General features: G+C 34.3%; 2 pseudogenes; one reads left to right on the plus strand and one right to left on the minus strand.

Moving 5' to 3' along the window:
• Nucleotides 1–593: 593 nt before the first annotated feature.
• Nucleotides 594–712, plus strand: LOC118602012 (annotated as a pseudogene).
• A 34,589-nt stretch (nucleotides 713–35,301) lies between these two features.
• LOC118602033 lies at nucleotides 35,302–35,422 on the minus strand (annotated as a pseudogene).
• Nucleotides 35,423–72,089: the final 36,667 nt, after the last annotated feature.

Below are 72,089 nucleotides of genomic sequence, written 5' to 3' on the forward strand. Positions count from 1 at the left end.
TCTATCATCTATTATCTATCTATCATCTATTATCTATCTATCATCTATTATCTATCTATCATCTATTATCTATCTATCATTACCTACCTATCATTCACTTATGGTTACCATTTGTCATCTACCTATCTCACTAAAAGAACAACCATACAATCAGACTTTTATCTTAAATATGAAAGGAGGTGGTTTTGATTTTATCTTATCACTTGGTACACAAACAAGAACTATTTAGGCACTTAGAAAAGTATATCGCTCCCTAGGAAATTCCAAATAGTGTCTTGAAAATTTGAATGTTACTTTTGGCTTTCTTTTTCTTTTCTTTTCTTTTTTTTTTTTTTTAAACACAGTCAAATTGAAATAGAAGGTGTGACGTTCTATAATGTCATTTTAGATATTACATCTTAATTCAGATAAATATTTTACTTTTTAAATATCAACTTCTCTTTTTTTTTTTCCTTCAATTTAGAAAATTATCCAGTCTTCTCTCCTTTTGTGTACTTACACTCAAATATGAATATTGACTGTGTTTAGTACAGAAATTAAATTTAACTTATACCTTCAAAAAATTTATGCATTCTATCAAATTTGTACATTTGGTCTATGGCCATGCTACCCTGAACAAGCCCGATCCTGTCTGATCTCGGAAGCTAAGCAGGGTGAGGCCTGGCTAGTACTTGGATGGGAGACCACCTAGGAAGACCAAGTGCTGTAGGCATAAAAATAAAAATAAAAAAATAAGGGATTGTAAGATGACAAGGTCCTTGCAATCTGTGAGGTCAACCAAGGATTGCCTCACATAAAAAAAAAGAAAAAAATCGTACATTTGAATCATTCTATTATTTGTGCATTATATCATTCTATAAAGAAGTCAAGAAATATTTATCCAACAATAGGGAAATGAGTGATATAATGGTCAACTGGCAACCCAGCTTTTGCCTCTTTTATTTAGATGACTTAATTCTAGAGAAAAAATTTTGAAGAATTTTATTAAGGCATAGTATTAACCACAAAGGTATTAAGTAAAACATGTTCCTACCCTGACTGCTGCTTTGATGAAAGTTTTTTGGCTTTGTGGAGGACCCCACAGAAACCTGAATTGCCCAAAATTGTTTTATTTGACTGCTTCAGTGTTTTTAATTTTCAGAGTGCTTAAACTTTTACTGCAAAGAGAGAAAGTAATAATTACACAGATGTTTTGTAGTCCATCTCATATATATCTTTTAGTGTATTTTCAAGCAAATTTTTGAATTTAGCAGGCTTCTAAGACACCATCTCATTATTGTATATGGATGATTTAGTGCCTCTTTTGGGAAGTATGTATGTTTATCTGAACCAAGTCAGAAAAAAATATTGAAGTAAAATTTTAGTTTCCTCTTTAGTATCTAGCAGCCAAATTCTCTTGTTGAGTAAGAAACAAAGACACTATTGAAAATCTTTAAGTTTTTGTTTTAACTTTTGTAGTTGTAGATATGTTCCTAGAAAGAAACAATAATGTGTTTGTAAAAAGGATGCAGAAGTACCATGAATAAAAAAAAGATTTTTATGAGATTATTAATATAACAAGATAATTTTCACAAAATTAATAATAATACAAATTCTGAACTCAAGACAGTTATGCACAATGTCAGTAAGAAGAGAACTACACTTAAGTTGGATCTAATAAGATCCAACTATAAGTTCTCTTAAAAAATTATGGTTTTAGTTTCGTGGTAGTTCTGAGCATGTCCCTATATACATGAAATATGATGTTCTGTTTTTTGACAGTTTTATAATAAAGTTTTTTATAACTTTTTTTAAAGAGATAAAGTTCATGGTTAATTTTTAAGTATTACTTATCATGAAAAAGAAAAGAGATGAAGTTAAGTCCATCGTGACATATGACCATTGCTATACATTTTTAAAATAAAATATCAGATTTTGAGTTTATACCTTAGATTTTATAACTTTAATTAACTGTATTTAGACATAGTATGTCAAGTATTTTACTCTGTCTAATTCATAAAGCCTCCTGAAGTTGAGAAATGACTTCTGTTCATGTATCTAACTCATGGCACAGTTTTTCAGGCAGAAAATCAGAGAGTGAGCTAGATGGATTATGATTCGTCTTTAACAGATGGCAGAGAGGAGTCTAAAATAGAAACGTATATGCCGTGCTGTGATGGGGCTAGGTTCTGCTTTGCTGCACCTTGTGTAGTGAGCAACAATAGTCTGGCACATCAGGGGGGAGATTACCTGGGAAATTGGTAACATTCCCATAGCTCAAAGGATAATTGGCAAGTAGAAAAGTTCGAAGTTTACTAAATGTATCTACTCAAACAAGATGGCTTCTTCCTCAAATGGCCAAACATTTTAACTTACATTCTGATTTCACTTTATCTCTGATATATCTATGTAGTATTTACCCTCAACTGTTTAAGAAAATCCAGTTTTCAGTAGTTTATTTATTTTGATTTGTTTCCTATTTTCAGATAATGGGATGAAGTCAACTGAGTCTCCTGTGGGTGTTCTATAAACTCAGTCATATGCAATGTCTGTATCGCATGGTTGTGAGCATTCTCACTTGCTAATGATGGATGCAGGACATACTCATCCCTTCTCCTTTCCCTACTCTATTCAGGTCTTTGTATTTCCGAATCTCTCCACATTCCCCCTCTTTGTCTTCAATCCTGTTTTTCCACCTGAGCCCATCATCCTTCTTGCATCTAGCTCTTTCTTTTTGGACCCTGTCTTCTGCCTATATTCCTTTTGTTCTCTTGCCTCTAATTTCCCAGAAATCTATTACAAACATGCTCTGGAGTTAGGTGGGAAATCTTTCACCAAGGTGGCAGAAATGAAAACTTCCTGAATTTCCTTCCCACTTCCCCCAGCTCACCCTCACTAGTCCTGCTTTTATCCAAATGACCTGTATATACACTTCAGCCAAAGACACTAGCTTTTTGTATGCAAGTCTCAGAAGCAGTTAATTTGCATCTATTTTAAATGCCAAAGTTTTGCTTTGTTTTGTTTAGTTTTCCTTCTCTGGAGCCTGTATTTTTTTGTTTGTTTGTTTGTTTGTTTTGTTTGTTTGTTTGTTTTTTTAAGTGAACAATTGCCAAAGCGTGATAATTCAGAGTCTTGGATTTTTTGGCCTCAATGAAAAATTTCAGAAGTGGAGGGGGCTACTTATTTTGACTTGTGAATAGACTTCATATTGAGGGAAAACTGGATATTACTGGAGTCTGTACTTATGGTGTCATTTTGCTTTCGCCTGTTTGTTTTTGTGAAATAATGAAATTGTGAGGAAAAATATGCTATCGCTTCAGATCAGCAGACTAATCTTGTTTGTCAACCAGTTGTTGCTGTTACCGGAATAGTGATTATTCTCATTTCTCTTACCAAGAAACATCCTTCTAGGTCAAAGCATGGCGTGGTGACAGCATGTTTCTACTTATTGATTGAGGTCAAAGGGTAGATAGTACTTGCAATAGCTTCATGAATCAGGTCTGTGACAGAATGGAGCCTAACGAAGTTAACAGGCTAGGAACCAGAGTGAATATAGCAAGTGAGGTTGATCCGTGAAAACCAGAGATTATCAGTTAGTCATTCTTAGACACTCACTATGAGCCTGGCTGGCTACTGGGCATATTTATATGTAAGTCAAAATACCCAGCACCTGTCCTCTCTAAGGATTGTAAAGAGTATCACAACTTTTAATGAGTGGAAGATAGAATGTCAAGCAATCCTGATCAGAAAACAAGAAAGGTTATGTCAGAGGTTATAAGTGTAATGGAAAATTTAAGAATTAGTAGTTAGAAATGGGCTTAGATCAGTATTTATGCTATATTAGTGCTATATAATCAACAACCATAAGACCGGCATGCTGTATAACAATAAGCAAATATTTTTGTTCATAAATTTAGAATTGGCTGGGTGGTTCTGCTGATCTGGGCCAAGCCAGTTGATCTTGGGTGGGCTCGTTCATGCATTTGAAACTAGTTGGTGGATCAGATGAGGGCTAGTTAGTGGAAGATATCTTTAGCTGAGATGATTGGTCTCTGCTCCATATGGTCTCTCATCCTCCAGAAGGTCTGGGCTTGTTCTCATTGCAAAGATGGAGTTCCAAGAGAGTGAGAGTACACAAAGCTTCTTGAGACCTAGGCTCAGAAGTGGCCCATTGTTATGTTCACCATACGCTATTGACTAAAGCGAGTTACAAGGTCAGCCCTGTTTTATGAACTGGGAAAACAGACACTACTTTTTGATGGGAAGAGTTGCAAACCCACATTGCAAAGGGTGTAGATAGAGGGAAGCCATTACTTGGGGGTAAACAACCCAATCTACCACAGTATCATAACCAATTGCAAAGTAAACAGTCACTACAGAAAAAATGTTTCTCTGAAATAACATAGGATTGAAGTAATTAGAAAACAGAACAGATCATACATCTCTAGCAAGTAAGGCAGAGAGGCTGTGAGTTGAATGAGTTATCTGGGGCTCAGAGTTCCTCTACTAGAGCCAGTTCTTTTGACACATTGCTTAACTGTGGCGTGCAACAAGTGGTTTCTGCTAAATCGGGTATTATTCATCGGTCACAGCTGGGTTAGGTGCTGTCTTTCCTGATACTGGCGGGAAATTGGTGCTAATCTTGAGTTTACACTGCCAGTCAGGCATTTCAGATCTGAGTCAAACTAAAGGAATTAACCTGAAGGAACTGGATTAAGACAAAACAAAACAAAACAAAACAGTGATTCAAATTATTAGTTAAACCATGAAAAATAAGCTTTCCGTGTTTCTGTTATTCCGTTTCAGAAGAAGAAAAATAGACAGTAGATAAAAAATTTTGTTAAAAATTAAAAAAAAAACATGAAGAAGAATTTAAAATGATAAGATAAGAACGCATCAGTGAACATGAAGAGTCAATGAGTTTGTTCTAGAAGAGTGAACAAAGGGCATGGGATCCAAACATGTAAAGAAAGTTTTGAAAAAAGACAAGCACTCATTTCTCTATTAGGTAAGAATTGAAAGAGGCCTACTTGCAAAAAGAAAAATACAAAGATGGGAAACTATGTAATTAAAGCCAACTGGACACTGGAATGTGTAGCTAAAAATAACTTATTTTCAATCTTTGCCCCTAGAGAATTAAAATTAGATTCAAACTACCTGCAGCGAGAGATTGTTCAGAGAGCACAATTTGTGTGTTGGGCAGTTTGCAGGATGACCTCATCTTAAGGTGTTTTGTGACTTTTTTTTTTTGGATTTATACTGTGTGCATCTTTCTTACCTTTTAGACTTATCTTAATAGTTTCTCTTTCCCCTAAAATATTTTCATGGCCTACTTTATGTTTTTTTAGACAGTTCCTTGTTTCCAGTTATCTAGAATATCCACCCAAAAACATTCTCGGGTTTGCCTCTTTAAATGTTCCATAAGAGGCTTTGAAAAAATGGAAATGAAACATTAACTATCAGAGAGAATATTATAACATTGGAGAGTCATTGTTTATGATCAATCATGCGGGAGTTAAGACACCTGGACCTAAATTCTGTCTTACAAGTTATGTGACAAAAAAGGCACATTTCTTTAAACCTAAGTTTCTCTATTTGTAAAATGACAATGAAAACAACAGTATTTATGTATGTCAATTAAATATTGCGGCAGAAGATAAAATCTTACCACAACCGCTTAAAAATGTGAAAAGTAATTATCTCTTGTAATAAGATGTCTTAAGTCAGAGATGCCCAGTTTATGATATGAGAAGGATCCCAGGTTCTCTCTACTGTTCTGCCTTCTATAAGGTTTTCTTCCCTTAGGTATTACAATGTTTAAACCAAGCAGAGAAGATCTTTTTCTGAGTTTCTCTGTTAATGCATGTTATGGGCTGAATTGTGTCTCCCTAAAATCCATGTTAAAATCCTAACCTTGAGTCCCTTAGTTTGTAACCATTAGAGATAAGTTCCTTATCAGACTTAATTAAGGCTCAGTGAGGCCGTAGGGGTGGGCTCTAATCCAATATGACTGTGTCTTTATAAGAGAAGAGGTGAGGACACAGACCCACTAAGAGGGAAGACCATGCGAAGACACAGGGAGAAGACAACCATCAACAAGCCAGGAAGAGAAGCCTCAGAAGAAATCAAAGCTGCCAACACCTTGATCTTGAACTTCCAGCCACCAGAAATGTGAGAAAATCAGTTTCTGTTGTTTAAGCCATCTAATTCGTGACACTTTGTCATGGCAGCCCTAACAAACTAAAATAATGTGCAAAGAAGCCTTATTCCAAAAACCTTTTCATCAGACTCGCCCTCAGAAATCACTGGCCATGATTGGGTATATGTCTAATGCTAATTCACACACTAGCAAGGGAAGTGGAATTATCATAACTGACTTAATGAAGTCTCAGCTTTGTCAAAGATAGTGAACACCAGAAGGGAAAAAAAAGAGGTTTTGTTTAAAAGGGAGAAAAAGAAATTATAGCAAGAAAAAATTGGTACTCAGTGCTTTCTCTACCTTATGGGTTGTTGTGAGGAAAAAAAACTAGAAAATGTGTGAAAGACGGTATGGTGCCTTCTACACGGAATTATTTATTATTATAATTAAGCTTAATTTAGCTGGAGTTCACAGGATCAATGCCTTGGAATTCTTTAGAGAAGGATGTTTTATTATTTCAGTGGCACTCGTTTTGGGAAAACACATATGTTACACAATATTTTTCACACTGCAAGCAGCATTGTAAGATAATTCCAACATAAATCTAATACTAAATAATTATATCAGTAATGTATTGTCTCATCTAAAGAAAGGATTTACATAATAGTTGATGATTTATTTATCTACAAACCCATGCCCTTTTTTAAAATACTTTTTTGTATTGAAATGCCAACTCTGTAGTAAGTTGAATGATGACCCATGGAACGACATGTCCTCATTCGAATTCCCTGAACCTGTGACTGTGACCCTATTTGGAAAAAGTTTCTTTGCAGAGGTAATGAAGGTAAAGATCTTAAGATGCAGAGGTCATCTTGAATATTCCAAGTGTTCACTAAACGCAATGACGAGTGTTCTTATAAAACATACATAGGAGTAGACAGGCCCACAGAGAAGTCGATAAGAAGACAGAGCAGAGAGAATTGTGCCCACAAGCCAAGGAATGCTGATAGCAGCAGAAAGCTGGGAGAGGCAAGGAAGCCTTCTCTCCTGGAGCCTCCACAGGGACTGCAGACCTGCCAATACCTCGATGTTAGACTTCTGGCCTCCAGAACTGTGAGTAAATAAGTTTCTGTTCTTTTAGGCCACCAAATTTGTTGCAATTTCTTATAGCAGCCTCAGGAAACTAATGCAAATCCCATGCCTGTCGGTTTCAATTATTTTGATATATTGTTTAGAATGTGCAATTCCTGAGCTATTATGATTTTTTAAAACTATTCTCTGTGTTGATTTATCTAGGAGAAAGTGAAAGATGAATTCAAGTTGAAATACTGTATGGATATAAATCTGAATGCCTAATTTGCCATAATTTGTCATCTTTTTGAAGAGGAATGTGTCTTTAAGATGTCAAACATCATGAATGGTCTCATGCGCGATGTACACTTTTAGTCTCCATGAGTGTGAAAATGCATTTTCACCCCTAACTTCTTTGTAAATAGTAATTATAATAAATTTCTTTTGATAACTTTAAGTCTCTCTAAGGTCTATAGTCCATTGAGCCATTTGCAATTGCCCTCCCCACCCTCTATCCCCTATTGCCCTATTGGGAGAGAGAGAGAGAGAGAGAAAGAGAGAGAGAGAGAGAGAGAGAGAGAGAGAGAGAGAGAGAGAGAGAGAAAGGAGAGAGAGAGGGAGAGAGAGGGAAAGGATGTGTTAAGATGTTCTTTGAAAATATATGCAGAATTATGCTTAAAGAGGAGAATTTCTTCCATTATTTCATAAATTTTCAGGTAAGTTCTATCTTATACCACAGATAGTAATCAAAAATGAAATTTATTAAATAATTGGGCAGTTCTAATGTGTAATTTCCTGTACTTATGTGCCTAATGAGGTGTAAATAATTCTCACATTGTCACAACAAACCTTAATATTTGAAAGAAAAGAAAAATCTAAACTTTTAAATCAGATCAGGAACGTACTAGCAAGTGGCAGGCTGAGTGTTGTGACTACGAAGAAATAAAACATACCTCATTTTGAAGACTTGCTAAAAAAAGCAGAAAAAAAAATTGAAATGTCTAGAATTATTCAGTACTGAATGATACCAACTACTTTGGGTTTTTCATTTTGATTTTACATAGTTGGCTTACAACCATTCCAGTGGGGGGAAATAGTTTTGTTTTATTATTTGATATTTTGCTTGATTTTGGCTGTTTCTTGGTATTCATGCCCATATTCTACAGGCAAAATGTGTACTTAGTCAAGTGCCAAGTTCAACCTAAGAACAGCAGTAATAAAAATCTTCTAAGAGTATAGGGATGGATTATAATGATTAGTTTTAAGGTCCAAAAATACCCACATTGTAGAAACCTTGGGAAATTTCTGCCAAAGACATGGTCTTTTAATTTATTTTCTGAATAAAAAAAAAAAAAGGAAAATAAAAAGAACTAATTTCTTTCAGGCATTAAACTCAAGGTAATTCACATATTAAAACCTTTACTTCATTACTTTCACTTGGTTGTGTTAAGGAGTAGTATATTCGAAGCAGCACTGCAGTGTTTATTCTAGTTTCTAAAGAAAGATTATTCTGAGAATCAAGATGTCTAAGCAGTTAACACCACAGCCGTCTTCAGTTGCCAAGAAAATGGGAAAATTTGAATTCTGCAAAACAAATTTGTTAAGCTATGTGTTTGTATTTTGATTGTAACTACTTGCTTTGTTATTGGTTTTATCTTTACTATCCTCCTATTTCTTTTTGCTTCTACTTCTATGTCTTGGTTTTCAGTGGGTTGTACTGACAAAGATCTGGCCGTTACCATCTCTAATAGTTTTATTTGACTCGATTGCTAACTTGCAACAAGAAATCTTGGGAGAAACTGCATAGGGAAATTTCATTATGACTTTGATTTCAGTTTATAGTAGACAGATACTTTTCTAATACATTTGCATCTGTACATTTCAGTGTTGGATAAGACCCTAATGTGAAGTAGATATGATTTTTCTTTACCTTCTTTCAATATATAATTTGCCTCCTCAACTCCTAGTGGAAGTAAGGTCTTTATGTAGATCATACCTCACTTATTTATTAATTTAACAAACATAGCGCTCATCCATAATGTATACTTGTGCTAGAGAAACTACTGTGGGGATATTCAAAAGAACATGAGAGTAGTATTCTGTCAAGTGATAAGAAGCGTACACTTAGGTAAACCATAACTCAAGATATGATAAATCACATCATAGATGCAACTAGAGAAATGTGGAAAACGTCCTATTTCTAATCAATGCAAAAATAAATTAAACCGTACTTTTAAAAACATGTAGAGTTTTATTCAGTAAATACAGAGGTAAGGGAACTGGAGGAGATATCTAAGAGCAGCTAAGTACAGCTACAAATATATGCGGGCGGGAAAGGTAACACCGAGGAAGGACAACAGTAGTGTTGCCGGCTTAGAAACTTTGGCTTGGAAAGTGGATCTAGGATATGTCACGCAGGGCCTTAACGATTATTAATAAAAATCATGACATGGGTTAATTTTCCTTTAGTAGGATTAATGAGGCCACCATTCACAGACTATGATCCCCAGACCACATACATCAGACTCACATGGAGATGCTTATTAAATAGCTTGTCTACTACACTGGTTTATCTGGGATGGTGGTGGTGGTGGTGGTGGTGCAATGCTCTGGAAGTGATTGTTATTCTCAAGGGGTCTTAAGAACTACAAGGATACAGGGGAAAAACAATGCAGGAAGGTTGAAAGACCCGTTAGGAAGTAACTGTGATATCCAGGGAAGATAAGAACCACAGCTCTGTGAAGGAAGGAAAGTATAGGTGTTGAAAATTCATTGAAACTTTTATATAATGTGTATCTGCTTTCACTTAACTCACAATTATAAGCATCTTAATCATACCGTTTTCAATCAATAGCAGATAAGAAACAAAAAAGTAGAAATAGAAAAGGGTTCCCAGAGGAAGGCTCATAAAAAAATCAAAAAGAAAGAGCTGAATCGCCATGCAGATGAGGGATGATTTATTATGAAGAAAAAATATGAGTTAATGCTCATAATTATGTTATCATCATCAACAAAAGGATGATATTTTTAACCACTGTCTATGAAAGTGTGAAATTCAGTTGATAAAGCTTTTCATCAGAATGGCTATAAAATAAAAATTGTGCACTTGAATGGTAAGGTTCATGTTTGAAAAGCATTTAATTCCAGAGAACAGCATCTTATTCCTTTAGGGCATTCCAACAATGCCCTAAAATTAAAAACATTAATTTATTTCTTTATTTTACATTTAATTATTTGTGCCTATTGACAAGACAGACACAATGTAAGTGACTTACAAAAAAATCAACTCAACATCATTTTTCATCTTCCATGAATTTTGATAGCTCTTTCTATTCATCTTTCTGGGACATGAGATCACAGCTTCACTTAAGTGGACATAAACTTCCTGTCATATTTCACATTTTCTTTCTAAGAATTTCTGCCTACACAGTATCAATTTTCTCTTTTTTTAAACTTTTTTTGTGCTCTAGACTTTTAAACCTGCATCAATTATCTAGAATGATCTAAGCTCTCAACCAATATAAAGTTATTTTTTACATATTTTAGGCATGCTAACGAACTTTCTCTATTTTGAATGCTATTCTGCATTACAAAGAGACAAATGTGCATTGCTTTATGAGGTTTATGGGGGAAGTCAGTCTTAATTGCATATGTGTTAATTGGAAGATGGGGATCTTTAACTTTTCTTTATATGCCATGTGGCATATTAAAATTACCCTTCCTATATAATCTCATTTACTATGTGTTTATTGAACAACTAATAATGTTGTATCAGGAACAATGAGAGATGCAAAGGAAATGTGACCCATAATGTTATTTGTGTGCTTGAATCCAGTAGAGTAGAAAATGTACACAAACAACACAAAGAATTACCAAGGTCAAGTTGTAGGAGGTTTAATATTTGAATAGAGCAAGGTAGCCAAGAGAGGAAATATCATGGTATGAAAAGGTATGTGGAAGTAGTTTCAAGATTCTCTCTTTTTAAATCATGGCCATGAAATGCTCTTACTTGGAACCATAAATACTTTCTCTGTTGTTGAGATTTCGAAAGAGCTTATTTTTTATTATAACAAAGTTAAATTGTGAAATTTAAAAGCTTCAATAAATAAACCAGAAAATAGAAAAGGGTTAAAAAATAATTTCTCACATTCTCTTAGTATAACAAACTATAAATAATCAATGCATTGAATGCCTTTGGATTTTTTAATGTCTTTTTTAAGTGTCATTGACAATATTATTATTTTTATAATTTGGACAGTGGATTGGATTTCTGAAACAACCCAAAAGTATTTTATTACAAATATTAAATAAGGTGAGCTTGGAGACAAAATATACTGTGATTATAAGACACCAAAATTGGAACAGGGTGGTTTAGTGCAAAGAGCATCTCACTTTTATAATTATGAAATCTACCATTTATTTCATGCTGGTTATAAGCCGGGGTCTATGTATTATCTCATATATCTTATAACAAATTTGTGAAGTTATTCTAATCTCCATCTTACTAAAACTAATAGAATAAATAGCTGGTAAAAGGAACAAGTAGATACTAACACGAGTCTTTTCTTCTTCTAAAGCCCATTGTTTTAGTTTTTATGATTTAATATTTTCTAATTGCAATTAGAAAACCTAAAATAATTTTTATGCTTTTTGGGTTTTGTGACTTTGATCAAGTCACTTAAATTCTCTAATCCTGAATTTTTTAGTTTCAAAACAAGATTACATCTATCCTAAATTAGCTAGAAGAGATTATAGTGAGGATTAAATGAGATAATTACCTAAAAATGATTGTAAAACATGAAGAAAATACAAACATGTAACACAATGTGAAGATAACTAGAAATAAAGCATTTATTAACAATATTTTGAGTAATGGTATCAATCATGGCACACAGTGATACAGCCTTTGAGGGTAACTTCTTTGAAAGAAACTGCTATTTGGTTGTAGATACATTTATTTAAAAAAAAATAAATAAAAGTAAGCCTTAGTATGTAGGCTACAGTTACCCCCTAGGCTACACATATTCACCAAAAGAACTACAAATTTAATGCAAAATATATTCAATATGATTATTTGTCCTCAAATAGATAAACACAGGTAGCAGAATTTTTTACTCTCTAAGCAATTATATTAGCATCACAGGGAATCAGATTCAGAGGTAAGTATGCACACAGTACACACACACACACAAACAACACACACACAAACACACACATAGACATACTCACACATATATGGATTGATAGATGGACAAATTGCCAGTAGTTATTGAAAAAATACTTGGAGAAGCTGGTTTTAAGACTGATTAAATCAGCTGTAGTTGACCTCATAGAAAGAGACAATAATTTGGAAGACTAAGAAAAAGGCAGTACAGAGCACACTGGACTTAATCTTAATGCCTAGATGTTGGTCTTAAGACCTCGGCTTAGTATTCTGTGACTTGGACTATTCACTTAATCACATGGAACCTCTTTTCAATCCTTGTGAAAACATCTTAATGCTTACTATTCCTGCATATAGGGTTTAGATTTAAGCTAGTTCCCAGAAATGAGGAACTGTATCTTACACATTTTGGCATCCCCAAAACCTAGTTCATTACCTGGCAAAGACAGATGCTTGAGAAATGGAAATGAAAGCATCTTATAAACCATACGTATATTCATGTTTTTCCTTATTCATTTGAAAACATTCTTTCAGGCAACTTCTACCTTGCCTATTTTTATGTGACTCTGGAGTAGTGAATAATATTGAATTATTTCAACTTCTCTGAATACAACCCAAGTAGTCATCTTGATGTGATGCATTTAAATCATATACACGTCATCTATTTCTTGTGCTCAGACTGGCTAAAATGTCAGCGCCATCAATTAATGGGTGAGATTAAATTAGTACAATGCAAATGATATAACAGGAATACATGCAGTTTTCACTAAGTTATTATTCTTTTTAATGAGGCCTATCATGATATCATCTATTGATGTAAAAGTCATCTGATGTTTGAATAGTGGGCTTGTCTGGAGTGTGATTATGTTTATTCCCTGATGATATTATACCTGGTCTAGCTAAATGCAATATTCTGAGGTTTATCCTTGAGCTAATTGCTCTGATAATCACTGAATTGCATTTTCTCAAAAACAGGTATTATCTAAAACTAGATCATGATTATTAAATAACTTCATTTCAACTAAGGAATTATATTACATATGCAAATGTGTCCTCTGTTGCTTTTAAGCATAGTGATATTTGCCATTTGGAAAGAAAAGCTTCCAATTTTGAAAGGACAGACTGAAAAATGATCAGAAAGTTCAAAGTGCCTAACTCAATGGAATTTATCTTGTTTTCCAAATAACTTCCAGTTAACTCCACACAACACTCTTTAAAACACAAATTTTTTGCACAGTTTATTTAGAGTGCTGTTTTTAAGGGATTTTAGCAACTGAAACCCTATTCCAATGTCTAGGTCCAGGGAAGACATGTAAGCATGCTTTCATCATAAGCTCTCATAGACTTGGTGGAAAATTATATTTTGGTTAAGACGCAAGGTATAGAGCTGGAAAATAGATGTCTTTTAATTAAAAAACCCATAGGATAGTGGTTAGTGGAAATTATAATTGTCTTTCTCCTGAATGCCAGAGGTTATAAACAGACACCCAATGATATCGTTTCCAACTGAAGCCACTTACATTATTTCAATTTATAGGTATTTAAAAAAGAAATGCCTATTACAGATTGGAAAGGTGCTGTACAATGGGAAATACTCTTAATTTACACAAAAATTAATTTTTTCAATGATAATTTGTTGCCATCCAATGAACTATGATGCAAATGTCTTGGTTACTTATCTGGACATTTATTGGTTAATGGTAACCATGACAACACAAAAGCAGGTCACAAGAATCCTAGCTAGTATGTTCCTGATTGCTTTGTCTAAATCAGCTCAGGCACTTCAGAGTCTGGCCTCTGTTAGGATTATAAGACTTCTCTTACAGCTGCTTAATTGCTTTAGGTAAGGTCTAAATGAGTACTTATGCCAAGGTGAGGATTGAGCTTGGCATTTGGCATTCTCATATACTGTGTGAGAATAAAAATTTCTACTTTTTTAGAAAGAAATTTGGCACTATTTAGATTTAATTAAAAGTTTACATCTCTTAGCCAGGTAAATTCTTACCTAAGAATCTATTCTAAGAAAAGAATTAGAGATCTGTGAAAAATATGATCATGTATAAATATTCATAAAATATTTTTAACAGAAATAAAAATGTGGAAAAGACTTAAAAATTTAAATAGAGGGAATTATAATAATGTCTTATTGGAGTATTTTTTGTGACCATTAATCATCATGTAGTTGATTGGAAACAAAGTTAATATCCATCATTAGGAGAATGGTTAAATTAATTATGACAAATCTACATCTGGAATATTATGCAACCATTAAAAAAAAACAGAGTTAAACTATATTGGTTGACTCAAGGTTTCCATGAGATGTTGGTAGGTAAAAAGTAAGATTCATAAAGTATTTATGATATTATTTCACCTAAGTAAAACAATACAAAGACAAAGAAAAAAAGTCCTGCATATTTCTGTATAATTTTATGCATCTGTGTGCACATAAGTAGAATCATGTATACACAGAAAAAATAGCTACTGAGATGTAATGTAGATTACTTTTTGGTAGAGGAGAGCTGATATTTAGTGAAAGGAGAAAAGCAAAATGAGAAAAAAAAACTAATGTAGCATGGGAACATAATCACTTTTTTCCATGCTGCCAAATTGAATGGATCCACCTTTTAAACTTTTATTTTAGGCACTTTGTCACTTGAAAGAAGTGACTATTTCTTCCTTCTGGACTTTCCCTCTTGGCTGGCCTGACTCCATGCTTCTCTGAGTTTCTTTCTACTTCACTGGTTTCTTTCTTTCCAGATCTTTTACAGACTGACTCCTCTTTCCTTGTGTGACTTTGAAATGTTGGGACGTCCAAGTGGGATTGCTGGGATGTCTATTCCCTCCTTTTTACATATTGCCCTTCAGAGATCTCATCTCATCCTACAGTTTTAAATTCCATCTAAATCCCTGACCATTGCTCCCCAAATTTTCAAGGTATATTCATTCAGCTGTTTCCTTAACATCTATTCTCTACACATCCACCCTCTTCTCTCCACCCTCCACAACTTTCTGCTTTCCAATCTCATTAATTGACACCTATGTATGCACCCACTTATATCTAACAGTAATCCAAGTGTTACCCTTGACTCTTTTCTTTCCCCTACATCTATCAGACGGTAGGTTCTATTAAGCTTACCCCCAAAACATGTCTTCAGTTCATCCACTCCTCTTCATTGCCACTTCTGCCATCTTTTGTTCAAGTAATTTTTATTTTTCCTCTGAACATGACCTTGACAGCCTCTTGATTTGTCTCCTGCTTTTGCTTGGCCTGTTGATAGTCCATTCTTCACCTAATAGCCAGAGTGATCTTTTAGAAATGCAGATCAGATCACTTCACCTTGCTGCTTGCAGTAGTTCAATGCTGTCCTGTTTCACATGTACTAAAACCCACACTTCTTTGTCTGCCTTACCAAGCTCTCCATGATCTGGCCCTTCTGACTTCGCTTTCCTTTATCTGCTGGACAACCTCAGCTGGACTGACCATTTTCTGGGTTCCTTAGACATGTCAATCTCATCTTTTCCTAAAGCCTTTAACCTGGCCAATCACTTCACTTGGGCTTCTCCTCCTCTGATCTTCACACAGCTGGCTGATTCCCTCTTCCTACATCTCTTTGGAAAAGCTTCCTTGACAATCCAATCTAAACTAGCCACCTGGACATGCTCTATAAACCATCCCAATTCTCCAGAGTTTGTTTATCTCTATACATTATTTGTATTTACTTATTCATTATCTGTCTTTACATGCCAGAAGGCTATGTAGAGTCATTTGCCTTTTTTGTCTAATTAACCACACTATTCCACATAGTAAATGCTCTAAATATCTGTTGAATGGAAGAATGAACAAGCATTGGATGTGATAAACAATTTAATTATCTGTAATTAATCTGAAAATAATACTACATATATCATTGAAGAGAAGTAACATTTTTTGAATAATAACAACATGTTTTGGATTTTGTGTATTTTTATTCTATTAACCTTCCAGAACAAATTTGTGAACAGACTATAGCCTTCCCTATTTTACACACAAAAAAACATGAGGCTCAAAAAGATTACGAACCAAGGTCACCCAGGTCATCATTTGAACATGTTTATTTGCTTTCAAAAAAATCCATGCTCTTTCTAAAATTATGCAACCTTCTTGACGTTTTACTGTTTCCTCATTTACCAAGATACAGTCCTGGATAATCCCCTAACTTAAAAAAAAATTTTAAATCTGTTCCTTTTTTGTGGATTTTATATACTTTCCATAGAATGTGTTAAAGCTATCTCAACTGGCTCCTCTATAAACTTGTGCTTTACATCTTACATAGGTTCTCATTGTTTTTCCAAAACAGTTCTATTTATTTTATTTTATTTATTTTTCTACCCAATGGCTTCTTTTCCAAACCCTCTGTTTCCTAAAATTACCTTCTCTTGTTTTTGTTTCAATAAGCTCCCTGAATTTTGCTTCATCTTCTCTAGTCTTTAATCCATTAGTTTTTAACAGCATACCAAGTTCAGGACACTCTGTCCTTGACCCCCTTTTCTTCTCTTTTTCCACACTTTCCCTGTTCATGTTCACTGCCTCAGTAATCAGGCTGGTGTGGGTAACTGCCAATTTATTAATACCTACCCGAGACTCCCCTATATTAATACCTTCTCTAAACTCAGACTTTAAGGTGTCTTTTGGATATTTCTAAGTTGAACATTCTTAATCAACACAAACCAAACCACATTCATCATTTCTTCTCTTGACATGACCTCTGCCTTTAACACTTCTCTCTCTCTCTTAAAAATATTATTATTATTAATTATTGTTACTGGCGCTAATACTCTTCAGACAATCAGAGGGTTTAGTGTAGTTTTGACAACACCCTTCTTTTCAATCAGTGTCAAATTCCTATGCATTCTACTTTTTTTTTTTTTATTTTGAAAATTGAAATTTTTACTAAATGTAACTTGGGAACATTAGTCAATTTTAAACCTCTTTACTCCAACATTACCCTTTCTGTCTTTAGGAGGTAGTAACAGACTTTTCTTCTTTGCCATCTTGGAAGGAGAAACATGAGTTAAAATGATTAGAAGATGACTGTTTTAGTTATAAGATACAAGGACTCGTGTTTTAGCTCTGGAACTTCCTGTGTTCACTTCCTTTTCATGAGCCTTTTAAGCTTTATCTCTAAAACTATGCAACTTTGACCTTTTGCTTCTTTAGGCTAATAATTACCTAATTAACTTTGAAGGCATGTCTAACTGCCAAGATTTATCCCTTTCCCACAAAGACATCTGGATCAACATTATTTCCACCTTTTCCTACCTTTGTATGCACAGTTCAGATCTCAATCTGCCAATACAAACATCCTTCACATTTCTAGTTTAAGCCTGGAGAGAGAAGCCAAGGAAATGCCTGAAAGCATAGAATTTGCACTATACTGAAGTAATTTATTTCTGATGACAAAATTAATGTGTTCACTATAGAACAATTTCAAAACACCAGAAATCTCAATCTCTCTCTCTCTCTCTCTCTCTCTCTCTCTCTCTCTCTCTCTCTCTCTCTCACACACACACACACACACACACACACACGATGCAGCCTGAATTCTATAACACAAAAAACACTATTTCTTTGCCTTGAAATAGAATATGTGTTTGTACTATTTTAAATCACGAGAACAGGAACAATTTCTATAATGTTTACTCTATAATGTTTGATGTAAATCAGGTAGAATAAGGAATATATCATTAATTTTATTATGCTATTCAAAGTTATAGAGCTGGAAGAAGCTTTAAAATCTAATCAATATCTAATAGTGCAAACACTCCTTGTAAGCGACGTGAAGATGAAGGTCCGGAGAGGACATGCATTTAATCATAGGGCTGGCGGCAAAGCTCGATACTAGACTCTATTTATTTTTATTCTGATACCCTTTACAATGATTTAATAATTTTCTCGTTTAATGCAATCATTCAGTATTGTTAAATAAAGATAAAAACAAGATTGAAACTTATTTTGTAAAAAAATCCTTCAATGAAAGGAACTAATTCCAATAATACTAAATAAGTTATCAAAATTCTAATTTATATTTTCCATTAATTATTCACAAAATGGAATATAATCTTCCCTTAGCTTCCAAAAAAGTGTGGCCACAGAGGCAGGAAACCCACTCTTCTGGGATCCAACATGCTCTTTCTATTCTCAAATGCCAATGTATAAGAAGCTATGCCTGCAAAGGAGGCAGTTTGGAGCCATTTGTGTATTCTTCATTCAGATTGTCTAATTTATCTGTCTGCATTTGGAATGTATTTCTCAGACTGCTTTGAACTTTAGATACTTTTACTAAATGGGACTTGGTACTCCCATGTAATGGTACTACTCTTAGATGCGGGGGTAAGCCTGTGACCCCTAGCAATTGATAAGTCATTCTTTCAACACATTTATTTATTCAGTGCACATTACTTTATTCAAAAAAAAAAAAAACATTAAGCACTTCTTCTGTACTTGGTCCTTTTAGCATTTCTGTTCTATGGGGGTTCACATAGCACAGACTAAATATAATAACTAAGTAAATTACACAGTATGTGAGATAAGTGCTAAGGAAGGATGAAAAAAATGAAGAGGATAAAAATATGGACATGGGCAAAGTGGTCTCTATTGTAGTATCAAACATTCTTGCACAAGAGTTTTCCATGTATTATCTGATTTTTTCCAGGCAACCACCCTGGTAATGGAGAACGAGAGGCGCAGTGATGTTAGTGACGAGATCACACATCCAGTAAGGACAGAGCCAGAATTAAGATCTGGTACTGCTGACTCCAAGATACATGGCCTCTACAGAAGAGATGCAATTTGAAGAAAATAGGTACGTAAATAGAGATCCACAGAATACACTGGGGTGTGTGGTATAAGGGAGGTCCATAGAACAGGAAGGAAGTTTGCAAACTACCGCCCAGAAACCAAACCTGGCCTGCCTTCTGTATTTGTAAATAAAATTTCATTGGAATCCAGTTGTATTAGTTTTCTATGGCTGCTGTAACAAGTTACCACAAATTCGGTGGCTTAAAACAGCACTCATTTATTCTCATCCAGTTCTGGAAGTCAGAAGTCTAGAATCAGTTTCAATGGGACAAAATTAAAGTGTCAGCAGGGCGAGTCTCCCTGTGGAAACTCTAGAGGAGAACTCCTTTCTTTGCCTTTTCCAGTTTCTAAAGAAATTTTGGCTTGTGACCCCTTTCTCTGTGTTCAAAGCCACTAGCTTAGCATCTTGCTTCAGTTGTCACATTGCCTTCTGTCTCTGAGCTTAAATGTCACTCTGCCTCTCTCTTACAAAGAGACTTGTGATTACATTTAGGGCCCACTAAGATAGTCCAGGTCCAGATGTGGAGTAATCACATTGGCAAAGTCCTTTTTGCCACGTGAAGTAACATTCACAAGTTCCAGAGATTAGGACCTGGGGACCGTTGGAGACCTACCATACAAAACACCCTCGTTTGTTAGTGTATTATCTATGTCAATTTCCTCAATACAATAGCAGAATTCAGTAATTTTCGATGGAGAATCGATGGCCTAAAATGTTTACATGTAGCCCTTTACAGAAAAAGCTTTCATTCTTTTGCTCTAAAAAAAATGCACCTGCCTTGAGGGAAGGGATGTTTTTGACATCAGAAACTACTGTTCCCTCAGAAGGAAATCAATTAATTCAAATTCAATCATATCAAAGTTAAATTAAGTCACAGTTCTCACCTTCAGCTACACAAAAATACGGCCTTTGAGCAGCAAGAAGATTTTCTTCTGCAGCCTCACATGACTGAAATATTTATTCTGAACCCCTGAAGAAAATATCTCTTCAGGATTAAATGTACAACACTGATTTAGAGTCGGTGGAGTAAAAAATGTCTAAGCCATGCTGATGTTTCTCAGTGATATTTTGTCAAACGATGAAGTAGGTAACTAGCTAAGTGAAGCTTATGCTTACATTAAAGTCTTTTACATTTTATCCTTTTTTAAAAAAAAAAAAACAGTACTTTGGACCCATATCATGTCAATCCTGCTATTGTACAAATGGAAATTTAAATTTGGGGTTTATGTAATGTTTATACTTCAACTATCACCATAACTGCCAGAGAAGTACACAAGACATCTGGGAATACAACGCTGTTTTGAAAACTATAGTTTTCATAGTATTGCAACAATGCTGTCAGTAAACATATAATTATAACTGACCCCAAATTTGCAAATACTGGCGACAAACACACAGACTTTACAATGAAAGGAAATTGTCCATGTAGCTGAGAGCTGTGTAGAATTCCAAGTCTGTAAAGATCGTCGAATGGTAGGCTTACAATAGAGAAAACAAAAGCCAGCTCTTTACGTTTAGAACCCTGTTCTTGCATTAACCACTTTGGGTTTGGAGTTTTGTACATCCTTATTTTTTCAGTTAATCACAGCGTCTGGGTAATAATAGCTAATACTTTTGGAGAGATTTCTATGGGCCGGGCACCAAGGCAAGTGTTTCGTTTATACTGAGACATTTAATCCTTGCCACTGTAAGAGGGAAAAGTTGAAGGACAGAGGGCCTAAGTAGCTTGACCAAGATCACACCACTAAATAATACTGAATAAGGATTCTAACCCAAGAATATAAAAGCTATATTTTTAATCATTACCCTGGGCTGCCTCTTACATACAGATTTGTAACGAGGAGCTCGTGATCTCTGAGATATGGCAGTAAGTGAAATAGTGAGACATTAGTCCTGCAAGGCAGAAGAATTTTCTTCTAGAATTTTCTGAAAGTCTTCTAACAAAGGGTTACATGTTATAATATACCAATGTCTATAATTCATTGCAGATTCAGCTTGTTAATTTTAAAGTTTTGTTCATCAGCTTTCAACCTTGGCTACATGTTAGAATTTTCCAGGGAGCTATGAAAAAATTCAAATGCTTGGCACCACTCCAGACCAATTAAGTCATAAACTCTGGGGATGGGATCCTTAGTATAGGTATTTAGTGAAAGCTTTCTGGGTGATGCTAGTATGGATCCAGGGTTGAGAACACACTGTGGGCCCTAACATACCCCACAGATATAGTACTGAGGTTGCAGCCGCTTCACCATGAATCACGGCATTAGGTGTTGGAGATGAGAATACACAACTACCAGATTATTTTATTATCAAGACTAAAAAACAGAGTTCACTCGCTTAAATGCTTACATATTTTGGATTCAATAGGAAATCTCTGAGTTCTTTTTGATACTTTCAGCATGTTCCAGAGCCAGTACTCTGAGACTTTTAACATAGTTTCACCATCAATATAGAGTGAACTAGCTCCATTGGAAAGAGATGGAGGAACTTCTTTCTGCTGTACATTCCAATTTCACAATACCTGCTAATGCAGAACTACAGGGAATATGTGTGTGGCTACTTCACTGGGCTCTCTGCTGTTTTTCAACAAACTGTACAATCTGTTTCATTTCTATTGAAGAAAGAAAAGGTTTCTAATTTATAAGAAAAACACAAAGATTTGGCCAAACATTTCCAGAATTCTAATCATGACACTGAACAGATCGACAGACTATTTCATTTCAAGCAATCCTTGCATTCAGCTCTACCATAAACTTGAACCTTTTTTTCCCCCCATCATGGTGGAACAAGCCTTGAATAGGCCAGACATGGAGGATGTATGTTAAAACTGTTAGAGTTTATTAGCATAGTGCAGCTGGCTTCTCAGATCTAAATGATGCTGAGATTTTCTTCCGGCTAGGCACACACACGTACAGTGAGGGAATTTGGCTGGATGAGTTCCTGCTTACAAATAACAGTAAAAGGAATCACTGCATATGAATGTGTAAAAGAAAAAAAGCAACAAATATTTTTTTTTTCCGAATTCAGTGTCATTGTGTTTATCAATGTTAGGAGAAAGACACACTGGGAGGTGACGTGATAATAAAGGATGTTATATTTTTCATAATTTCTAATAGTGAAACATAGAATTTATGTGGCTGGCTCATTGGCTGGGCATCTCTTCAAATTCCAAAGGCATTCCTTACCTTTGTCTTTGGAGACACCATAAAGTGGATAGCTTCATTTGACAGCATCCTGGACTATTGAGGGAACCAAGAGAAAGAGTTGGCAAGATGATCTAATAGACCTTGCATATTCGCCACTCCTTTCATTGGGGGGAAATAGCATGTGTTTAGAAATGGGTTCTATCCTTCAGTGAGTGAAGAGAAGATACCCAAATATGTGCCCATTCACTATAAATATCCTTTTACGTGTAAATTTCTATAATTGTGGACTAGTAAAAATAAATAAATAAATGAAAATGACAGAAGTACTGGGACTCTGGCCAGAAGTTACACGTGGCCAGCTCTTGGGGATGAGACCATTGATCTATAGAATGCTTTGAATGGGAAGATGGGTTTGGGACAAAAAATTTGTCTTCCAGACTTTCTCCATCTTTCAATGCTTTTTTACCTGGCCTCCTTTGGAATGAAACACTGACAACCACTTCTTTAATGGTTATCTGAGACTCTGGTGTTTTTCAGAATGCAAGTGTCATTACCATAATTGGGACAACATTAATTTTAAAGCAGGGTGGGGACATAGCAGGGTCGTATCTTGGTGCTTTGATATGGCATAGTTGGGTGTTGCTTGACTTTCTTTCTTATGACTCTAAGTCTTGAATGAGAACAACATTGGTTCTCATAGAGTTTTCTGTAATAGTAGAGATTATGTGAAAAGAATGACATGATACGCACCTAGGCTATGGCCTTAGTATGGTTACAGAGACCGGTCAACCCACCAGCCTGCCTTATGTGATGCCCCTCAGCATGATGGGCAGCCGGCATGATTCCATTGTTCCCTTTTCATTATACTGCTCAATTTTAAGTCCTCTTTTAATAAGCCCATAGAAGCTTTGGCTTTTGATTGCCTTTTGACTTCTTCCCAGGTATTCTAATTTCCTTTGCTGAGACTGTTCTATCCATCTAAATAGCCTTCCTCTGCCTCTACCCATTCGTGCTTCTCCATGACAATTAAAATGATCTATAAATCCACTGATTCAAGTGTCATTCACATCTGATCACCTCTTTCATTTTGGCGCATGTTCAATTTAAGATTTTGGAATACTATTTTGGAAATAATAGGTCATTTTTACATATTTCTTCACACTTGGTTTTCAGTGTCCTTAAAGCAGGTCCCTTGATTTTCAACCCTCTCCCCGCCCCCCCCCCCCAGTATACAGTGAATGCCACCTAATTCAGGATGACAGATTAATAACTTGGCGAATGAATCTGATATGCTTTGTAGTGTTATTAGTATTTTATAGAGAATGATAGCAAAAGAAGCAGAATATCAAAATGTATATGAATTTATATAAATTATGTATATACCCATTGCTTATAGTCTAAGAGAATAAGAAAACTTTCTGAAGAAAATTATGCTGTCAGGCCAAATAAGCCTTGTTAAATTCTGCAATTACTTATTTTGAAGGATGTCTGAATATATTTTTTTCAATGATTATATATCATTGAATGAGAACCTAAGAGAAGCCATTAACCTAGAGACTGTTATTATAAAATAATAAAAGAGTTAGGCATGAATTTATTAATTGTCTTCCAAGTTTTTAATAAAATCAACGTTATTGAACCCTTAAAAATTGATCAAATTACTTCCAAAGGCATTTTTAGACTTCAATTTTAATTTTAAAGGTAATTTGACAAAGATACTGTTAATGAGGAAAAATTGTGACTGAGGAAACATATTTTTCTAAAATTCATTTTTAGGCACATTAAAAAAAAATTATCCCCCATTGAAGGACCAATTTTCTTTCTTCTGAGTATTAAATAATGGTTAATGCCTAAAATGCTACATGTGAGAAAATGAGATTTATTACCCAACAAAGTTATTAAAATTTATGACTCTAGACACATGAGGTTAGGTGGGATTCCATTCTAAATATCAATTGCCTGGTCAACGAGAATTACCATATCTTCCCAAAAAATCACACTTGCTTCCTTCTGTCCTTCCTTTGTCTTTCCACACCAAAAGGAAGTAGCTGGTTAATAGGATTCTATGTAACCTTCTTAGAGGATATTGAAAATCTTTCTTAAAACAACAACAATAAAATTCTATTGTCCTTTTCCTGTAATTAAAATGAACTATTTTAAAGTGAAAGTGATATTTGCCATCCAAAATTGTTTTTCAGGTTTTTTGCTTCATTTGTTTCTAATTTCGATAATTTGTAAAGACAGGGGAACTTCATATTTTGAAATGAGATATGCTGAGAAGGAATAATTGGTTATAGTGGAAGTAATGAGCTCATTCATTCTTGATATTTTACCTAGAGAAGAATTTGAGAACTATACTACATTGTATTACCATATGTATTTATGTCATTTAATTTTATTGGGTACTTGAAACTCATATTTATATATGCAAATAGAACCCTAAACATGCAAGTAAATTTGACTTCACAATGAAAATATTTAATGCATATAAACAAGATTTTCTACTCATAAGCTACATTGCTGCATACTTTCAATTTTAAGTTAGTATACAAATCTCTCTATAACATAGAAGAAATTAATTGTCCATATAATAAAGACCTATTCTAAGAAATAATCTTTTAAGCCAGACTTTTAATTATGTTAAATACAAATAAGCAAACAAACAAAAAACAGCCTGGACAGTATGCCTAAGGATGATATATACAATGCTACAATTTTCAAAATAATAAAATGATGCAGCATATTATAAAACGAGTCCAACTAAGAATATAAAATGCCTAGAATGTTAAGAAATACTATTCTGATTTTGTGAGAGAAATACTACTATTATTTTGTGACTAGAGTAAAACAAAGATATCAAAACTGTTATTCTTACAATTCTTCCTATTTTCTACCAGTTTGAGGATGATGTCGAGTACTTCAAAATATTCAAAAAGGTAGCCTCTTTAAATCAATGGGTGGGGGCGGTCTTATTACTCCGAAAGGCAACTGATATAATGTTGTTGAACTTACTTAGACACTTGCACTTGTGATTAATATTCTTTATCTAGGAAAATTTCCACTTCTCCGTAACCAACCTCCAGCAGTGAAATGATCTGAAATAAACCTCGACTTTTTTCAGTTGACTCAGTAATAGTGTTACTTTTACTGATTCCATGTGGTTTGGGAAGAAAAAGTATTTATTGATGAGGACACAACATTCAAGAAACGACTGGCCTTTGCCAGTTAGGGTTCTTCACATCTTCAATTCTCAATTGAACCATGACATACTACTACCTTCTACTACTACTATTCCTACTAGTAAAAAGTTACACTGTTTTAGAGTACAAAATAGAATAAGTACCAAAAGATCTAAGAAAGATTGAAGCATCAAAAAAGTAAAAGGTTTTACAATTTCTTTGTCCTGCTTCTTCCACGTTTCCTTTAATTTTAGGATTTAGAAACATTTTTTATTTTGTTTTACTTTGTTATTGCAGATAATATAATTATTGGCATGCTACCTCATATTAAATGAAGAGTGTGGATCCCCCTTTTGAGATTACTCTGAGGTTGAGAAAGTGAATCTGGAAGGAGCCAACCTGAGGAGGAAGTCAGATTAGAGTCCGGAATAAGAAAATAGGGTCATGAAGTTACATAGTTCTATTTAGTCATTTGAATTAGAATGTGAGTTAGTAAAATAGAAAAAATATTTTAGATTTCCCTAATTTGAAGGAAAGGCAAAATAAAGAGTCCTCTCTTTTTTTTTTCTTTTTTTTATTCTAAGCAAGTCCACTTAAATAGTAAATAAATAGTAAAGCTTCACCGCAGTTGGCTTCAGCAAAATTTACATGGTCTCAAATCACTAACATCTTTAAGGATTTAGGCTAGTGACCTCTATTTGATCCCATAAGGGCCTTACTTCAATACTTCTATTACTTTATGGTTTTCACAGTTGTTTATCTCTCTTTGATGATGAAACTGATCACCAGTTACTTGGCCTGATTACATATAATTTTTTTCAATGATTGACAGCTAAGAACCATTACAACAAAATAATGTCTGTGCATTTCTATTCTTTTCCTAAGTAATTTCATCTGGTCTTATGGCTTTAATTAAATACTGCCTCAAAATTGATGACTCTAAAATGTATATTTAAGTTCTAATGACTCCCCTGGGAAAAAAACGAGAATATCCAATTGCCCAAGTGTTGGTTATTTATCATTATGTTAAAATCAATCTGTTCAAAACAAAACATTGCAGTAAATAGATGAATGCTATCTATTAAATATGTAGAAGTAATTAGTGCCAATTATCAGACACAAGAGTATATTACTTTTTTCTTTCCATAAAATAATCTAAATGTTGTTGGTTTAATATTTTACTTTCACAATAATACCAAAAAAAGTGAAAATTATTATTATTCAAAAGTTATGCTTACAGATTAAAGATTCTTTTCTTCCATTTCCTATTTTCCTCTCATGATTTGAACCAGTGTATTACTAATTATAAGGGTAAACATTTAAAAACTAAATCCTTTTCCCAGATGAACTCAATGGATATACCTGACACAAAATAGACTAGAATCATCTGTCCCTAGATACTACAGATGTGTGGATTTCCCACATTGAAAAAAAATTATTTTTACCTATCAGCCTCTCCAACACCAGCTTCATCTGCTCACATATTTGTTTTTTTTTTCTGTCTTGCAAACCAGCTTAATTTTGAAACCAGATTTAGAAATTTAACATTAAAATCATTAGAATGGGAGAAGTCTCCTTGAGAAAACTTGAAAAAAAATTAAGACATAAAAAGCAGATAAAGCACAAGAACACACTTGAAAAAGAACAAAAATGGAAAAGATGAGTAGTGGATAGTGATAAAGTCTTTCCTGGCATCATTAAGACTCTATTTGGGGGACCAAGATAACCACCTCAAGTCCCCAGCAGCTGAAGCTAACCCCGGGCCACCTAAGAATGCAACAATACACATGGTATTCTTATTAAAAACAATATAAATAATATCACAACTGATAATAATAGTACCATATCAACAACCACTCAGCTGAGGGCATAGCTTATACTAGACATGTATGGCACCATATCAAAATTTGTCAGTGAACTCTAAGAGACAGATATTACATACGTTTTACAGACGGGGGACTACATTTCTCCATTTCCTCTCTTCCTCTCTCTCTTGCCCCCACAACCTTCAGTTTTGTTCAGCTCAGCAATATCTCTCAGTGTATGATATAGTGCAATGATGGACAACACGAATACTTTTCTCTTAAGAGCCTCATAATTTAGTTTGGAGGGGCAAAAGAGCAAAGGAAAAAGAGTGAAAGAAAGAAGGAAAGGAGGAAGAGAAAGGTAGAGATAAAGCAAGGGGGGAGGGGGGAGAGAGAGAGAGAGAGAGAAGGAGGGGAGGAAAAGGAAGAGAAGGAAAAAGGAAAAGGAAGGAAAGGAAGAAAAGAATTAAAAGATTTAAGTGATGAACATGATAAAAAGCTATTACGAAGTAGTTATAGCTCCTGTGAGGGAGGAGTGATTAACTATTTGGCTTGGGTTGGTTTGGAAGTTTGCTTCAGGCAACATGTGAGCAGTGATGATTGAAAATGTATTAATTGAATTGTGATTAATCCTTAACTGAGGATGATGACCCTTTCTTCCACTGCTTACATTTCTTATCACTCCAACTGAGAGGTCCTGTGAGGTTCCTGAGAACCACTGAGTAAATTAAACACTTAGCCAGATGTTTCTAGGTCACAATAATGATTCTCCGCTCCCCTGAAAATTGGGTAGTGCTGGCAGGCAAGGGTTGCTGAAGGTGAAAAGGAGCCTCCGTGGTGGTCTTCCCACAGATCTCGACCTCAATGGCCTTTTCCCTAGCAACGCGCCCTAGACACAAATGCATTGGTGCCGATGCTCTGGCTCCAAAGTTTTGCCTTTGCCTCTTCTACTATGGAACTCACCCCCCAAATCATGATGAGCTTACCAGGCCTGGAGTCATTTCCTTACTGTACTGTAATTGCCATTTAATGTAATTCCTTCATCCCCTTTTAAAGGATTTTAATATTGAAGGCTTATTTTCTCTTCTTTTTCTTGCCAAGTTTCTTTCCATTGCTTTCAGCTTTATTGTCTTTAGAAAACCTTTAAATTCTATGACCGAGCATTAGAGGAAATGAGGCAAGAAGCTGAGTATACATCACCAGAACACAGCTCAAACTTAATGCCGACACCATTTTTCTTGAGTGGATGCCTGATTTTATAGCTTCATCCAGAGCAAATGCACTGAAATGAATTGTGACTAATTGGAACGGAGAACTCCAGGAACCTAGCTCTCCCTCCACAAAAGGAGGTAGGAAGGGGCTCTGTGGGGCTGGGATACAATGAGGCAATGGATGCATTTTGGGACACTTAGAGGTTCTTGGAAGGGCATCGCTGTTCCTATGTAGACCGGCCAACTGGCAGTGCAAGCACACAGCTGGCTGTGGGTGAGGAGGGGCAGTGAGAGGAGAGAGTGGCCAGCAAGCTCAGAGGAGAGGTTATGACTCAGGAATCCACTTTGATACCAAGTTTGATGGAAAGATCCTAGATTTTACCATGATCTCAGAGTCCACAGTTAACCCATGATCATTGGCATAACCTGTGAGTTTTATTAGAAATTATAACACACATTATTTAACAAATGTCAATGTATACTCTTTTGTTTCCTACTCTGAAATAAATGGGAAAAATTCGAGGTTCTTTTATATTCATATTGGAAGAAAAGCCTATTTCTCTTAGTGCAATGAAAGTGAACTTTACTATCTATCATAGACTTGTCTTACAAAGCATGCTAGCTGCCAGTGTGGAAAACCCCAATCATCAGGTACATTTTTCTTTTACTAAGGGAGATTGATCTCTAACCAAACTGATGTCTTCTTTCTAGAGAATATTGATTGCAGTCTTTCTTAGAAATCAGTTCCTTTCATAACAACCATTGTAAATAGGAAATCTCGAATATCTAAATTATGTCTCTCTTGTAGGGATTGTAGTTTGAGCCTCTCTATTCTCATTCTGTCTTCAGAAGAGACAGAAGAACAGCAGGTCACTATCTTTAATAAAACAACCTCACATAGTTGCTGGAGGTTATGAAACCATTCATCAGCTTGGGTCTTAAACCTAGTATGGAATAATCATTGTAATATTCATATGAAATCATAGCTTTGAACACCAGTCAAGAGTGTTAATTTTTTTCCTTTGACTATGCACTCTAGCTGTAAGCATTTTCATCTTAAAGTGACAGAATCATAGTTACCGGAATTTGCAATTCCAGAAAATGCAGGCACTCTTTGATGCATCCCCTTCCGCAACCACACAAACACTTCCCTGCAGAGATGAAACAAAAAAGTAAAATTGATAAATGGAAAAAGGGCAACCATTCCAAGACTAAAGAAACTTACTCCTAAAGACACTAGCCTAAGTCTTGCCTGGGATGTCATGCTTGAAATATTTAGCCATGAAAGGTTGGCAGCAAGAATCTTTTCTGAATTGCTCCCTGGGTGGGAAAATTCAAGTCAGTTCAGAACAAGTTTGAAGAAAAGAAAGTCATGTTTTTCTAACATTTTCAATGAATTAAGTTGGTGAAAGGTGCTGGATTTGAGTTCTTAAGAGTTATTCCCTCTCTCTTGGATATATGTACTAGTCCAAGGACAGTGACACTGGTGACCTCTTGTAGCCTTGAACTGCTATCAGTTGGGTTGCCTTGGTCTTATTGTCACTCATTCTCTTGCTTCTGCCAAAACTACAAGTTATCCACAATCAGCACGGCAGATGATTTTCCAGTCATTAGGGAAAAAAAGTCTCGACTTGCCAAATTTTTATTTTTTTATTATTTTTTCCCCATTTTTATCTCCTTCTCATATGAATGTGCATCTGCCCCATGCTCATCCCCACTGGACCATCCCTAACTTTCTCTTCCAGAAACTCCTTAGCACCCAAACATGATTGATAAAGGACCACCCAAGTATTGCATTATAACTCTAAGTTGTTCTTATACGTGCAGTATCCTATATATAAAGAGAAGGTAAAAAGAGAATAGAAATAAACTTGTTTGTTAAGTCATCTTTAGTTCTTATATCTCTTGGACTCTGGATTGTTTTAATCTCATGTCACTGCTTATTGATTTTTTTGTAATTTACTATAAAGTCATCACACATTTCTTCTAGATAGGAATTGGATAATTCTGATTTTATGGCAGTAAATGATATAGTTTGGATTTGAAATAGGCCATTATCTGTGATGATCAATCCATGGTTGGTGCTATAATTATATAGCGTACAATTTCATCAGGATGCTAACTTTCAAATATGATGGTCATATTAACATTTCTCTCTTAATATGACAGATTTATAGTTGGGAGATAATTTTTTCAATGTCTAAAAAAATACAAAGTAACAATGTCAATTTTCTAATTGATATTTTTATTAATAAAGTATTTCCCTATATTTTAGGAATGCACTATCTTTTCTTATCAAAATAACCAACTCATGAATAAAAAATATCAATATCGATATTTCCAGAATTTTCTTTCTTAAAAAAAATTTGATTATGATAACTCAAAATGGAATTTTGAAAGCTTATTAAATTTTGGTCAAGTAGGGGTCGAACTTGGTATTCATTATGTATTTTGAAAATCTCAGATTCAGGATAGCACAAGCATTCCCAGAATCTTGCAAACACACAGTTGCCAAAATTTTTAAACAAATAAATAGAACAAAATGGCAAAAGACTATTGCTTAATCCTGGGGATAATAGGGCAAAGAAGGAAAGTTTTAATTAGCCAATTTTCATACATCACTGGTTGCATGCTTTTTATACAAAAGGTTACTGACCAAACATTGATGTCGAATAAGGATCTATTAGAATTAAAGTTAATGGAATATCTCCAGTGAGCATTGACCTACATGGAGCTTTTTAATGATGATGAGAAGAACTTTGCGGCTTTATTCTGAGACCGACTCCCTTCAAAAGATGCTCAACACTACGGGGATTCATCTGAAGCAGCTGTAGGCCCTCTGCTTTTCCATCTGTTGGTTTGGACTTGTATTTTGACCAACATGTCAAATTCATGGTTTTTGCTGTCTTCTTAGACAAATCTTTCATGACAAAGGAAAACCATTGCCATAGTATCTCAGATCTCCCTCCCCGAGCTTCAAAGGGCAAACAGAAGCCATATGGCAAAGTCTGCTTTCTGTTAGATCTCTTGGTCATTTCTCGTTCCAGCTCTAAATGAGCATAACCTAAGGCTCCACTCAACAGGGAATTCTTGAGAATGTGATCAAATCAGAGACCTATTTATTGTGTCTGGAAAAACAAGTGATATAGTGCCACTAAGGTTTGGTTATAATTCTATATTCATAATCAAATTGTAACGGAAGGCTCTTTTCCCTAAATATAATTTTAAAATGAATTCCCAAGTTATTAGACAATCAGGTATATTAGAGTTTTAAAGTTAGGCATTTTGATTTCTTAAAGAAGTTGTTTATACTTGATATGAAACTTCCCACTGAAACCAGCAATTAGAATTTATTTGAAGAACAGGGCTTAAGAAAATGTCTCAACTGCTTAAAATACTTATTGATAAATTATGGTTAAGATTTTGGCAAACTGGAAATAATGTGTCAGAATATTTGTAGATTCTGAGCACAACTTAGAATAAATTGATAACTTTATTTAAAAGATGTTTCTTTATTGATTTTAAGAATTTGTTTCCTCTTGCATTTTAAATGTCAATGTAATAGAAAGAAGACAGTTCTTCAAAATGGCACTTTAAATATAGATAATATACAAGATGTATAATATATAAGAAAGGAAAATAGACATTTAGTTAACTTTTCAGAAATCTGAATTTATTTCCTTAGTGCTACCTTATAGGCATCTAGTTTTCTACTGCTATAGATTTCAATAATATCGTAAAAAAAAACAAACAAAAATTCTTTTTTTTTTTAAATGAGAACCTTTATGTCTGAAAGATCTGAAGGAGTTCCTGAAGTTTCTCAAACTCTATCTTTAAAATTAATTTTGGAATAAGTAAATTTAATTGTAAATACAATAAAGCATGGCTGTAGTTTTACACACTTTAAAAGCAGTGGAATCTACTTTCTCCCTGTTAATGCTGAAGGAAATGTACTGAGATGCACCTACAGAAGTGTGGAATCACGCAGTTAGAAGGCTAGAAGGGTCCAGAAAAAAAGCGTCTGACTTTTGCTTCTGGAGAAAGGTTTCTTTTGAACCTATGCCATATAGGCAACGTTTACCACCTGACACCCATATCTCTCTTGTCTTTCTACTCCCTTTATCATTTCTGGTCCCCACCTTTGTCCTTAAACAAAGTATTTGTGCCATTTTTACTGTCAGTCAGGAACCAGTGGTCTAATAAGGCCCTTCTCTGAGGGCGTTACTTTTTCCAGAAGTGTCCAGAAGTGGTTGTATTATCCAGTGTAGGTTCAAGTCTCTGATCTAAAAACCTTGCGGCTAGATAAGTTCCATAATTTAGAAATTCGAGAATTCTATATTGAGATAGGTGACATGGTTTGTATATCTCTATCTTGTCATCAAATATATTAGCACATTTGCAGTGAAATTTAGGAATTGGGATAAAGTAAAGACTATACATGGCTTCAGTTCAGATTTTGCCACCAAATGAATTAGAATAAAAACTCCAAACTTTTAATTCCTTGAGTCTCATAATGGCAAATAAATGATTATGAACCTATAAAAACATCACAAGAAAATATGGCCAACTGAATGAATTTGTGAGATTGGAAGATGAAACAGTGGTACTCAGATGCAGGCCTTCCCCTGTCCCACTGCTCTCTAAAACACACTTAGGCTTGTCACCTTATCTCTAAGGAGGTGGATTCTGATGGACACTCAACTCACTCATTTCAAGGAGATCAAGATCCTGCTTCCTTAGGGCTTCCTTTCACAAATTCTTAAAGCATGCTAGCATCCCACTCCACCTACAAATACACACGCATCCATACTGAATTATGTAGGTATCTGGAAGGTAAATAACAATAAACTTATTTTACAACAAGATACATTTTTACAAGTGACGATGAAAGTTTAACTGCAGAATACAAGTACTAGAACGAAACCCCGATTTTCAAATACGGTCATATTTAAGGATAAAGATGTTCGCTCTACCTTTTATCTAAATTTTCTTTAAGATAAATACTAGTTCAAGAGAGAAGAGATTTTTAAAAAATAGTTTTTATGAGAATGGATAATGAATCTTCAGATCTTTTTTGTAAAAAAAAATCAGTATTGGCTTTGGATGCTACTATAGACCAAAATATACTGAGATCAATTGTAAAGAGATAAATTTATGTTAACTTGAAAGGATGAATATTTGAGGTCATAAAATGTGGGTTTTGATAAATAAGTAACAACAAACAAAATTTTCTTCAAAAACAGAAAATACCACATGCATTCAATAACTTTGGCGTGAACACGAGACATATTTAAATGAAAAAATTCTCCTTATTCCAACTTTGAAAATTCAGGGAAAATTACAATTTTATCACTTATGTTTATAGTCATACATTTTAGTGAAAAAACTGTCTCATGGGGGCAGGCATGATTTGCATACCAATTTTACTGACTTCAGCATTGGAATAAAAGCCACTAAGAGCTCCATGAAAAATTCATGACACTCCTGGGAAAAATACTGCAGAGAACATTGGAACTGACATTTTCTTTGTAATATGAAGGGAGGTCAAAAGTTGTTTCAACCTCTCCAAGGTGCTTTGGATTCACAACGAGCTTATCCTGAGGTGGAAAGTAATTGAGCCATGTTGACTTCATCCTCGCCACTGAGTAGCATTGGAGGTGAAGGGTTGGACAATTTGGTGGGACACTTTGTGATGTTGCTCAATGCAGCCCGGTGACGCTACTTGGAAAACAATTCAAAAGTCCTCAAGAGAAGAGGCTGATAGAGGCCTTGAGAAGGTCATCTCTTTTGCAAGACTGATGTTTAAGACATTGATACAAGGAAGTTACTGATAGTGTAGGAAGGGAGGTTAGAGTAGCACCAGCAGCAACTGGAAGTTCGTTGCGGGCCCCATCAGTGGAAAGATTTAACAGGTTAACATCAGAAGTCAGTGTAGGCGCAAAAAGAGGGTTCAAGTCCAAATCCAGCCAATGTCATTGGGAGGAGAAGGGATGCTGCAGCTGCAGAATCAGGTCATGAGGAAATGCAATAGAAAATCCAGCCCTCACTGGAAGCGATGACTGGAAAGACTGAAAAAGAGAGCATCTATGCTCTCAGTTTAGTGTGGCTGGGGAAGCTAGGGGCACATAAAACAGGCCCCTAGTGGCAAGAACTGGACATATGGTCATTTGAGGTCTTTTCCAGTATTGTTTTTGGGGTGTGTGTGTGTGTGTGTGTGTGTGTGTGTGTGTGTGTGTCTGTCTGTGTGTGATTTCTAAGCAAATTTTGGGAAGGATGTAACAAAATCAAGTTTCCACTGTCTAAACTGAAAGATGTTTATTCCTGAGCTCTTTTGTTATATGAATAGTGATTTTTCCACTTCTGTGCTTTGTTTTCATTGGTCAAGAAGCATGAAGTGGAAGGAAACATGGATTTATGATCATCTATCAGTTCCTGCAGCTCTTCCTCTGGGGTAGGCCTATCAGGCAGACCCAGAACAGTGCGGTATCCTAACAACAGTACTGCCAATTGGGAAAGCTAGCCTGAGATTCCCAAAACCAGGTACATGGCACTGACTTCAGAGATGTTTGTTAATGGAAGGATCTGATATATTCAGATGCAGAGTCTTGAATCCTGGCGTGTTTTATTTTAACTGAGGCTCCTGTTGGAGATACTTCTTAGATGCCTTGAGAAGTTCCATCAAGAAGCCAACTTTAGGATTAAAGATTAAGATAAAAAGCAAATTGATCCAGAAAATATGAGTAATGCTTTTTTATTTTTATTTTTTTATGCCGACAGCACCCGGTCTTCCTAGCTGGTCTCCCATCCAAGTACTAACCAGGCCCAACCCTGCTTAGCTTCTGAGATCAGACAAGATTGAGCATATTCAGAGGGTGGCATGACTGTAGACATGAATAATGCTTTTTAAATGAAAGTTTTGAATTAAACTCATCTGTCTCCACCACCTTCATTCCCCAGGTAGAAATATAACATGGAGGAACTTTCTCTGAGAAGATGATTTTGTGCTCATTTTTATATGAATTATTCCTTCTTCTTCTTCTTTTTTTTTTTTTTTTGACTCTAGTCAAAATCAGGTTCAAGACTGGTCCTCAAGATCTTTTCCAATCAAAGGACTACTTCAATGCAATTGACAAGTTGATAATATTCAAAAATATACAAAGGGCTGCAAGGTTCTAGAATTGGCAGGTAAATATTGGAAATTTTGTACTTTCTGATGTTCTGTGATTAATCTCATATTTCTTAGATTTCAGGAATATTTAAAAGTCAATATCACCTTTTGAACATTTACATGCAGGACTGAAATCAACACACATCAATTTGGCTGCATTACTAGAAATCGCAAGGCTGAAAAATTATTCTGATTTTATGTGATAAACCCTAAACATTTTTTCCTCTTTGTTTTTATTTACTTTTTTCAAATTAAAATGCCTAAACTTTAGGAAATTTTGAAGTTGGTTCATGTTAGTAGAATGTCCAGAAATTTAGAGAGAGTAAATGTTAAGGCTCCGATTTGAAAATTCCTTGTATTGTCCCAATGAAATAGTTCTAATTTCTGCTCCAGGTACAAAAAAGTCATTCAAGAGTAAAACTATTGAGGACAAATTTTTAATACTGTGTAGCCTATACTTTATTAGAGCTCTTATCTACTGGAATTCTAGTGATGCTTTAAGGGACCCACAGCCTGAAGTTCTCTCTTATTCTATGTTCTGCTCCCTTCAGCCTCTGTAGAACCTAAATCTACCCTGGAGGGTAGATTTAGAATGCTTCTGCATCCATCACTCCAATTATCACTCTTGGTGAAAACCGAGATACTTGCTAGACACAAGATGGCAGTAGCACACCATGTAAACCTTTAAACTTTTATGATTTGATAACTGGGATTAGAGCGGTGAAAAACAGAAACAATTTTTCATGTTTATTTTCAAACTTTTTTTTGTGGGGGGGAGGGTCATGATGAGAATGATGAAATCAGATGAAAATGATGGTTTCTCTTCACCCCAATCAATACACACACACACACACACACACACACACACACACACACACACACCTGCGCGCACGCGCGCGAAGCTCTTCCAAGGACTCCCAAGTTTAAGAATACTCAATTTTAAGTTTGGTCCTATGAAGACTAATTTATATCCTCTTTTAAAATAAATACACAAAAGGAACAGAATGATATAAAGAGTTCAGTAATTCAAGAATAAAGGGAGGAAAGACTCAGAAATCCAGGCCAACTTTTATAGCTTTCCCTCTTCTGTTCTTTCTAGGCAAGAATGATAAATTAAAAACCTTGAAACAATGTATTGTTTCTTAGCATTTTCCACTATAAAAGCAGAAGCACATCAATTAGTTTAGTGATTATTTCTTTGTTATTAATGGTTCTTTTTTGTTTCTCTTTTAATACCATGAAGGGTAATTTTACAAGTTTGGCAGTTTATTTCTATTTATTATCTGAGTTTAAAAACCACACAGAACTTTTCCTAGCTCCTAAAAGTTGCAATTTTTAAAGATTGAAAGGTTGTTTTTCTTTTTAATGTTCTTATTATTGTTTTTAAAAGTGCAGTAAAATATACTCTCTCTGTGGTCCAGGATATCAACTAGTAAATCAGCAACTCAGATGTACAAATATATCTTAAATTAAAAAAATATATATATGTGTATGTTTAAATTAAGATATCAAGCAGAATAACATATGGTTTTAATTAAAGTTTCGTTATTTGGCTTTATAAAGCTCAGTAACAATCCTGAGGAATGAGTCCTAACTCTGGCTCAGGTACAGGTAAGGTTACCAGCTTCCATGATTGGATTGTGCAAATGTGGGGAAAGAACAACAGGGGGAGGGGTACGGCTGATTATTCTAGAATTCTGATTCAGAGTTAACAACCTTCAAGTTGGCAAGAAACTACTAGCTGTTTCCCAGACGAAATCAGCTACCCTGGATTCTACAGAACACCAGGTGGCAGAATTGCTCTTTTTTTAAAAAGTCACCTTAAACTGACTCAAAATTTAGAAAATTTAATAAAAAGCGACGATTGTTGGCAATTGTTGAGACACTAAATATTCACCAACTTTAAGGTGATATTACATGTAACAAAACGAACTGCAGCTTATGATAAGCTATACGATAAGCTCATATATTAGCATCTTGTAATTTACATGGAGAAAGAAAAGTGAATATATTATGATTAGCTTTATTTTTTTAAATGTGTTTAGTAACTTACTAGAGAGTCACTTAGAGAACCTTATAATTTAACGAGTTGGGCTTTTTTACAAGTCGCAATCATGGTTCTAATATTTAAATTTTAAAAAAGGGATATCCAACGGGTATCATTTTAGTATATAATTTTAGTTAAAATTTCACCCAAAGGTTAACATGTACCTTGACACTGTATTTTCTCACCTAAAAAATATTTTTTATTATATGAATATTTTATAAACTTTTATTTTGTATCTTATAATTATGGAAAACATCAATACAGCATGATATGAGGACAACATACCTTTAAAATGTCAGTATTTAAGAATTTTGTAAGTTGTAATAAATATTAGTCATTCTAGTAGATGCGAAACCAGGACACTTTCTCGAATTCATCTGAAAATGATAAATTAATAAAATTATGTATTAGATACCAAAACTGGTAAAATATTTAAATTTTTTTTCATATTGTAACAGAGATTGTCAGAAGTCATATAGTAGGATGAACAGAACTCTGGAGAATTGAACTCTATGATTGAACAGCTAGAAACAGCCCATGTTTTATTTTCACATTGAATGTTCAGGAAAATGCAATCGGAAGTAAAACATCTGGAAATTGAGGGTTCATTTGTAAGACCTCAAAAGTGTTCGCAGGGTCTTTAATTTCGGAGCGTGAGGAGGTGGCGCCCTCCAGGCCTGCACGGCATTTTAGGTGGACAGCAGTGCAGGGAGTGTCCATGCTCAGGGTTTCTAGGACAGGAATCAGCTCGACTGCCACACCCCGTTTGCCTGAAATGGGGAAAGGCGACTGGGCATTTCCCTTTCCTCGGGTCTGCGGCTGCATTCTTGACCTCCAGCCTGTCCTGGGGACCAGAGATCGTAATGAAGCAACCTCTTACCGCAGCGTCGGGTTTCCTATTTTATAAAGAGCAGGGGCCGTAGAAAGAGTCTGCGTTTTCCTCCACCCTGCAGCCTGGGCAGTGAGCTGGTGCCTCTTTTGTCCACCCTCTCACATGTGGAGGGGATGGCATCTGTCAACCCCTTTGCTTCCTGCTTCTTACTGCAGTTCTAGCCTCATCCCAAAGGGAATAGATGAAGGGGAGTTTGAACTAGGAAAGAAGACACCCCCCTCCTGACGCCTTAATTCCACAAGTGAGTTTCGTGTGCCTCTCTGGCCCATTTGGCCCAGTGAAGAGAAAGATCCTTCCATTTGACATTACTCTTTGTTCATGAGTACTCTCAAACACACTGAGGTGGTGGGCCATTTCCATCTTCCATACAAGCTCCTCATCCCACAGCTACATGTGATAGAAACAATGTTTGTCTGAGTCTGTCAATAATCAGATAATATCTGAAAAAATCAAACACTGTATTTTAAAGAGAGATTAGTTTCGTCAATGCATGATTTACATACATAAAGAAAACAGTCAGAATATCTGAAAGATAGATTTGGAGTGGTCAAAATTTGACATCTGTCTATGGCCCACTGCATGTAGAGAATTGATAGGATTTTTTTCAACAAAGGAGAATTTATATTTGTATATAGCTATGTCCTCATTCGCCACTTTAATGTGTGAGATGTGAAGGACATGTGTAGAGAGAAAGATGATTAGAATTTGTTGAGGATACACTGTTGTGTTCTGCACATTGTGTTATTTATTTTCATTGTATTGTCGTAGTCTCACAATAATTCTATAAGGTAGAAGCCCTGTCATGAAGCCTACAAAGGTTTGTCTCTATAAATAGGACTTCAACTTTAGCCTATTGATTTTTTTCTCTTTTATGTATTCAATTGCTATTAAAAACAACAACGACAACAAACAACAACAACGAAACATTTGCTCAGAACCTACCGTCTGGTCATTAATGTTGACGGTATAAAAACTATGATCTCTCTTAAGTATGTTGGGCCATACACAAAATAATATGTCTCCACTGACGGAATTTTTAATTAGTGTCTGATAGAGTATGCTTTTGAGTTACGGGAGAGAGCCTGGGCAAGGATAACACTAAAAATACCTAGAACTTTCTAGGCATTTAGTAGGTGTGCTGCAAAGGATATCATCAACCAAATTAAAAGGCAACTTATGGAATAGGAGAAAATATTTGCAAATCTGACAAGGAGTTAATATCCAAAATTTATAAAGAACGCATACACCTCAATAGCAAAAAAAAATAATGATCCAATTAAAAATGGGCAGAGGAACTGAATAAACATTTTTCCAAAGAATACGTACAAATGACCTACAGGTACATAAAAGGATGTTCAGTATTACTAATGATCAGGGAAATGCAAATCAAAACCATGATGAGATACCACCTTATATCTATTACAATGACTGTCATCAAAAAAGATAAGAGATAACAAGTGTTAGTAAGGATATGGAGAAAAGGGAACCCTTGCACGAAATAAAATGTGTCATGTCCCCACATTGTTTTTTAACACATTTCCTAACATTTAGCAGATCAATAATTAATATGATACAATTTTACCTATTCTCATAGTACGGAAAATAAATTAAAAGAAAAATGGGCCTATATCTTTTTGAGGTAGCATTTAATTTTCAGTCTCTGAACTATGCCTAAGTCTTTGAAGAATCAATCCCCTTGCATCCTAATTGTGCAATTCAAACATTCTCTGTTTCTCACTGTATCCATGTGTTGGTGTGAGTACTGCTGAAATACAAAAAAAAAAAAAAAAAAAAAAAAAAACCCAAAATAGTTTAGCAAAGCACAGGACCTTAAGAGATGAAAGGAGACTAGTGTTTTATGGGCGTTTTGTTTTGATTTATATTCTCAAAAACTTCCAAATGAGAGGTGGAAAGGCACTTTTCACATTTAATCCAGATCCAAACTGTAACATCTCTGTTTAAGACTGAACATCTCTATGAATTATGTTTGCAAAATTTTCTAGTTCTAAGAGAAAAAAAAAAACAGTTACCAATGATTCTTGGTAAACAGTATTTAAATCAGTTAGCTATAAGTTATTCCTTGACATATTGCCAAATTGTTCTTCAAAACAAGCATGTTTTTCAAAACAAAAGAGAGGTAAATTTTAAATTAGGAAGAAAAATGAAAACATTTGAAGAAAATGTCCTAAGGCCTGAACTCAAATATACTAATTAGTCTTTTATCAGTTCAATATGTTTTGCCAAAACAATCTTCTGCTTGATTGTAGTGTTGTTTTTCAGTGAAGATCAGTTTTTGGATATCTTTCATGAGGAACTAGAAGAAAAGACAAGAAAAACAAAATAGAACGCAAAGTTATTTGTCTATGATATGACAATGCACAGGGTTATTATTTCATCTCAAAACACTATATACAGCTTTTTGCAGTTTTAAGTGGAAAAGACCACACATGGTTATTTCTGCTTAAATTTTCATCACACCCATTTCTATTATCCTGTGATGGCAACTGAATTCCATATCCTTCTACATACTTGTGCTTTATTATCATACCTAGCTACTACACTCAAAATGTTAGTACATGTTTATGGATGCGAACAAAACTAACCAAATACAATCTAAGAGAATTGTGGGAAAGACAGAAAAAGGAAAAAGAAAGCTCAAAGGTATCATGAAGACAATTATAAGAGAAGGTCCTTGTTCTTGGGAAATACATGCTAAAGTATTCAGGGAATAAAGAAGTATATCTGAAACATAATCTCAAAGGTTTAGATTATATGTATATATTATTATATTACTTAAAAACATATGAAAAGAGAAAAAGAGATGAAGAGAGAAAGAGCATGAGTGAGCAATTTTGAAAAAATGTTAATCATTAAGCTAAAAGATACAGGGAGTTCTCTGTAAATTTTTAACAACTTTTCTGTAACTTAGAAGTTATTTTAAAATGAAATGTCAATGTATGAAAATGGCGGTGTGAAGGAAACCCATTACAATTTGAGAGAAGCTAAGAAACTCTGATATCAGACATAATCAAACAACAAATATCAAACAAATAAATATGGAGCTAAGGTTATTGAACTGAAAACGAGACATTTAGCTTTTCTTTACCTCCATCTTACTCTCATCATTGGTCTCTGTCTCAGCTCAGGCTGCCATAACAAAATATTAAAAGATGGGTGACAGAAACAACATAAATTTATGTTTTCTCAGTTCTGGAGTTTAGAAGTCCAAGATTAAGGTTCTGGCTGATTCTTTTTCTAGTCAGAGCACTCTTCCTGGTTGTAGACAGCTGCGTATACTCTCTGTCTTTATTTGGCCTTTCCTCAATGCATGCAGGAGTAGAGGGAGAGTCAGTGAGCTCTGGTGTCTCTACTTAGAAGACACTAATCTTATTAGAACATGGTCTTACCCTTCATTTTACCTTAATGACTTCTATAGAGACCCTCTATCTCCAAATACTACCGCACTGGGGTTAAGTCTTCAACAAATGAATTTTAGGAGGACACACTTAAGTTCATAATAGTCTCTGAGTTGCCTTTAAAGAAATCCAAGATTTCAAGGAACATAGTAAATCAATGCATTATACAATATACTAAATTGTTTTCATGGATTAGAATACAATCATGTGGAATAATTTTCCTGACTCCAACCCACACTTCTCTCAGCAAATCTTCATCCTATATTTTAGTGGTGCTGTTTGTAGCAAGTGAATCACACCAAATGGTGTCCTTTTTTTTTTAAAAAAAAAAACGACTTGGTTAATATACTCTTATTTTTATTTCCTAAGTGTTGATCCCACTTATACTCTGTTTTGGTTAAGAATTTAGTCGTCTGAGCATTAAAAGCTGGAAAGCAAAATCTTTTAATTAAACTGACATGTCTATGTAAATAGCCTTTACAACAAGGTTGAGTGGTTTGATATAATTGTGTCTCTTTTTCTACAGTGCCATTGGCAGAACCCGATTGATACCAGTAGGAGGATGTCCAAATTCATTCATATTTCTTACTATACTCCAAATCTTCAAAATCATCACCTATTTTAGTTTCTTTCATATGTTTACTGTGCTTTTTTGATGCTATCTAAGGTTTATAAATGCTTTTATTTGTTTTATTTTTCTTGTTAGAAAAAGAAACATGTTTTCTTTGTCATGTTCCTAATATCATCTGGCTTTTTACTCATTCTATTGCTTAAAATTCATTCCATTTTTTTCTCTAGAGGGCTTCCTGTTTTAATTTGGACCAGTAACTTGATACGTGGGCCATAATTGCTTATGCAGATGTTTGTTTTACTTGGAGTTTCTCATTGATTTCTTTTTTTTTTCCTTCATTTATTTCAGGTTTTAAGCATTTCCTTGATATTATCTCTTCTCTCAGTCATGTTATCTGTTGTACAGGGTTCTTTTGCCTGGAGATTTCTCTACTGAAGTCCATGTTCTTATTACCTGTCTGAACTCATTGCGTTCAGATTTCCATAATTATCATCTTGGGTCAGTAATTCATAACTTTCTGGGTCATTGAATCACTATTTTATTCATCTAATGTTGTCCTTATTTTTGACATTTTCACCCTAATTTTGATGCAGTGTGTTGTACTAGTTAAGGTTCAAAGACAGAAGTAGAGCTACTATAAAGAATATATTATTGGGATAGGACCATACATAATTTTAGATGCTGGGAGAAGACGTCTGTATAAGACTGTTACCATTTTATCTGATACTGGCCTGAAGTAGCCATAGGTCTGCAAGACTGGTAGTTACAAAAAAAAGTTGGATACAAAGTAGGAGAGAGAGCAAGAATTGAAATCTTTGAGAACAAATTGGGATCCACAAAGAAAATCTGGAACTAGTGTCTGAGCTTCACCCCCTCCAACTTTGACGATCTGAATGTCTTGCAGTAGGAACAAGTACCCTTTACGTGGGATCAGTGTATATTCCTGAAGGGAAAGGAAAAAAATTAGCAGGATCCGAAAGAGCCATGGGTCTGGCTGCTTCTGGGTGCTCACACATGACCTAGTACATTAGTGCATATGTGTTAGCTGCAGGGGTGCCTGGCACTCTACAGCAACTTTCAGAGATTAACAGCCACTGCTTGGCTTCTACTGTCAAAATCCTGTGCAATTTACCTTTTGGCCCCCTCTAATCAGGAAACATACAGGAAACAGAATTCTGGAAAACCCTTGTTTTAACTTAACAAAGTTGATACCATATGAAGCTATCATAGTCTTCCTCTTGTCATATTTGTCATTAATAGTCCTTTTCTTGTCAACTTAACATTTATTCACAGTTTTCCCCTTGTCAACTTGATATTCGACTTGAAGTCTTTTAACGTCCAAATAAGGACAAAAAATCATGTTTCTAACAACCGAACACATGTTAACCATCTCACTAGAAAAGGACACATAATCTCGCCATCTTTGGATCATGTTCTTTCCTTTTCTATACTTCCAATTTCCTCTTGGATACCCTAGAGCTTAAATACTGAGATAAAGATTAATTATTATTAATGTATGCCATGTTAGTTACTAAGGAAATGGGAGAGGAAAATTTAAAAGTCAATTAACGTATCCACTAATATATTTATGTTAAATAATGAAGCATATTCATAGTAGTATAGTTCTAATTTCTGCAACTTATTATGTTTTCATTGTACATTTTTGGAAATTATAGTGTAATTACCTACCTTCCTCACCAGAACATATGCTCCATAAAAAGAAACACTGTATCAGAATTATTTATTCCTTTATCCCTGAGCACAGCAGCCAACACAGACTAGACATTTGGATAATATTTAATTAGCATTAAACAATTTTGTGTGTGTTTGTGCCTATGCACATATCTTGATGTTCGTGGGTTTTTTTTTTTTTTAAAGAACATCTTTGAAGTCGAATGCTGCCTGAAATTTAGCTACCACACAGGTATAATTTCACATACTGATTTTTTGTTTTGTTTTGTTTTGTTTTACTATTTACACTAACAAAAGAACCCACTCCTGCTCCTTTTATCAGTTTAGCCTCCAGCTAGAGCAACTTGGAGTTCTGTTGTTTAAGGATTTCATGACTGCAGTGGTGTGAAGTTCCCTTCATAAATATTGTTTTTCTTTTTGTTCTTTGGAGCTACATTGTGAAGTATTCAGAACAGCTATTATTATTATTCTAATTTACAAATAAGGAAAGACTTAGAAAAGATGTAAGTTGTGTCATCAGTGGTGGTAAAAACCCAAATTTAGACCTTTTGACTTTTAGCCCACTGCTCCTTTCACTAGAGTATGCTGGTATTTCACAATTTAAAATGTTCACTAATGGACTGTGCTTGAATAATACATGAATAGAAACATCAAATGGATTTTCTCTTCATATAACTATGGTTCTGAAACCACATAACATTGCTCAAGGTATGAATCAAATGTAGGTTTTTCTGCTCTAGTTCAGTCATATGACATATGATTAGAAGCATTTAAAAATGACCAGCCAAGATAGTTGCTGAGAACATTTCTAGACATTTGACATGATCCACTTTGGTATTGCAAACTACTTTTGAGTTTTTGCCTTCATTGTACATCATGTGACTTTTTTATTCTGGCCTCTTTGTCACTAATACTGACTCTCTGTTTGGGTATATGCTTCAGAATTCCTCCTTAACATCTCTGTGCGTTAAAAAACTGAAAGTAGCATCTCATTTTTTCTATGATAGAACGTTTTAAAAATCATTTTGAAATGCTGACGACATTGTGAATTCAACGCCCCTCCTCCCCAAATAGCTATGTACTTTTTGTTTGCCAAATTCTTCTCCAAAGCAGGTGTTCAATATGCAAAGAGATACTTTAAAAATGCCAACACAGTCATTTTTAGTGACCATTCTTTGTCAGAAAGGTAAGGTTTTACATTTCTTCAGGTGTAAAGTTATATATTAATATGTTCTAGCTCGTTCTAGGTAAAACAAACAGAGACAAACAACGAACAAACAAACAAACCTTCTCTACTTTATGATTAGAATAGGGAAAACTTAAACTTTAAATTCTAATATTCAGATTGTTGTGTGGGAACAAGTCATCATTCTTTTGAATGTGTTCCTCATTACAAAGGGAAATGTATTACCTGAATAAATACTTTCAAGGTTTTTTTTTTTCATGTCACTAAAGTCAAGCCTTTGTTATGACACAGGGCATAATAGCATTGTACACTAATTGCCAAATTACCCAAAGGAGCTCAGAAACAGAAAAGATTCATTAATTTAGGAGGATTCATAACACAGTGATGACTTTGCTTATACTCAAATTTAATTTATCATCTCTATAAGGAGTACCTAGACTGACTTAGGCTTCATGTGTTTCTACTCTATTTTGGCAAAATACCGCACAAGCTTAAAAAACCATGGTCTAACCTCCACCTTAGCAATCAAAGGTTTATTCTTTTTGGAATTTTGTTATCTTCTTGAATCTGTACATTCATATATTTTTCTTTTTGCAAAATAAGGGAAGTTTTTAGTCAATATTTTTTGGGGTTTCTCATAACAGGGCCCCACCCTTAGAATATTATTTAACTTTAAATATTTCCTTAGAGGCCCAATCTCCAGATAAAATTGGGGGTTAGGGCTTAAATATATAAATTTTGGAGAGATGCAATTCTCTAACCAGAAAAAAATAAAAATAAAAGAAATCTGTGAACAGCAGGAAGGAAGATAGAACACAGTACAAGCAACAGTTGGGGTAATTAAAATAGATTTTCCTTCTCCTCTTAAGTTTTCTAAGTCATGATTGGCAATTGATGCAAAAATTATAACACTGATGTTCCAAATGTGTAGAAAATGTTTAAGACAATTATATTATAAATGAGAGTGGACAAAAGTGATTTAAAGTAAGACTTTAATACTTCACTTGAACTGGTAAACTTTCAACGTTAGTGGAATGTGGTAAATTATGCATATATAATGTAGAACAACCACTAGTAAAGCTATACCAAGATATATAGTAAAATCCTGATGGATAAATCAAAATAAAATTCTAAAAAATTAAAATATTACCCATAGGAAGGTAGAGAAAAGAAACCAGACAGAAAACAAAATAAAATTTAAATGGCAGACTTAAACCCCACATATTAAGAATTACATTAAATATAAATGATCTAAAAACATCAGGTCAAAGACAGAGATTTATAAGGAGAATTAAAAAATATAACCAAACTATATGCTGTCCATTAAAAAAAACTTCACTTTAAATGTAATAATATAGCTAGGTTGAAAATAAAGGATAAAAAATATATGTTATGTAGACAGTCAAAACAAAACAGGACTGGCTATGTTATTATCACATAAAGTAAGTAGACTTCAGAACAAAGAAAATTACCAGAGACAGAGAAGAAAATTATACAATGATAAAAAGGTGAAAACACCAAGGACATATAGAAATCCTAAATATATATTCTTCAAGAAATAGAGTTGCAAAATATGTGAAACAAGAGATGATAAGAACTGAACAAGATAAATAGACAAATCTATAATTTTGTTGGAGACTTTAGCACCCTTTTCTTAAAAATCGATAGACAGATTAGACAGAAAATCAGCAAGAGTATGAAAGAATCCATTAACATAAACTTTTAAGATCTGGTTGATGTTTATAGAACATTTTACCCCACAACAGACTAAGCATCTGTTGTAAGTGCCCATGGGGCATATACCGAAATAGATCGTATCCTGCACCACAAATACAATCTAGACAAATTTAAAAGAATTATAATCATAAGAGTGTGTGCTCTGATCACAGTGGAATCAAATGAAACCAATATGAAAAATACAAGAGGAAAATCTCCAAATACTTGGAAACTAAACAGTGCATTTCTAATTAATCTATAAGTTAAAGAGGAAGTCTCAAAGAAAAGAAAAGAATACATGAATTGAAATAAAAATGAAACTATAACATATCAAGTTCTGTGGGACTCAGCTAAATTAGTGCTGAGAAGAAACTTTATAGTTCTAAATGCATACATTAGAAAACAGGAAAATTACAGATTGATTATCTAAGCTCTCACTTCACAAACCTAGAAAAAGAAGAGCAAAATCAATCCAAAGCAATCATAAGGAAGAGAATAATAAAGGAAAAATGTGTAAGTCAGTGAAATTAAAAACAAAAACTAATTAAAAAATGATGAAAAAAGCTGGTTCTTTGAAAAAGTAATAAAATTGACAAACCTCTAGCAAGACTAACAAAGAAAAAGAAGAGAAGGCATAAATTGCCAGTATCGGGAATGAAACAAAGATATCACTACTGACCCTGTAGATAGCAAAAGATAATATGAAACTCTAAATTCATAAATTTGTCAACTTAGATGAAATGCACCAATTTCTCAAAAAACACAAACTGCCATTACTCACCCAATATGTAGTAAATAATTTGCGATTTCTGTCAAAATTTCAGCAAGACTTCCTGTAGAAATAGATAAGATTATTCTAAAATTAATATGGAAAGGCAAAATAACTAAAATACAATTTTTTAAAAAAGAATAAAGGGACAGAAATCACTCTACCTAATTTCAAAACATATTATATACCTACAGTATTCCGGATCAAGTGGGGTTGGTGGAGAGTTAGACACATAGACTTAATCTACAGTGGCTGTTATTGTGTTGTGTTTTATAGCCATCACGGTTGTCAGGCTGCTGATTTTCAAGGAGGCTGGAGGGATAGGAATAGAGTGAGTTAAAAACACCACAAACTTCAACCATGCTTCCCGAGATACACCTCCCCCCACCCATAAAGAAGCTATAGATTATTGAAAACCTTTGGTTAATTTTCAGACTTGTGAAAATGTTGGGTTTGAAAATTTCTGCTAGTTCTCTCATAGCTTTTACAGAAGAATGATTTTTAGAGATCTTTATGCTGCTGAAAGTGTTTCTGCTTTTTCAATCTTACCTATAAAAATCAATGCTAAATTTCCCCAAATTTACATAAAAATAAATACACTTTTGACATTATATGAGTTAACTCACCATGTAAAAGTATTTTGTTTGAAAATGTTAGAACAATGATGGAATACATGGTAAAACAGTATGCCATAATTGCAAGTTGCTATCAGTAATAATTTATCATTAATTGATTTTAAGCTTATTTCTTCTATGAATGCTGGAGCTATCAATGTCTGTACTGTGACCTGTTTATTATAGGTACCAAGATAGCTAGAGACCCAGGATGGGACAGTGCAGGAATAACAAATAGACCCATCAGAGCTAGACATTTTAGAATGGAAGATTAGTTTGCTCACAAAACCATAGATAATAGAAACTCTGTTTTAAAAATATTTATCTTCCATTTTGGTCTATTCTTTCCCTTGAGAGCTGACCAACTTCTGTAGATAGATGACTTTTTGTTTAGTCAAGCTTGGGTGTCCTGTGTTAAGGCTCACCCATTAGTCATTGGCTTGAGTCCTGGCTCTTGCTTTCTTTGTCACTATAGGTCTTTCAAAACGTTGACAGGACTCAGAAATATTTGCTTCTAGTTAGTTTATAATCATACCCAAAATTCTTTCTTAGATATGGTTCTTAAATCTACCTTATAATTTTTATTCTTTCTCTCATACCTATTTCTCCAAACTTAGTAGGTTCTATCTTAAAACCATCAACTACAATAAGCTTGGGAAAGAAAGCAATGCCTTTAATTTGACTTTTGCCACATGGCTGTTATTTTTTTCTGCAAAGTCTTAACAGTATTTGGAGAGAAAATGCTGTGTGAGTTCCAAGAGCTGCTAACTTTTCTAGCCCTGCTACTTTTTGGTCAGTCATATATGAGATAATTTTTTTTCTTAAAAAACTTTGCTAAAAGTAGCATATAAAGCCACCACATACTAACACTTGAGCTCCTCCTAACAATTTCTTTACAACTGTAGTTGAATGTATTCTGCTTTTGAACTTAACTCAGGCCACAGATTAATTGGATATTTTGACACTGAGTAGCATAGGTGCACACACATCTTCTCAACTTACACATCTTTTCCTCCATTGTCTAACTACTAAGCTCATGCTATTTATTTTAGGTTTTTTTTGTTTTTTCTAAATATGAGTCCTTGATTTCAAGATGTCGGCTTTTATATTAGCAAGGGCATGCTAAACTATGACAAAATATATACATGTAGGGGCTCAACACACAAGAAGATTATTTTAACCCCTATAGAAACTGTCTCAGGTTTGTATATCTGATTATTGGGCAGTTATTTTCTATATTGTGATTCAGGGACCAAAGTTTCTCCCATCTCAGTTGCTTTGTGGGGTCATCATCATTTTTAATCTAGTTTTTGGAAGGAGAAAGAAAACATGAAGGATGTATGAGGTTATTACCTTGGTCAGAAAGTGGCGCACATAATTTTCATTCTGTCTGTAGGAACTATTCACAAGGCCATAGCTAGTTGCAAGGCAGTCTTGGTAATGCAGCCCCCAGGTCCATTAAGCAGCTGCATTATTATATAACAGAAGCGGAAAGGCAATTTTGATGGACAGCCAGCTGTCTCTGCCTCATTAACTAATTAACATTTTCTATCTGTATAGATTCCAAACAGTTATAAATACATCATTTATAATGTGCATATCTTAGTAATTCTATCCTATAAAAAAAATTATCTACAGAGAAGTTAGTGATTTGCCTAAAATCGTATAGTTTATAAAAGTCAAAGTCTAGATGTGAACCTAGAACTTTTCTTTCTAAATCATAAGCTCTTTCTGAAAAATTAGGGGAAAAAAAGAAAGAAGGAAAGAAAGAAAGGAATGAAGGAAATAAAGATAGAAAAGAAAGAAAGAAAGGAAGGAAGGAAGGAAGGAAGGAAGGAAGGAAGGAAGGAAGGAAGGAAGGAAGGAAGAGAAACGACTGCTCGACATGATACAAATTTTGAAATTAATACCTTCAAATATTTAATACATATCTAGTGAATTTTTGATCATTAACACATGGCCATAAATCTCAAACAGCTTAATATCATACTTTTCTTACTATAAAAAAGTTATAGAATCTAATCTTATTAGTAAATTTAACATAAGTGTATTCTTTTCTTTCATAACTTTAAAATTGACTAGTCTTAAACTACTAATTTTCTTTTAATTAAAAAGAATAAAATAATTTTTGTGAATGGGAACTCACAGTTCATTTTTGTGAGTCTCTGGATAAAAGACATATTTAGAGGTTTACTTAAGTCTTCAAAATCAATTTTTTTAATGTGCAGTGTGTATTAGAAAATTGTTTCTTATTAGATAGTCATTTATTCATCTTCTGTTTTTAAAAGTCATTGAGACATAACTGCTTGGAAGGAGACTCTGTACTAACTGTTCCAGTATTGAAAAGACATAAAAAGAAAGCTCAATGAAGATAAATTTCTCCTTTTTTTGTGCTTTTCAAAAATTAAATAAATATAGTCAGCATTATGGAGGGAATTTTATTTTTTTAGTCTGCTTTATCTATATTCTATTCCAAATCTACTAGACATTCATGGAATCATAAAATTTAAACTTGGAAAAAACTTTGAGATCATCTGTTCCAATCTCTCATTTAACTTCTGTAGAAAATATAGTTATAATTATCTTAACATAGGTTAAAGAAATTAACTAATACCATAAAGACTTTTTTTTCCTATTATAGATTATGCAATTTGAGCTTATTTCATTGGCCAAATTGTTATTGGTGATAACTTTCTAAGGTTTTTTGGCGGGGCCGGGAAAGTTCTGATGGTCTGTTCCTTTACTGGATGATGTTATGGCCAATTGGCTCTTTATTTTTATAGGAACGGTCTTATGAATACTGTGGCTTTTCTTATTTTTTATTATCACAAATGATCTGAATATACCCTTTAAATATTTGGAAATGATATTTTCTAACTTATTAGGAGCAAACTGTATTTAATGAGCTGCACAGGGGAATCATTTTTGGTGGTATTATCATCATGTCTCAATGATTAACTGCTGACTAAAGAAGATGAAAAATTCAGCATTTCTTTGCACAATCCTATTGACATAATGACATTTGCAATTACTATTATAAATTACCTGATTATAGACTAAAACTTGCTATCTATTTATACAAATTAGAATTCTTTAGTGAGTGACTTCTCTAGACTGACATCACTTATATGTTGTGAATTTGTCTAATGTAACATGCTAAATTTGGCAAATAGTTAATTAACAAATGATGTGTAATGGTGTCTTTGTAGCTTGACAGTTTCCTGTACATAATAAGTTTAATCTTAGGTTTTTAATATCAAGGATGCTTTGAATTTGGCCATCTGTTACAATATATGATTATAAATAAATTTTATTTGACATGAGTTCCAACTGTATTACAGATTTATAATTCTTGCAGTTTTTTTCAATGACTTTGGGAGAAGAAATTTATTCAAGTTATGTAACAACAGAATAGCTTCTACATTGGGATTTGTGGCTCACTGTCTGAAGCATGGTCTAGACAATAGCAAATTCCTCAATTCTGAACAGGCTGCATATTATAATTTGCCAACTTGAACATTGATTTAGCTGAAACATTACATTTCATATTTCAATGTTGCATTCCATTTGATTGTACTAAAATGTTGGACATAGAAATAAAAATCTGTCCCGATTCCATGATCTAGCTATGAGTTTGTGCTGCTTGGATACAACCCAGGGGACCTTAAAGCTTGCCCAGAACATTGAATACCAAATCCTTGACTGCAAACACTAGTTAGATGCTTTTTTCCCTGTTTGTTCCATGTAAAACAGCAAAATGAGAAGCCCAGAACACAATGAGTCAGATTCCTCCAGTGTATTGGTCGTATCCTAGAAGCTAGCTTGGCCATCTTGGTAATCAAGCTAATTATCACAGGTTGCTAAGGATACTAAAGAGATTCTTTATTGAAAGGCATGACTTAAAAAGTTACATAATTTTCTCTCAAAATAAATTATACTAAGGTATCAATCGAAATCATATAATACTTGAAGTGACACATTTTTATTACCAAGATTTTGGTAAAATGTGCCAATTTTTGCTATTCGACCAAAGGATAATTTAAAATGACTTTTGTATATCAGATTAGGACTGCCAATTAAACAAAATATTATCACACTTAAATTTTCTTTCTGATTTCCTCTGAAAGCATTAAAAAAAAACATAAAATGCAAAGGAGCCATCACTACAAGTGAGATTTTGATAATCCTAAAATGCCATATCCTAAGCAAGCCAGGGTCAGGACGGGTACAGATTATAGGAAAATTGGCGGAAAATCTGCATGAAAATTGAATTTTTTAACATCCTCTGTAATTCCATATCCCCAAAATTGTGCCCAAGTATATTATGTAAGGCAAGACATCTGAATTGGGTTCTACGGACAAACTAAGCCTGATGCCATAGAATGTGCCTTAGTCAGCTCAGGCTGCCATCACAAAATCCATAGACAGGGGTGGCTTAAACAACAAGAATTGATTTTCTTACAGTTCTGGAGGCTGAAAGTCCAAGATCAGGGTGAAGGCATGGTTATGGTGAGAGCTCTCTTCCTGGTTTGTAGACAGCCACCTTCTCACTGTGCCCTCACATAGCAGAGGTAAAAATTCTCTCTCTCTCTCCCTCTTTTTCTCTCTCTCCCCCCAACACACCTCCCTCTTCTCATAAGGCTATAGTCTGCTCAGATTAGGGCTCTACACTTTTGACATTATTTAACTTTGATTACTTTCTAAAGACACTGTCTCCATATACAGTCACGCTAGGGGTTAAGGCTTCAACATATAAATTTGGGGTTCAGTCCATAGCAGGAGTCTGAATATGCAGGAGACTACAGTAGACATTCTTGAGTCTATTTGCACTATGTGCGCCATCTTTTCAGTCTAATTATATACCTTACTTTTAGAGGTTTCAAAGGTACGTACCTATTCATGAGTAAGTCTCTTGTATGTAATTCTGAAAACTATTAAAAGATCCAGGTTTTACCCTTAGAATATGAAAATGAGGTTCATTTTCTAAGAATAATCACTTAATTTTTAATCTAACACATGTATTTAGAGTTCGCCACATTAACAGGAGCACTAAAAATATTATGGGTTGAAGGGATTTATTACAGATATCAAAGCTTACAAACACATAGAAGATGTCAGGCACATGAAGGTCTAAAAAGGGGAAGTAAAATTCAGGAAAACCACTAACCAGAAAAGCCTATTGTGGGTAGGTAGGGCAGAACTTGTAGAAAAGTTCCAGAAGATGTGCATGTCTGGCTACTGAATCAGGACTTTATAGGGGGATGGGGCTAAAGATTTGAGGAGCTGCCCGTGGATACTACCACCTTGGTACACATTGGTGGTTGACCCGGGGCTGCTGTTGATTGGTGGAAACAGTAGAAAGATGAACTGCAGCTGGAGACAAATGAACACCACTGTGACTTTCTGTCACACTGTCCTCCCACAGCCATAAGCTTCCAAGATTATGGGCTTCTTCACTCGAATCAGCTCCTATTTTATCCAATCCAAATCTAGAACCATATAAAGAAGGAAATTCTGGGACACATAATTCCCAGTCTCATCTGAGTTGATATAACAAAACCCAGTACATGCATGTCTTCTTATTAAAGCCTTATGTTATGGATTGTTATGCAATTATTGAAAAGATGAAAGTACAACATTAATTTCATTGTATCTCATAAGAGTGTTTCCAGGATCAGGTGAGATTCCAAAGCACAGAAATGAGCAACATGCCAAAAACTGTGGCGAGATCAAGAAGGATGAGACTCAACATGAGATTGTTAGATTTGGCAATTTGGAAGCCATTGGTGACCTTCAAAAGAGTGATTTCCTTAGAGTGACAGTAGACAGAAATCAGATGAGGAGTAAATTAGAAGTAAGGAAATAGAAGTGTGTAGTCTACATATGTACATGAACAAATGCATATATAAGATAGTGACAGCTATACATTCACCAGCCCAGGGGTTATTGTCTGTTTTGTTTGCAGAACCTAGTGTCAAGAACTATGAAAAGTCTGGGACTTGAACCAATCAAAAATTGGTAAGTTGGCATGCTGCAGTCGGATGGGTGCTGGCAGAAGACATGAGCCTCCTGGGTCAGAGACAAAGGACTTTACTATTCATGGCACAGCAGGTAACATATGAACTTCATATTTATATTGGTTTCCCTTGCTTCCTGTCCCTCAAATCTCATGGGCATGATGTTGAGGTGGGTCCATGTAGATGCTATACTTACAGTGCTTGAATCGCACCTGAGGAACTCTGAGCGTAATAATTCCCAATCTTATAATGAGGCTTTTGGCAATTGTGCCCAATCTCTGTTCCAGAGGATGCATTTCTATTTAAAATCATGGAGATAAAATAAATCTACTTCTGCTCTGGAAGGATTCACTTTCTCTCTCTTTCAAGGCTTCTTGCTACATAATAAACATTCTTGAAATGAGTCTGATTTTAAAAAGCTGTCAATATTTCTGCCCAGGAGATTTGGAAAAAAAAAAAAAAAATTAAAGAACCCTTTCAAAGATTGTCTTCTAAGATCTAGACAATACCCGGTGCATAGGAAGTACTCAACAAATATTTGTTTGTTAAACGGAGTATATACATGTACATATATATTTCGATACAATATTTACATATTATCACACATTGATGCTGAGAGGTTAATAAATCCTGAGGAAGGTGGAAACTTCATGTTTGGAATTCTTCCAGACTTTGTGCTGTGTGTATTTTCCTATGGCTGGTTCTAATTTGTATCTTTGGCCTACAATCAACGTGAATGTGATTATAAGCATATTCGGTGAGTTCTGTGAGTCTTTCTAGTGAATTATTGAACCCAAGGGTGGTTGTGGTAAACCTGTGATTTGTAGCTAGCTGGTCTGAAATGAGGATGACTCTGGGGACACTCAAACTTGTAGCTGGTGCCTGTGAGAGATGTCTTATGGGGACTGTGCCTGCAGACCGTGCAGTTCGCCTAACTCTTTGATGTGTAGTTAAGACATTTGTATTTATTTGATAGGATATGGAGCATGTAGACTTTTTAATGTGGTAGTTCTACCACTTATGTAGACTTATTTTATTCGTTACGGTCGTTATAGTTCATGTGTAGATATTTTTACCAAAGTAGAAGGGTAAACACAGTGCACTTCATGTGGCCAGTAGTTATTCTCATACACCGTTTTCTCACACGTAGAAGACACACACTCTTTATCAACAGAGGCAAGTCCAAAGCCTTGCTTAGTTAATGCTTCCAACCAAAAAAGGTCACAGTCCCAATATGGTGTAGTCATTTCCATCAGGTTTAATGCAAATCCCCATAATCCAGTATTTAAATACAAGTCATGTGCCACCAACCCAGCCAATATGATGGAGGATTGGAAAAAAGATCACTACCATAAAAATATTCCCTTTTAGAAAGTATAATAACTGGAAAAACACAATAGTCAATGGTTCATAATCATTTTCATGTACTGTTGGGTCAAATATTGAAGATAGTATTAAAGAGAAATCTCCTTCTGGTGAGACTGGGGTAACCCATCTGAAAGCTGTATGTAAATTCTGTTTTCTTGGAGAAAGTCCCGTGTCTATTTCTTTCCTGGCCAACTGTCTTCTACGATGACCTTTGGAGGTAATTGGAGAATTTGACATCTTTGGAGTTGCACAGCTCTGAAAGTATACTTTCTGCTAGTGAGTTTGGCGCCTGGATGTTATTTTAGGGGTTAAATGGCTGGCGCTAACCAGATTTAGGAATACTGTGGTTAGAAAATTTTTTAAAAACTTGTTAATCATCTTGTCATTTCCTTTAAGCCAATTCCACATTCGGGTATGCAGAGGTAAAGATTTCATTCCGGTAGTTTTTAAGTTTGAAGATTTCAGTATTTTCCTTTCTTCCCTCTGCACTTTGTCCATCTCTCTTTTTCCAAGCTTAATATTGGATTCTTAAAAATTGTCTGAAACAATATGCATGTGTTGAGAAATGGACCTTAATCATGATTTTGTCAGCAGAATTACTGCTCGTGTTATTTCTCTATTGCTGTGTAACAAATTACTCTAAATCTTAGTTGCTTAAAACAATACACATTTGTTTTCTCACACTTAGGGAAAACTCAATAAAATTTCAGTAATACTTCAAATCTCTTTCAAACTTGAAACACAGAAAAAAATACAGAAAAATAAGCACCTCAATTGCTTACTCTTAATTCTTTTTAACTAGATATAAAATCATAATTCCCATTCCATCTTGTGACCTGATCTACATTTGCAGCTGAATAGCAGGTAATGTTCATTATCTTTTAAGATCATTCAGTTTTCTAAATCTGGTGATGGCCATTTTTGTCTTTACTGACTTTTGCTATAAATTTCTTCAGAATCATGCAGACAGTTTTTTATATTCCGAAGATAATAAAAATCAGCAGGAAGGACAGACCAGGATGTCAACTGCCATGCAATATTTAAAATAAATGATAGTTTGACTTTCTGCTTTTTCTCTAAATACTTTTTTAGAATGTCTATGCATTCAAGAAGCTTCGTAAAGCACAGAAGAAACTGAAAGAAGAAAAATACTTCGTAACGAAGCAATTTTATTTGATTTTGGGGCACTAGTTAATTTCCTTGTCTTAAAGGCTTGGTTAGTAATAATGAACACTCAGGCCATAAAAATTTAAAAATGAAGAAGTTGTTTCCATAATGTTTTGTTGTCCCGATAACAAGAGCTTGTCACCTCGGTTTGGCTCTTGATTTAATGCTTTCCTGAATATTGCCTGCCAGTAAAAAACTTGAAGTGCCATGTATAATTTTTTACCTGCTGAAACAGAAAAATATGATCATAATGTCTCTTTCATGCCTGAATATTTTTTCATAAATTTATAAAAAGCACCATGCTAGATTTTATGGTTAATGTCAATAGGAATAACAAAGGAGAGAGCAGTAGTACAAGGAGATGTAGAGTATGACATATAAATCAAGAACTAGATCCGATCCATGTTCTAGCTCTATCACTTATTAGCTTTATGACTATTACAAATAATTCAGTATTTCTCAATTTCTTCATTGATCAAAAAGAGACAATTGTATGAGTACTGAATATAATTACATGTAAAATCGTTATTTGAACTAGAAAACATTCTACGGATGTCTGAATTCTGTCAGTGCTTAGGAAAACTGATCTCATGAAGACTTTAGAATAATTGAAAGAATTTTTTCTTTTTTCTTTATCAGCATGTAATTGACAAATATAATTATAATATATTTAAAGTGTACAATATGCTGATTTGATATATGTTATAAAACAATTCCCACTACTGACTTAATTAATATATCCATCACTTCATATATTTACCTTTTTTGTGTAGACCACTTAAGCTTGTATCCTTTTACCAACCTCTCCCCATTTTTCCGAAAACCCAGCTTTTTTTTTTTTTGATTCCACATATAAGTGATACCATGTAGTATTTGGGATTTTCCATCTGGTTTATTTCACTTAACATAATGCCCTCCGGGTTCATCAGTGTTGTTGCAAATGGCAGAATTTTCTTCTTTCTTTAAGATTGAGTAATATTCCATTCCCTGTGTGTGTGTGTATGTGTGTGTGTGTGTGTGTGTGTGTGTGTGATTCCATATCACCATATTTTCTTGATCTGTCTATCCATTAACAAACACTTAGGTTGTTAATAATGCTGCAAGATACGTGGAAGTACAAATATCTTTTTGAGATAGTGATTTCATTTCCTTTGTATATAGATAAGAAAAAGAATTGCTAGATCATATCGTAGTTTTATTTTTAATTTCTTGAGAAGCCTTCATACTATTTTCCACAATGGATGCACTGATTTACATTTCCACCAACAATTCAAAGGGTTCTCTTCTCTCCACATCCTTACCAACATTTGTTATTTCATCTTTTTTTATAATATGGCCATTCTAACAGATATGAGGCAATATCACATTGTGGTCTGAACTTGCATTTCTCTGACTTATAGTGATGTTGAGCACCTTTTAATTCACCAGTTTGTCATTTGTATGTCTTCTTTGAATGTTTGTTCAGATTCTCTGCCCAGTTTATTCAACTGAGTTATTTGCTTTTTTGTTATTGAGTTTTATGGATTCCTTGACTATTTTGAATATTAACCTGCTATTTGATATGTGGTTTACAAATATTTCCCCCATTCTAAGGTATCCTTTTCATCTTGTTGATGGTTTTCTTTGCTGTGCAGATGTTGTACAGTCGATATAGCCCCACTTATTTATTTTGCTTGTGTTCTTTTTACTTTTGGTATCAAATTTTAAAAAATGCATTACCAAGACCAATGTCAGGGAGCTTACCCCTTATGTTTTCTTCTAGGAGTTTCGTGTTTCAGGTTCTATATTCAAGCCTTTAATTCAATTTAAGCTTATTTTCATATGCTGTATAAGATAGGGGCTAGGTTTCACTCTTTTCTTTGTGGATATCCAGGTTTCCCAGCACCACTTATTAAAAAGACTATTTGTTGCTTATTGTATATTGTTAGTTCTTCTGTGAAAAATTAAATGACCATATACCTATGGCTTTATTTTGGGGTTCTCTATTCTGTTCTGTTGATCTATGTGTCTGTTTTTATGCCAATATCATACTGCTTTGATTACTATAGCTTTATAATATAGTTCGATTTCAGGAGGTGTGATGTCTCCAGCTTTGTTCTTTTTTCCTAAGATTATTTTGACTATGAAGGGTCTTGTGTGGTTTCATACAAGTTCCAGAACTATTTATTTTAATAGATTTGAGAAAAATGCCAATAGATTTTAATAAAGATTGCACTGAATCTATATATCACTTTGGATAGTATGAAAATTTCATCATTATTAATTCTCCCAATCCATGAGCATAGGGTATATTTCCATTTATTTGTGTCTTCAATTTCTTTAATTAATTTCTTACAGTTTTAGATGTCCAACTCTTTCATCTTTTTAGTTGAATTGATTTTTCTTTGGTGTTATCATAAATAGGATTGTGTTCTTAATTTCTTTTTCTAATTGTTGTTAGTATATAGAAACACATCTGATTTTCATACATTAATTTTATACCCTGAAACTTTGTTGAATTTGTTTATTAGTTGCAATAGATTTTTGGGGGAGTCATTAGGATTTTCTATAATAAAGATCATGTTATCTGCAGAGACAATTTTCCTTCTTTCTTTATGATTTGGATGTCTTGTATTTCTATTTTTTGACTATTTACTCTGGTAAGAACCTCCAGTACTATGTTAAATAAAAGTGGTGAGAGTGAGCTTCTTTGTCTTATTCCTAATTTAGAATAAAGACTTCTAGTTTTTCACATTGAGTATGACATTAGCTGTGGGTTTGCTATATATGGCCTTTGTTATGCTGAGGTATATTCCTTCTACACCCAGTTTTTTGAGAGTTTTTATCATGAAGGAGTGTTAAATTTTATCAGATGCTTTTTCTGCTCAATGACTCAGCCTTCATTTTGTTAATGTGACGTATTATACTTACTGATTTGCATATATTGAACCAAGCTTACATCCCTGGAATAAATCCCACTTCATCATGGTGTATGACATTTTTAATGTTTGTTTTTAATGTTTGCTAATATTTTGTTGAGAGTTTTTACATCTATGTTTATCAGGGAAGTTGGCCTGCAGTTTTCTTTTTTATAATGGCCTTGTCTGGCTTTGGTATTAGGGTAATGCTGGCTTGTAAAATGAGTTTGGAAGTATTCTCTCTCTTGTATTTTTTGGAATTGTTTGAGAAGAATTGATATTAACTCTTTCTTAAAGGTTTGGTAGAATTTACCAGAGAAACCTTCTGGTCCTGGGCTTTTCTTTTTGAGGAGTTTCTGATTACTGATTCAGTCTTCTTCTTAGTAGTTGGTCTGTTCAGATTTTCTATTTCTTCATAATTCAGTCTAGGCAGGTTGTATATTTCAAAATTTTTCATTTCTTATAGTTTGTTAGATTTGGTAGTGGATAATTATTCATAGTAGTTTCTTATGACCCTTGGTATTTCTGTTTTATCAATTACAATGCCTTCTCTTTCATTTTTAATTTTTTTGAATCTCCTTTTTTTTTCTTTCTTAGACTTGCAAAGGTTTGCCAGTTTATCTTTAAAAAAAAAAAGTTCTCATTTTCATTGATCTCTTTTATTTTCTTTATAATCACTTTTTCATTTATGGCTGCTCTGATCTTTGTTATTTTCTTCTATTAACTTAGGGCTTAGTTTCTTCATCTTCTAGTTCCTTGAGGTATAATAAAGTTAGGTTGAATTATTTCTTTTTCTTAATGTAGGTCATTATTGCTATAAACTTCTCTCTTAGAACTTCTTTTACTGTATCCTATAAACTTTTGCTTGTATTTCCTTCTTGATTTGTCTCAATTGTTTTTTTTTTTTATTTTGATTTTTTCTTCATCACATTGGTTGTTCAGGAGCATGTTGTTTAATCTCAACATAATTTGGGGATTTTTCAATTTTCTTATAATTACATTCTAGTTTTATATCATTGTAGTTAGAAAAGACACTTGATAGGAATTCAATCTTTTTTTATTAAGGTGACAGTGATTAATGATACTATATAAGTTTTAGGTGTACAACATTATAATTCATATTATTCATTATAGCATGCTGACCAGCAAGGGTTTAGTTCCATCTGTCACCATATAATTGACCCCCTTTACTTATTTCACATTTTCCCCATGCCTTTCCCTCTGGTAATCACCAATCTGTTGTCTTTATGAATTTGTTTTTGTTTTGTTTGTTTTTTTTGTCTTATATATATTGTTTTTGTTATTTTTTCATCTGACTTTTTTTACTTAGTTATAATACCAAGATCTACACATGTTGTCACAAACAGCAATATTTCATCTTTTTTATGATCGAGTCAGCCATAAAAACATGAAATATAATTTTGTTCTTCTCAAATTTATTAAGACTTGTTTTGTGACTAAACATATAACCTATCCTAAAGAATGTTTCATATGTGCTTGAGAAGAATAAGTATTCTGCTACTGCTGGATAAAATGTTCTGTATATGTCACTTAGCTCCATCTGATATAGCATGTCATTTAATCCAACGTTTCCTTATTAATTTTCTGTGTGGATGATCTATTGTTATAAGGGAGGTATTGAAGTCCCTTCTTATTATTAATTTCTGTTTATCCCTCTCTTCATATCTGCTAATATTTGCTCTATATACTTTGGTGCTCCAGTGTTAGATGTAAAAATATTTATAATTCTTATATCCTCTTGATGTAGTGACCCCTTTGTTATTATATAATGACCTTTTCCCCCCTCTTATTACAGTCTTTGGTTTAACATTTATTTTGTCTGATATAAGTATAACTACCCCTGTTTTTTTAGAATACCATTTTGCATAGAATATATTTTTCTATCCCTTCATTTTCACTTTATGTGTGCTCCTAAAAATTGGAAAGTCAGGATTTAGATATGCAGATTGATCCCTGTCAAAGAGAAACAGAGGCTGGGTATTTTTGCTATTCATTCTATGGTGAGCCAGAGGGCATAACAACTGAGAGTTCTTGTTCACCCAAATAGAATCTTTTGGTTTTATGTGGCCTTTGGGACTCATGAATGCCAAGCCCCATTAGGAACCAGAGTTAGGTGATTTAGGATCCAGTCCCTTGGGTGGCAGCCATAACAGTTGGTGTGCCAGATGTGTAGACGTGCTTCTTTCAGGGACATACTAGCAACATGATTTTATTGTTGGAATGAGCCAGAGAGAGAACAGGAGGAAGTGCCCACTGGCTCTTTTGGGCTCCGAGTGGGATCACAGTCAGCACCTAGATTCATGCTTATTAGAAGCCAGACCTATAGGCATCAGCATATAATGTTTGCAGTCAGACTCCTTCCAGTGAAAGATTGGGAGATAAGTGTTTTCGCCTGTTCCCTCTGCACTGGGAATCGGGGATTTAGTTATGGCCAGTGTTTGTGTGCCCTTTAACAGCTGCTATTTTGTTCACTATAGTCCTGTAATAGCATTCATGAACACAAGTCCTGTTGGCTTTCTGAGCTAAGTAACTCGGGGTCCCAGCCCTCAGGTAGCAGTCTTAAAAGCTGGGGTGCTAAATGTGTGGTCCAATCCTTTGCTCCTCAGAGAAAAGTTGGGAGTTGGAAGGTTCCTTCCTGGCCATATGGCACCATGCCAAGAGTAGAGTTTCCAGTGAGAATATCTCGGTCTTTCCCACACATTTCAATGTAGATATTTCCTTAGTCACTGAACATGTAGGAGTCATGCAACTAGTTTCCAGATTTCTCTCAGAGGGAGTTGTTCCATATGTGGCTGTACAGGCAGATCATCCATTAGAAGAGGGGAATTTTGGAGCCTTCTGTGACCTGGAAAAACAATGTTAATACAGGTCAAACAAATCAGCAATGAGAGGCAATTAAACTCAGAAAATGCTGATCTAGTCATAAAAAAGAAATAACTGAAACATAGTTTATAACTATGTATCATTTAAGTCATCTAGACCCATATCCGATCATTAATTTCTGTCTAGTTCCAATAGGTATAATTCACTTATGGCCAAATTAGTAGAGATGAATATTTTAGTTGCTGCATGTTGGTATGACTTGCAAAGTGAAATATAGGCTATTTTGTTCCTTAGAACTTGTGTCAATTTTAGCATAAAGAAATAAATCTGAAAAGTAATATAATGAGCATTCCCAAATATTAAAAAAACGTGATTTGGACTTTATTTAATTTCCTGTCATCACCCTACAAAGAATTTTTCAAGTTCTTCTGGGGAAAGGGTAAATGAATGAACACGTCTGTATATTTAATGATTTTTGGCCCAAATTGACAAATGTTTTTGAATATTAATTCAAAATTGTATAACTGTCAGCAATTGGCAATTGCACATCACAAAATGAGTTTGGTGGTCAGAAAGAGAATTCCAAGTCTCATAGTTGTACTAAATTCAGGCTATGAATATAAAGCAAGACAAACCCTACCTTGAAATAACTGTCTGGTATTCTTCATCATAAACATTGACATATTTTAAAGAATTAATCTGGTATTAATTGTGTTGTTTGAAGTGGCCTCCAATTCAATATTGAATGGAAATGATGATATGGTAACTATGTATAAATCCCTGGAACAACTGGTGCCTATGCCACCAAACCTTTTGAGTTTACTGTTTAATGGAATAATGATTAAAGCCTTAACACTGTGTGACTGACACAAGGAATGTGAGCTATTATTGCATGACCTTCTCTAAGGACTTGTTCTCAGAAAAGGGTGCAGAAAAGGAGAAATGAGCAATCATCACATAATTCTGCATTCAAGGTGAGAGGTTTTACTGGGGTTTTTTTGTTTGTTTGCTTGTTTTTTTTTTTTTTTAGTCCTGCAGTAAATTCATAATTAAAAAAGGCTATGGCAATTAATTAGACTAAAAGTTATTATTTACATTTTTACATTTTTAAAAGTCATATTATACACTATCTTACATGTCACAACTAAGAATGTGTGTTAAAACAAGTAAGTCTGAAACACTTGAACTACTGGTTGATTAAACATTTTTTTAAAAAATAATTTATACTACAAATTCAATGAAAAAAGTTGGTCATGGAGTCACAATAAAATACATTCTTTCTATACTTGGTATTTTACTATTATATGAAACCAATAAATTATTGAAAAAGTTTAGTCTTTAATCATCTATATTTTATGATGTAGAAAATATATTTTGTAGAGAGGAAAAATATTTGATCTTCCTAAATGATGACATTCTGTTGGAACAAGTCAACATGGCATAATATCTATATTTATGCCAATTAGAACTTAATCTTCATGTTGTTAACAGTCTTATTCTCCATGCAAATAGTTGAATCATCTATTAATTCAACAACAGCATCTTTTCAACATATGTTTTTAGTGCGGAATAGGTAGTAATTCAACCTATGACAGCTGGGGACCTGACTATAATTTTATTTTTTTGCTGCTTGATTTCCATCTTTGTCTCCTTATATCATGGTGAAAAAAAAAAATGGAGGGTATTTTAAGTTCTAGAATTTGGTTTCTTGAAGAAAAATAGGGAGCAAAGTGTATTTGCTACTCATTCCAAGATATATCTTCCCAGATATGGGTATAAAAGTATACAGAGTTGAGACCCCATATAGTGTGAATAAGCCTTAGAAGGAGATGAGGCGAGTGCTGAAGAGAGTTCCTAGAAAATAACATTGTTGTTGCTAATCATGGGGCCAGTATAGAGAACCAGGGTGGAGATGGCAGGGAGGATGAAGATTCCAGACAGAGGCAGAAGAGTCTAAAGACACCAAACCAGGCTTGATAGAATACCCTTTTGTAAAAGCAGAAGTTGCAGGGAGGAGAACCAAGTGAATAATTGCATTCAAAGCTAATTGAAGAAATGATTGGGTCCATCGATCTGTCAAGTGAAATTTTAAGCTTAGAAAAATTCTGAACATTATAACAGGCAGACACATAGGTCCTACAAAAAAATGACCCAAAAGATAAAAAAGCCAGGATTAAAAATCAGGAGATTGACAAAAACAAAAGTGAGATAAATGGCTTAATCGAAGTAGTTAGTCATTGAAAAAGATGTCTGAAAAAGGAATGCAGGCATCAGTATAGATGGAGCCAAACGGAGAACAAAGATAATGAAAACCTATTGCAGTTCCAGGCAGGAAGCTACAAAGACAGGAACCAGTTTCATATGGAAAACTGCAAATGAGAGTTAGCCCAGTGGATTTATCTGCTAGAAAAGCAAGCTCAATCCGATGCACTTGTGGACTTGCTGGACGTGGAAATAGGAAAGAGGATGAGGACATGGACTCTATATTGGTGTTATAAGTTTCATTCTGGAAATTAACATGAGCAATCTAATTGAGTTATCATCCTCAGAGTGAGGTTGGGGTATCTAGTTTGATTAAATCCATGAGGATTCTCGAAGAAAGTAGGAGCAGTCTTTTTCTTAAAGGGAAAAAAGGAAAAAAGAAAGGTCTCTCCCGTTCTCTCCCCCTTGTCTTCTCACTTTTGTGGTTGACACCTGAAGTTGGATGTGTTTATAAAAGACACAAATAAGGGTCATGATAAGAGTACCTATGTTCCAAAAGACAAGTTGCTGAAGAGTTTCTGGTTTGTGTAATAACTGCATTGGAGTCTCATAGGGCTCATAAGGCAGACTCATGAAACCAAAATGACAACCAAAAGGAAAGATAAATATTTTCTATTCATCCTGCCAGAATTCATTATTTTTTCCCCTATTTTCTCTTGCCCTTGTGTATAATATATAATATGTATTATTGATATATAGTATAATAATATATAAATATATTATCAATATATTGATCTATTTGGTCTCTTTTGTCTTCTTTGATGCTAGCTGCTGCGCCCATAGACAACCTTTTTAATGTGTTTAATGTGTATCTTTTTGTATAGGTGCTTTTGAAAAATTCACATTGTTTGATGTGCATGTACTTTTAATTTCTGTATGTAAATTCATTGTGTTCAAATCTACTTCTACTATTTTTCTATTATTTTTCTTTTCCTTTTTTTTTTTTCACTAAAAACTGTTTTTAAGATTCAACCATGATGGTTTTGGTATGATGACTCCATCACGTCTAACCACTGCATGGTGCTGTGTGGTATCCATTCATCACATTTCCCCAGCTGCTCTCCCATTGATGAATTCCTTAGTTGCCTCTAGATTCTACCACTGCAATGAACACCACTGCATGTCCCCTACCGAACTGTGGGAGGATGTCTTTAAGCCAAATATGAAGCAGTGGATTCTGGGGTTATGCAGACTATAACTTTTCTATTCTGCATACCCTTGGAGAGAGAGATTTGCTCTCCGAAATCACACTATTCACCAGAGTTCCTTTATTTCTGAATTCTCAACACCTGATATTATCTAGCTTTCTAGTCTTTATCTGAAAGGTACAAAGTAAAATCTTGTTTTAATTTACATTTGGCTTGTTAGTATGATGTAATCATTTTGAGTATTGAATGTTTTCTAGTTTCTTCTAAAAATAAGTCTGTTCGTAATTTTTGCTTTATTTTGTTCAGAGGCATCTTTATTTCCTTGTGAATTTATAGAATTTATTATATATGCTATCTATTTTATATATAATTCTATTATATATATTTTTAAAAATTTCGAATATTTTCTGTGATTTTGCCATATGTCTCTTAACTTTGCCTGTGCTGTGATTCATTAACTAAAAATTTTTATTTTCATTTAATAAAAATTTATTATTTTCCTTAAATTAATGTTTTTGGATTTTTCCCAATGATATCTTTTCAAGGCCCTGCCTCAAAGGTAGTTTATTATATTTTCTCCATAAACTTTACTCTTTTACCATTTCCATGTAAGTCTTTAATTGATCTAGAGTCCATACTTGCATGTGATATTATATAGAAATCCAGGTTTATTTTTCTCTATTTATATAGTATGAACCCTCTCAAAATTGGGAGCTGATTACAATTATAGGTAAAAAGGATTATAACAACATTAACAAAAAGTATGGCATTTTCAATAAAAATCTCCTGTATAGCCAAAACAAGTACAGAGCAAAGAAAGATAAATACTTGCAAGATTCAAACAAATTTATTCTCTGCCAAAATACCATTATCCAAGCATCACTGCTTTGCAGTTGATATTTCTAGAATTATCGACTATTAGGAAAACCTCAGACTATGCTAACAGAGGATAATGCCAGGAGCAGTGTTTTTCTTAAATAGTAATTGTTTTTATGTGAAGGCTGACTGATAGAAAGAGAAGGAAAAGCATTTTGATAAGGTATAAACAATTGTTTTAAGCACTCTGACTTCACCTTGACCTGTTTCTCAGTGATTTATTTTGTCATATAAATAACTTCAGCTTAGACAGCCCTTCACCCCTGGCTCTCTGGCCTCAATTATATATTTAGAGGCTGGCACCCCTTTTTCATGTAACAATGCAACAATGGCTACTAAATCTAGATCTTTTTATCTTCTGTCCAAGAAAAAATGCTGATGTTCAGAGTACTGTACAGTAGACAGACAATCCATCAAGTCAAATGTGCTGGCAGACTGGCTGCTTCTGCGTTCATGGAATTCAAAGACTTGTCAAGTAAATAAATACAGCAAAAAACATATCCAAAATTAGACATATCCCTAAATAAGTTATAGGTATTTGCCAAGAGCTTTTCTTCCCTGTCTCCCAGACTGCCTGTGTGTAAGGTCAAAAGGTCGCAAAGCATTTATCTAGCAGAGTCTCTAGCCCTAGGTCCTTTCACTCTGCCTAATGAAGTTTCACGCCTATCTAAGCAAGCCCTAGGTGTCTGTTTGACCAAATCTGCCAGAGTTTCTAGCTTATTGTTCACAACCAGTAGTGTTATCTCATCTTTCAGTCCAAAGTCCAACTTATCTTTCTTCAGAAAGACAGATCTGGGGATACTTAAATGGCAGCTGCTCTCTAGCCAATGATGAAAAATCAGGTCCAAAAGCTAATGAATGAGCAGTTATTTTGTAGCTACTCAGTTATTAGATAAATCTGTCTGATATCTAAATAGTTCCTGTTTTTGTTAGGAAAATTTCCTGCTTTGAAGAAAAACGGTAGAGGAGAAAGGGTCGGGAAGCTGGGTGGGGTAAGAAGATGCTTGAATTAGAATTAACTGATAAGAAGATGCCTTTCCTTTTAAATCCAACAAAAAGGAAGCTTTTGTTGTTTTTAAACTGGTCCGCTTTCAATTCAGCTTAAAATGATTTACTCTTAGAAAAGTACAAAGTGAAAGAATTTGCTAAGAAGTTTTACCTTTTATGGTGTTCTTTAAAAAGATAAACAAAGACTCCCTGCTATATATTTAAAACATGAAATATTTTAGCTCTAATTCTAATTTATTCAAGAAGCCCAAGATCAAGTGAGGGTCTTGAGTGTTGCACAATGAAGTGTAACTGCCTTTCTATGCATGCCCAGAGCATAATTTAGTAACATCAAGCATATCTGGAAGGTCTAACAACCTTCCTCTTCTTGGGCACTGACTTGAACTTGAAACTGAGGACTAAAATTGTCTGAATGGCTAAAATTAGCATCACAAAGCCTCAACTTGAAAGCTAATATAAATCTTATAAGTGAATCTCCTGCCACAACTCAGTTGCTTAACTTAATTTTTAAAACGATTTTCCCTATTTTCTGTATCAGAAAACGAAAGCTCAGAGAGGGGCAGGCAACATTGGGTCCATATTATTATAATGACCTTACAGATGAGAAAACTTAGGCTTACTGAATGAGGTTAATTATATTACCTAATTAGTGTAGCCTTGCTAAACCTTTCTGAAAAAGATAAGGAAAAAAATAACTAATATTACTAATACAGCCATAACACTGTTATTAATATTGCCTGTTCTGATGTAATGTGGAGAAATGGCTTGAAAAGGGGTATATTCAAGATATTAGCCATATCTTGAATATATACTCTGATTTCCTAAACAAACTTCTAGAAAATGGGCTATGAATTCTATTTTCCCTGTTAAATATGAGACAGTATCTTATATATAATGTGCTATCATGCACTGTACAAAGTCATGGTCTGTAAAAAAGTAATATACACTTGGGTATTGTATGTATTAGAAAGTCAAAATAAGGCAAATGTCCTTTTTAGTAAAAAAAAAAATATGCTTGCATATCCAAATATCTTTGTTACAGTTTTTAATATCTCCTTCAAAATATGGTATTTAACTCAGAAATAAATCATAAATTAAACACTTTTTAAAACTAGAATTCAACAATAAGGACAAAACAATGATATAAAACAAAATTTATTAGAAAAAGTAATTTTTAAGTTCATGTCATTTGAGGTTAACTGTGCTCTAACAGAGTTTAGTAACCTTTTTTTTTTTAATGTAAATACAAAAAGATATATTTTGTGATGAGTCATACAGAGTTGGGAAACTGTAATTTTGATCTGCTTTTGGAAATAAGCCTACTTTTGAAAAGGATTTGGATAGTGATCAAATTTGAATCCACAACAAAAGAGATATACATCTGGCAGGAATTTAAAGGTAATAAAGTTTGATAAATGCTTTTTTTCTATCTGCATTTAGAAACAGGTGGTAATTTATCATTCATAAATATTTATTTGGCTCTTTTTTTACCCTATTATGCATGTAGAAAATGTATAATTCCAGTTGAATAATCTAAGGCAATGCCAATTTTTCTCATTTGTATTGGTTTCTTTTCTGGGTGTGAATTTCCCACTATTAAGACGAGAAGCACAATGAAACTTGGTGTTCTAGGTACGCCTTCTATATGATTATCGAGAAAATTTCTTAATTTCTTCTCGTTAGTTTTTTATTGTTGCTGAAACAAATTATAAACTTTCTAACTTAAAATAACTCAAGTTTATTATCTTACAGTTCTGGAGGTCAGAAACCCTAAAATCAAGATATTGGCATGGCTGCATGGTTTTGGAGACTGTAGAGGAGAATCTATTTCCTCACCTTTTCTAGCCTGTAGAAGCCACCTGCATTTCTTGGCTCATGGTCTCATCCTCCATATTCAAGGCCAGTAGCACAGTGTCTTCAGATTTCTCTCTCTCTTTGTCTTGTGCTTTGTTATCACATCTTCTCTGACTTTCCTTCCTCCCTCTTTCCTTTACAAGAACCTTTGTGATTTCATTGGGCCAACCCGGATAATCTAGGATAATCTCCCCATCTCAAGACCTTTAATTTAAACCATATCATTTTGCTACGTAAAGTAATATATTTACAAGTTCTGGTGATTATGTATCCTCTTTGGAGGACATGTATACCTCCTAAGTCTCATTTTCATCATGAAAAAATGAGGACTAGAAATACTCTCTCTCATATAGGGTTGAAATAAGCTTTAACATGTAATTTGGTATATAGAGAGCACTGAATTATTGTGTAAAAGTATGTGCGATGATGCTTTATTTATTTTTCTTTGTCTCAGAGTAAAGTATTATGCAGATAAGCAATTTCTATATAATAGACATTTAAAATTTTAAGCTCTTAGTTTTATTTATTGTAATGATTTATAGCCTGTGTTTATTTGATTCTAAAGTCTTATTCTCTTTTTATCATTTTACATGCTATTTAAGAGAATAAGACTTTAGAATCAAATAAACACAGGCTATAATTTCAGTTCTGTCACTTATCAGCTGTGTGGCCTTCAGCAATTCACTTAAGTTCTCTGGGTCTGCTTCCATGTTTGAAAAATAGAGATAATAGCATTTATTCCTTAGGATGGTTCGAAGCATGAAAATAAGAGAATAAAATTTCTATATTAGTTGCCTAGGGCTTCTGTAGCAAATTACTGTAAATTTGGAGGTTTTAAAAAACAGGAATTTATTCTATCACAGTCTGGAGACTGGATGTCTGACATCAAGGATTTGGCAGGGCCGTGATCTAGGGGAGAACGCTTCTTCCATTAGGAGGAGACTTTCATTTTTCTGACACCAAACATGACCCCTGGTATAATAAAGGTATTTCCCACCTTCCCACTTAAGGCCAATTTTACTCAATGCTTGCAATCATATTCCTTTCTCCCTTCTTAGGAACCTCATGCTGTCAATTCACATTTTTATATAGTAAACGGGATAACTCTTAGTTTTCTGTTTTTCATTATTGGCTAAGTGATTGTGCGCTAGGTAACACTGGGACATTCAAAGATAAACAATAAGATCAAGTTTGTTTATGTGTTTGTGAGGTATTAAGTAGGTAGTTAAAGGGATAGAATTGGAGCTATGAATATATGTTATCTATTAAGATCATTTTTAAAGATTTGGACATGGTTACAATTGACAAGAGAGAGAGTATAGGGTCAAAAAGAGAGAGGATTAGATCAGGGCCATGACTTAAATAATCAGGAAGACACGATGTTTTCAAAAAAGACCAATAAAATGTGGCCAGAGAGGAAGAAAACCACCACGCCATACTCCATACAGAAGTTGTAGATAAACCTTTCTAGAAATTTGACTGTAAAGAATGTTAGAGCCATAAAGATATAACTGGAGAGAAATGAGTGGTTAATGGAGGGATTGTTTTCTTTATCCTTTTAATTTGACGGCTACTATATCATATGATTATTAATGAATTTCTTCCAGGGGATTACGAACTCATAACTATGATTAATATAGTCAACAACCCAATTATGTCCTATTAATTATGTTCTATTAATTAGTCTATTAATTGTCGTCGAACCTGTTATGGCCTGAGTTCTCTTTTAGGCTAGGTGAATAAAAGTAAGAGAGAGAAGAATAAAGACATCTTTTTAAAAAAGGAGGAACGTTGTTCAAGAAATGTTGCCTTTTGTTGCCTGATTTATGATCAAAATCCAAGTCATCTTTGAAGTTAGAGAGAATGAGTGGGGAAATAACATAAGGTATGGTACTGAATCACCCTCGTTATCTCAAAGTCAGTTCTAAATGAAAAGACTGCAAAACCTCAAATCTTCAAATCTTTGCTATTAGGGTAATATGGTTCAGGCTGTCTTCTTGAAACTCTATTTTTTGGCAAATGAAATCATTAATAAGTGCTTTTT

The sequence above is a fragment of the Rousettus aegyptiacus genome, unplaced genomic scaffold, assembly GCF_014176215.1.
Source record: "Rousettus aegyptiacus isolate mRouAeg1 unplaced genomic scaffold, mRouAeg1.p scaffold_m13_p_4, whole genome shotgun sequence".
Lineage (NCBI taxonomy): Eukaryota > Metazoa > Chordata > Mammalia > Chiroptera > Pteropodidae > Rousettus > Rousettus aegyptiacus.